Source organism: Atheta coriaria, unplaced genomic scaffold (genome assembly GCF_025399875.1).
Source record: "Atheta coriaria isolate IRGN ID8LTWV9N9 unplaced genomic scaffold, Caltech_Dcor_3.1 hic_scaffold_12_pilon, whole genome shotgun sequence".
Classification (NCBI taxonomy): domain Eukaryota; kingdom Metazoa; phylum Arthropoda; class Insecta; order Coleoptera; family Staphylinidae; genus Dalotia; species Dalotia coriaria.
Genome location: NW_027045454.1, coordinates 448,487 through 515,082, shown reverse-complemented (window position 1 = coordinate 515,082; position 66,596 = coordinate 448,487). Strand labels below are relative to the sequence as shown.

The 66,596-nt window shown below is 37.3% G+C and overlaps 5 protein-coding genes and 1 long non-coding RNA gene across 8 annotated transcripts; 3 read left to right on the top strand and 3 right to left on the bottom strand.

Annotated features, from left to right (window-relative positions):
- Positions 1 to 11,381: 11,381 nt before the first annotated feature.
- LOC135801704 (uncharacterized) lies at positions 11,382 to 12,089 on the bottom strand. The gene is made up of 2 exons (XR_010550430.1): positions 11,803 to 12,089; positions 11,382 to 11,749 (listed from the first exon to the last, which is right to left on the bottom strand). It is a non-coding gene; the product is annotated as an uncharacterized lncRNA (long non-coding RNA).
- Positions 12,090 to 16,203: 4,114 nt separating this feature from the next.
- Positions 16,204 to 19,044, bottom strand: LOC135801716 (cell division cycle 5-like protein). Its single transcript, XM_065315218.1, has 4 exons — positions 18,847 to 19,044; positions 18,484 to 18,749; positions 18,297 to 18,427; positions 16,204 to 18,236 (listed from the first exon to the last, which is right to left on the bottom strand). Exons 1-4 carry the CDS (start codon positions 18,889 to 18,891, stop codon positions 16,294 to 16,296), a joined length of 2,385 nt encoding a protein of 794 aa, XP_065171290.1. The 5' UTR covers positions 18,892 to 19,044; the 3' UTR covers positions 16,204 to 16,293.
- On the top strand, positions 19,032 to 20,752 carry LOC135801717 (microfibrillar-associated protein 1-like). The gene is given in 5 exon segments (XM_065315219.1): positions 19,032 to 19,203; positions 19,260 to 19,574; positions 19,632 to 19,712; positions 19,715 to 20,150; positions 20,211 to 20,752. Coding segments are annotated over 5 exon segments (1,323 nt in total). The 5' UTR covers positions 19,032 to 19,148; the 3' UTR covers positions 20,647 to 20,752.
- On the bottom strand, positions 20,655 to 26,577 carry LOC135801715 (endoribonuclease Dicer-like). The gene is given in 13 exon segments (XM_065315217.1): positions 20,655 to 20,963; positions 21,021 to 21,208; positions 21,263 to 22,863; positions 22,920 to 23,298; positions 23,365 to 23,839; positions 23,842 to 24,107; positions 24,166 to 24,438; positions 24,490 to 25,411; positions 25,469 to 25,709; positions 25,779 to 25,805; positions 25,808 to 25,987; positions 25,990 to 26,009; positions 26,147 to 26,577. Coding segments are annotated over 13 exon segments (4,905 nt in total). The 5' UTR covers positions 26,317 to 26,577; the 3' UTR covers positions 20,655 to 20,800.
- Positions 26,578 to 27,657: 1,080 nt separating this feature from the next.
- LOC135801718 (glycerol-3-phosphate dehydrogenase [NAD(+)], cytoplasmic-like) lies at positions 27,658 to 30,949 on the top strand. 2 transcript variants are annotated; one of them, XM_065315220.1, is made up of 7 exons: positions 27,658 to 27,897; positions 28,199 to 28,376; positions 28,566 to 28,706; positions 28,772 to 29,026; positions 29,098 to 29,435; positions 29,487 to 29,579; positions 30,715 to 30,949. In XM_065315220.1, exons 1-7 carry the CDS (start codon positions 27,848 to 27,850, stop codon positions 30,776 to 30,778), a joined length of 1,119 nt encoding a protein of 372 aa, XP_065171292.1. In that variant the 5' UTR covers positions 27,658 to 27,847; the 3' UTR covers positions 30,779 to 30,949. The 2 variants fall into 2 exon arrangements, with proteins under 2 accessions (XP_065171292.1, XP_065171295.1); XM_065315223.1 differs by having other exon boundaries at positions 30,147 to 30,782.
- Positions 30,950 to 37,967: 7,018 nt separating this feature from the next.
- Positions 37,968 to 40,454, top strand: LOC135801696 (inositol polyphosphate 1-phosphatase-like). 2 transcript variants are annotated; one of them, XR_010550428.1, is made up of 5 exons: positions 37,968 to 38,954; positions 39,009 to 39,276; positions 39,381 to 39,567; positions 39,624 to 40,234; positions 40,339 to 40,454. XR_010550428.1 is itself a non-coding variant. In XM_065315192.1 (4 exons), exons 1-4 carry the CDS (start codon positions 38,757 to 38,759, stop codon positions 40,123 to 40,125), a joined length of 1,155 nt encoding a protein of 384 aa, XP_065171264.1. In that variant the 5' UTR covers positions 37,968 to 38,756; the 3' UTR covers positions 40,126 to 40,454. The 2 variants fall into 2 exon arrangements, 1 of the variants encoding a protein (XP_065171264.1); XM_065315192.1 differs by having other exon boundaries at positions 39,624 to 40,454.
- The last annotated feature ends 26,142 nt before the right edge of the window (positions 40,455 to 66,596 follow it).

Here is a 66,596-nt window from a genome sequence, read left to right as displayed (position 1 = left end):
CTCCGGTTCCACGGATTTATTTCAACGTTGTCCGAAATTGTATAACTAATGTTTTGTTTCTTGTATATTTCAGTATCTACTCGCATTTGATTTACGGTGTTCGATATACTGGTAAGTGAAATTTTTCATCGTTCTTAGTATCTATTTTTTTCGATTTTACGGTTTTCCTGCAATTAGAGAATGAATATTTTCAACTTCTTTTTGCGGAACGTTCGGTCAAGCATTCTGCAGAAAATTTGAAAATGGGAATTAAAACCTTTTTATTACGGATGTTCAGACCGACGTTTAATTGAAAAAACGTCGCTCTGAAAATTTTATCATAGTAAAATTTTACTCTAGGACTCACAGCTTTAAATTAAGTTATTAATTAAATTAAATTCCGTAATTTGACTAAATGTGAACTTACATTTTTCGGAGAAAAATTAAATTTGAAAATTTGAAGTTTTTACTTTGAATGTTGCCATAAAAACTCCTCCTGAGCATTTTATTTTAGTAAAATTTTACTTTTGAACTAATAGTTTTCCCGCAATTTGATAAAATGTAAACACACATTTTTCACAGAAAAATTAAATTTGTAAAAGAGTTTTTATTTCGGATGTTGTTATAGAATGTCTCCCTGAGCATTTTATTTTAGTAAAATTTTACTCTGGAACTAATAGTTTTCCCGCAATTTGATAAAATGTAAATACACATTATGCACCGAAAAATTAAATTTGAAAATTTAAAGTTTTTATTTGGGATGTTGCTATAAACCGTTCTCCAGATAATTTTATTTTAGTAAAATTTTACTGTTGGAGTCATCGTTTACCCGTAATTTGGTCGAATGTGATAATAATTTTCAGCAGAAAACTTTCAGTTGTAATTTATAATTTTTTCTACGGAAGTTGCAAGAAGTCTTTTATTTTAGTATAAATTGTGTTTAGAATTCAGTTAGAATTCTTCATTGCTAAAATATAAACCTAAATAGTATAGCAATACATGTTCAAATTAAATATCACTTAAATATTTGATGTAAAATTCGTCAATCTTTTAGCATATGAAATAATAACTTCATGATTTGAACTCTATTGTTTTATTAAGTTTTGTAATCTAAATTCCGGGACTACTATCTGTAGCATTCATAGATGGCACTAGGATGTACTAAAAATCATAAAATCGAATTATACGACTTATTTTTATATGTATCGATAACCGCGGCCACGAGAATAATTTTGTATGCAGTGCTGTTATCAGCGATTCGATATAAACTACTTTTAATCGTATGAGTTTCGCGCGCCATCTTCTCACGGCGCATCAACTTGCTGCATGCAGCATATTTTAGTTTAGTTTAGATCGCAGGTATCGTGCCTATTACAAATCGCGTAGGTAGTCGTATCATGAATTGTTGCGACCTTGTTGTATGCTTTGCTGAAGCACATCTTGCAATATTTTAATACTTTGTCTTATTGAAAATTTCTCATAGATTAATATTTTTCAATCCGTTCGTTTCTACCGCTTTTAGTTTGCGAAATATTCGCAATTAAAAATAATAGGGTGAAAAAAAAACATTGCATTTTTTAGCACTTATAGTCACATTTTTTGCCCTATTACCGTACGAAAATCTTTTACCATGAGACATTAGAATTACATAACTCGATTTTTAATTTATGATTAGTTTTAATAATCTTAATTGCGGGACTACTATCTGGACAAGAATAGAATTGTATTTTTTATTTCTATATTTATCAGCAAACGTTGGCATTCGATACGAAAATTGTGTTTGTTTTGAATACAATTTACACTTTACTTATCGGATACCCGTCTGTCGTGTTGCCATCCCCATGCCGCGCGTTGACATGTCATAGTTGAAATCGCAGGTATTATGCCTGTTGCAATTCACACACAAGGTCGCGTGCCATCGGCGGGCCGCTTTGCGCATCTATTGCTTTTACCTGCGAGGTTCATGCTGCAGGCACTTTGTCTTATTGGGAACTGTCGCATCGTTGCTTGCTATCGACGGATTGCAGCTAGTTTCGTGCTGGTCGCTGGCGTATCTAGACGTATTTCACGCGACTCGAGTCGTTTTATCGGACTCTTATTTTCTAAATGTGCATTGTATTCGGTCATCAATGGACTATTTAGTTGTAACATGCACCTGCAGTATTTTGTTAATGATTAATTGCGCGTTTAATATCCATAATTTTTATGTTTGCGTTTGATGTTTACATTCCAAATGCATATTGTTGCCATGATGTTTCCCGTCATTAGGTGATCCCTTCGTACTTGAGTAAGTAACTTATAACTGACTTGCGCTACTCAGCACAGAATGTTTGTTTTCTCCGATTTATAAATATAATATTTTAGTGTATGCAATGTTTATATTTTAACTTATGTTTTTTTTTAATTGCAGTACTTGCTGTGCCCTAGCAATCCAATGAGCACTACATTGGTAAGTTTTTATTAAGTTATATTATTCGGTAAAATGTTTTTTGACCTGCAAGTTGCAATAATTATATAATAATTTCTTGCAATTTTTAAAACACGCGGTGGAAAACAGGCCATATCTCGGGAACCCTTTGTCATTTTTTTTATTTGCGATAGGTAATAGTATTTTAAAACGCATCAGAACCCCGCAAAATTTGTCAACACCCTCAAAATGGCCGCCAAAACACGCGGTGGAAAACAGGCCATATCTCGGAACCCTTTGGAAACCCTTCAGTTTGGTCGTATATTTTAGTTATCTTTTGTCTTTATTTTATGATAGGGAAAGAGTGCATTTTTAAAATGCACCTCTGAACCCCCCAAAATTTGGTTGTAACACCCTCAAAATGGTAACACCCCTCTTCCCCTTCCTTCCTGATTTTTAGCATATTCTACAATCAGATTTTCATTTTAGTTAGCTTATCTTAAAGGGAATTTGCGTATATTAAAAATTTGAAACCCGTTCTTGTCGTTGCACCGACAAGTGACGTTAGGAGGTAGCGGTAATAGTGATTCGTTTTCAGAGCACCGTACGAAGGTAGCGGTAGAAGTGACTCGTGTTCAGGGCACCGTACGAAGGTAGCGGTAGAAGTGACTCGTGTTCAGGGCACCGTACGAAGATAGCGGTACAAGTGACTCATGTTCAGGGCACCGTACGACGGTAGCGGTGACTCGTGGGCAGGGCACCATACGAGGATATCGGTAGAAGTGACTCGTGTTCGGGGCACCGTTCGTAGGTAGCGGTAGTGAGTTGTATTCATAAAATATAAATACTGAGAAAAAGAGGTCGTATTTTGTATCTTGTATTTTTTTGTTATGATTTTTTTTCACTTTCTTCTTTTCCGATTATAATACTTGCGATATTTATACTTTATATAATAGCGAATATTTAAATTTGTCGCGATGTTGTGAACATCAATTATTTAATTAACTAACGTATACAGTAAATTGATACGAAGACAATTAGAAAACATTAAATTATTTATTTGTATTGGTAAATTACAAATTTCTGTTTTTCCTAATCCTTATTGCATCCCAAAACCATTATATTCTTTTCTTATGCCGAGAAATATTGAAAGTTTAGTTTTTATTAAAGTTATATTATTCGGGAAAATGTTTTATGACCTGCGAGTTGCAATAACTCGCGAATTGTTTATTTTAATTGCGGGTAATATTGAAAACGAAGGAAACGACAAAGTTTGCCCTTTCTTGCATATTTTCAAACACGCGGTGGATAACAAGCCATAGCTCGGGAACCCTTTGTCAAATTTTAGCTTTTTATTTAATTTCTGTTAGGGATTGAGTGCATTTTTAAAATGCACCCCTGAACCCCCGCGAATTTCGGTTGTAACACCCTCAAAATGGCCGCCAAAGTTCGCCCTTTTCTTGCAATTTTCAAAACACGTGGTGGAAAACAGGCCTTATTTCGGGAACCCTTTGTAATATTTTTGTTTTTTCTTTATTTTATGATTGGGAAAGAGTGCATTTTTAAAATGCACCCCTGTGCCCTCGCAAAATTCGGTCGTAACACCCTCAAAATGGCCGCTAAATTTAGACCTTTTCTTGCTATTTTCAAAACATGCGGTGGAAAACAGGCCATATCTCGGGAACCGTTTGTCATATTTTAGTTTTTGCTTTATTTTATGATAGGACAAGAGTGTATTTTTAAAATGAACCCCTGAACCCCCGCAAAATTTGGTCGTAACACCCTCAAAATGGCCGCCAAAGTTCGCCCTTTTCTTGCAATTTTCAAAACGCGCGGTGGAAAACAGGCCATAACTCGGGAACCCTTTGTCATATTTTAGATTTTTATTTAATTTCTGTTAGGGAATAAGTGTATTTTTGAAATGCACCACTGAACCCCCGCGAATTTCGGTCGTAACACCCTCAAAATGGCCGCCAAAGTTCGCCCTTTTCTTGCTAACTCCGGGGCGTCCAGAACGAGGGGTCTGAACGAAAACCTGACCGACGGTTAAGCACTCGCAAAAAGAAAGAGAAATGTACAGCGTTAATGAGCGTAGCCTTGGTCGATTGAGGTTAGGAAATGAGTCGCATGATGGCCGTTAGTATCAAGTGGAGTTCGTAATGTAAATGGGCTTTACCTTCCATACCTTGTAGCAGTAGTTTTGGGTGAACTGAAATACTGTACCAATGTAGTTCATCGTACCTGCAGCAGTACTCGGGGTAAAATGAATACTGTACCGATGTAGTGTTCGTGTGATGCTGGCACAAAAACGGAACAAGATGAGTTCGTGAAAATGTTCGCTGGTACCCCAATCGTTCATCCTCGCGAGGGGAGTCCGTATAGTGTTTGGCTGGCACACCAGTGGCTCATTCTGGCTAGCGAGTCCGTGGTGCTGGCTGGCACCCTAGTAGTTTCTTGTCGAGGCGAGGGGAGTCCGTGGTGTTGGCTGGCACCAGTAGTTTGTCGGCGAGGAGCTTCCGTGGCTCCACCCCTAACGGTGACTTTGTGGGTCATTTAGTGGTTCGATCGCGTTAAAATTTATGAGGGTGACTTTCTAGGATTTCATGCTTATAGTATTTGTTTCACAAAAGGCTTAAGTATGAATTCAAGAGAGAAATGATTATTTTAAAGTTTTAACACCCGGGAACATGGACAATGTTCTGCGTGGAAGTGGAAAAGAACGGTAAAGTGCAGACTTTCACTTACTGTACGCTACAAAATCTCTAATGGTCGAAATAGCTATCCACATCCGGCTTGACAAATAATACTTCGTATTTGACTTGTAATGGTTTAGTAAAATATCGTTTCAGCGATATTGTAGGTATATGTACAGTAAGTGTTTCTACTTCTAACTCTACTTACTTAGCTTATACGAATAAATTATTTATTTGTATTGGTAAATTACAAATTTCTTTCTTCCTTATTTTTATTGCAGTATCCTAAAACCAATATATGCTTTTTCTTACGCCGAGAAATATCATTGAAAGTAAAAAGTAGATTTCTGTGTATGTGTGATATTTCAATATCTCGTGTGAATTTCTACTTTCGTTTCCAAGTACTTGTTTACCACTACGAGTACGTTTGTTTATAAACAACTGTTTTGTTCGACCGGACGTGTATTATCGCGACGTGCCTGCTCTGTACCTAAAGTAAACGCACAGCGCACACGGTAAATGTTTCACCGCGTGGTCCGCGGTCGCGTCTCACTACTAGCCACGCGTTTGCAGACTTCAATTATTAAAATTTACCAATCGTCGTATCTCTTTCCGCATCACCAAAATATCTTTAAATTTATATGCATGGATGTTTTGTTTGATGAGTTGTGGCGGTTAGAGTGTTCTAAGTAAGAAATAAGTGTTCGTTAATTCTGTAATGAGTTTTCAGTTAATAAGATATATTCCTGTATCTAAAAATCTCTTCAACATTGCACTGGTAGGTGTGTAATTAAATTTTTTCACGGAAAGCTCAAACGGTTTATATTAAATTAATTAGTCCGTTTGAGGGATATTAATTTTGCAAATTACAAACACATGGTAGCATTTTTATCTGAATTTATAGCCATGTTTCCAAAAATAACATGCATGATTTAATTATTACAAGCATTGTTATAAAAAAGTATCTGAGGATTATTATAACGACAATATTGATGTGGTCGACCACGCTCACTTTGCTGTCGACCGTCGGCTCATTACTCTTTTCGCTGAACGATTTTCATCGAATTACACTCCTTTAAACCATTAAATTAAAAAGCTTCTTATTGATCTAATAAAATCTTTTACCTATCTTAAACCTATTCAACGGTTTTCGCTATCATAGTCTCCATATATTTTAATATTTATAAGTAACTAGTTATTTTTATCGTATTTACCTACTGTATTACCGTCCGCCGTCGCTTGTCGTCTGCTGATTTGAATGTTTCCTCCGGATGTTCTACCAATTTAAGATGATGCTTCGGCCGTCTGTTACCTTATGTAGTTTATGCAATCATCAAGTGATAAATATATACACAAATATTAATTATATTAAAATGTAAGTGTTTTATTATTGTAGCACCTGTTTTACTCAATTATCCGATGATTTTCGGGTAAAATCTTTGAATTTATGTTAAAATATATTTGTTTCCGTATAAATTTCTCTCGTCATGATGTGAATATTGACCATATTTGAAGTTTTAAAAATTTTCCTTTTGTAGCACCCTGTTTATTAGTTTCCCGGAGCATTGGGTGAACACGAGCAATATTTGTAGTGTTTTGATGTTTTTCTCTTTGATGGTGGAATTTTCTATTTGTGACACCTTCTATAATCGTTTTCCTTTACCTGAAAATTTTGTTTTGTTATTAGAATTTAACTACTTGCACTTCGAATTTTCTTTTTGCAACGCCCTGTATATTTATTTCTCAGAGTAACGGTGAAGAACCAGCGATATTTGAGTGTTCAGATTTTTCCTGTCTGCACTTAATTTTTTCCTTTTGGAACACCCTGTATATTTGTTTCAATTTTCCATCATTATTTGCTAATTTCTTTATCCCGGTAGAACATTTTGACGTGTTACTTGCTTACAAGTACGCGACGATGCAGGTCGAAGTTCTGTGTGATTATGGCGGCAGGTATTTTGTTGACTTGTAAAATCTAAACTTGTATTCTATTGTTAATAAAGAAATAGTAAGATATATTGACTTCTTTGATTCGTGTTTACCCCTTTTACCATTTCAGGATTAGTTCCCTCTCTCAGGGGATGATCCCCACTATAAAAATTGTTAAGGTATCTTGTATGATTTGTGTACTCCATCTTTCATTTCAATTTCAGCTACAGGTCAGAACTTGTGAGGATATGTCACTTCTCTTGAGGCGACTTAAAACTTAGAAATATATTTACAAATCCTTATAAGGAATTCCCTCTCTCCCCCCATAAAAATTGTTGATATACCTCAGAATCCTGGGGATGAAGCGCAGAGACGTCGTAGCTGTAGGATGGGCCGGGAGCAATGAACGCATCGAAGCATCTTAAAGAATGACACGCCGGCAAAACATTTTAAAATTCTGTCACCTCTATTCTCTTTTCTTCCTGTACTCTCTCTTCTTCTTCCCTTCTTATTTCTCCTATTCTCTCCTGCTGCTGTTCTCTACTTCCTCCTCCCATTTCTTACTCCTCCACCATCTTCTACTTATTCCTATTGTTGCTTCGTCGTATTCTGCTTTTCGTGTTATTTCTTACATTTCAATCTTGAATTTTACAACTGAGACTCGATCCATAAACCTCCAGCATGCTAGCATATGCACATGCCACCTGAGCCACAACGCTCACTTATCAAACTCTATTCGTTTCAGGTATAAATGTATGTTCATTTCAAACACGCGTAATTAAATATGATCTTTAAATCTAATTCTGAAAACGACCATAGGAACACAGAGAGATAACTGATTCAAAATATACTATTAAATTATATTTTATTCAAACTCATATGATCAAGACAGTACATATACAAATTTAATTCTGATACATGAAATTTAAGCACATGTATTCACAGTTACTTACAAATGTTACTTAAGTTATAAGTTACACTTATTTGACTGTTTAATCTTCATAAAGTGGTACGGAAAAGATTATACGGACTTTATTCAACACGGAAAACAATCGTGGTATATTTCCACGATTGAATTATTTAAAAAATGCACAAAAATTTATAAAGCCAGTAAGAATTCTTCGTATCGACGAGAGATATCCGATGGGCGACTGATAACACATGCACACATTGAAATAACAACTTAATTTATACTTCCACGCGCGATAACTTATTAATTACACGTCGCATACATAGGTTATCCTATATCAATGCTAAATTCTATCCGTCCTGACCGATATTAATTAAACTACCGACTTATAATCCCCAAAAACGTGACACATCTCCACGAGAATCCAAGAATTCTATAGAATTTTCAGATTTCATGGGCGACAATTCAATAACTATAAGCCACACTTGCTGTCATTCATGCCACTATTACAATAACATCTCAAGAAATCCGATTAATAACTATACAGATAGACGCGCAAACAAAACACGTGTTCACGACACCACCGCACACGACCGACTAAGCAGAAAAGAAAATGGTCAGTCGACGTAAACATCTAGTTGTTGAAAAAATCACCCTTTCATGCAAATTTTTCCAGGATGCAGGTCGAATTCCTGCATAAAACAAGTACAACCCGACGGAGACTTTAATTTGACATCTCTAAAGATCGCGCGAAAATTTCTAAGCCGCCTCTCTCGCGAGCTATAGCGACATTTAACACCCCAATTTTCGAATTTACCATTCGGCATTCCCGCAACAAATTAATACAACCTCACGGAAAATTTAATTTAACACCTCTAGAGACATCCTTTTTGCGAGTTAAAGCTTGACAACAGTGCTGCAACTACCAAATACCCTTATCCGGATTACTAACGCGAAAAACACGTCCGACTCTTTCCACGATCGACACAAAACTGCGCTGAGTACACCACCGCGTGTTTTGAAAATTGCAAGAAAAGGCGTAACTATGGTGGCCATTTTGAGGCTGTTACGACCGACTCTCGCGGGGGTTCAAGGGTGCATTTTGAAAATGTATTCTTGTACTATCATAAAATAAATAAACATCTAAAATATCACAAAGGGTTCCTGAGATATGGCCTGTTTTCCACCGCCTGTTAAAAAAATTGCAAAAAAAAACCTAACTTTGGCGACCATTTTGAGGCTGTTACAATCGAATTTCGTGGGAGTTCAAGGGTGCATTTTGAAAGTGCACTAATGTCCTGTCATAAAATATAGAAAAACTAAACTATCACGACGGGTTCCCGAAATATGGCCTGTTTTCCACCGCGGGTTTTGAAAATTCTAAGAAAAGGCCTAACTTTGAGGGCCATTTTGACGCTGTTACTACCGAATTTCGCGGGAGTTCAAGGGTGCATTTTAAAAATACACTAATGTCCTATCATAAAATAAAGAAAAAAACTAAACTGTCACGACGGGTTCCCGAGACATGGCCTGTTTTCCCCCGCATGGTTTAAAAATTGCAAGAAAAGGCCTAATTTTGGCGGCGATTTTGAAGCAGTTACGACCAAATTTCGCGGGGGTTGAGGAGTGCATTTTAATAATACACTCTTGCCCTATCATAAAATTAAGAAAAAACTAAAATATGATAAAAGGTTCCTGAGATATGGCCTGTTTTCCACCGCATGTTTGGAAAACTGCAAGAAAATGCCTAACTTTGACGGCCATTTTGAGGCTGTTACGACCGAATGTCGCAAAGGTTTAGGGGTGCATTTTGAAAATTCACTAATGTCCTATCATAAAATAAAGAAATGACTAAAATATCATAAAGGGTTCCCAAGATATGGCCTGTTTACCACCGCTTGTTTGGAAAATTGCAAGAAAAGGAATAACTTTAACAGCCATTTTAAGGTAGTTATGATCAAATTTCGCAGAGCTTCAGAGGTGAATTGTAAAAATGCACTTTTGTCCTATCATAAAATAAAGAAAAAACTAAAATATGACTAAGGGTTGCCGAGATATGGCCTGTTTTCCACCGTGTGTTTTGAAAAACGCGAAAAACGAGCAAACTTTGTCGTTTCTTTCGTTTTCTATATTACCCGCAATTAAAATAAACAAGGCACCCATAAGTCGCGAGCTATTGCAACACGCAGGTTATAAATCATTTGACCGAATAATATAACTTAATAAAAACATACCAATGCAGTGCTCATTGGATTGCTAGGGCACAGCAAGTACTGCAATTAATATAAAATATAAGTTAAACTAAAAACATTGCATACAATATAATATTATATTCATACATCGGAGAAAACAAACATTCTGTGCTGAGTAGCGCATGTCTAATATAAGTTATTTACTCAAGTACCAGGGGACCTCGTACTTGCATGTTACAATTAAATAGTCAATTGATGACCGAATACAATGCAAATTTAGAAAATAATAGTCCAATAAAACGATACGAGTCGCGCGAAATACGTCTACACGAGCCAGCGACCGGCACGAAACTGGCTGCAATCCATCAATAGCGCAAGCAACGATACGACACTTGCCTATACGACAATGTGCCTGCAGCATGAACCCAGGTAAAAGTACTAGATGCGCGAAGCGGCCCGCCGATGACACGCGACCTTGTGCGTGAATTGCAACAGGCATGTTACCTGCGATCACAACAAAACTATGACGTGACTACGTGCGGCGTAAGGGGATGACAACGACGACCCACGGGCATTCGATAAGAAAATATAAATTGTGTTCAAAACAAACACAATTCTCATTTGCTGATAAATATAGAAATAAAGAATACAATTCTATTTTATGACTTTTAGTTCAGGCAAGTGCCATCTCTGAAAGCTGCAGATAGTAGTCCCGGAATTTAGATTAATAAAATTAATAAAACAATAAAATTCAAATCATGAAATTATTATTTCTTATGCTAAAAGATTGAAACTAAACTAAAATAAAAGGCTCGTAAAAACGTTTTGTTGCAACTTCAGTAGAAGAATTTATAAATTTCAACTGAAAGTTTTCTGCTGAAAATTATTATCACATTTGACCAAATTACGGGTAAACTATGTGTCCAACAGTAAAATTTTATTAAAATAAAATGCTGAGGGCGACCTTCTATAATTACTTCCAAAATAAAAAGTTTCAATTATTATTATCAATAAAACTTGAATCAAGAATTTGAATCACATATTTATGTAATATCTTATTACATTGAAGGGAAGGAAAACAGCAAAACTCTCCTTTGCGTTTCCTTTTGAGGGTTCAAACCGATTTGATATTCTGAAATACCATCAATCACGAAGTACCTGCAGATACACAAGAGACTGTACGTCATGTTAAACGAATTTGAAGTAAAAATAAACATGTTATAAATGTTTGGAGCTAGCTTTGTTATTCAAGTATTTAGGGATTTAGAAGATATCTTTGCACATAGATATATTTATATCATACATTTATATTGCATTTAAACAATTAAATCTTAGGTGAGTGTTCGCCTTCGCCAACAAAGCACGCAACAATCGTCTTTTTGTCGTCCCATGCTTTCACAGTAATTCGGAACTTTCCATACGGTAGCGCTTTCATTTTGATATCTTTTTCAAAGAATTTCATGGCTTTCAACGAGTATGATCCAGGTGCAAGTTCACACTTCTTCACGTTTAAAGCCTTAAATACGCGTTCCTTTAAAGCCGGAACTGCTTCATTAGCTGCTTGGCACATTTTTCCGTCGCCTTTCATGACTCCAGTTTTCCATGCTGTACCTGTCCACTTGTCAACATCACCTCGGAACTGTTATGAAAATTAGTAAATAAGGATACAAAATAGAATATGTGAATGCTCACCGTCCAGTTTTCATTTATGGTCCTGGTAGTTTTAAATTGAATATTAAAAGTTTTGCCATCGCCTGCACTTGAATCAAATTGAATTTTCAATTGGTAGTTTGAATTATCACAGGCGTCAATTTTTTTAATTTCAATCTTGCCTACCGGTCCGGCTCCATTTGCTAAACAAGAAGATACTACCAGCAACAGTAAAAATATAATTGGCAACATTTTGAAACTAGAGAGTATAGAAAAAATAAATTCGTGACTTTATATACACTCTGGGCTTATTAAATTTATAATTAGTTGTTTGCAATGTTACAATGCAAGATTAGCATCAAATACATGAATATTAACGGATATTACATCTGACGTGTGTTTGATTTTGTTATGTTTACAAGCTAATCTAGTTGTGTTCTTTTATTAAGCAGAAAACGAAACACATTCATAAATATTATCATTGCAATTCCATTTATTTATAAAGATATTTTTATATGTAATTTATATGAGTTAAACATATAACTATTATACACTTCATTAAAAATGCAATAATATTTTTTTGTTGCTATTTTTAAGATGCCTCTTATACCGAGATTATATTCATGCCTGCATTTGTTGTCATTTTGCCCAATTCCACATATTTTAAAATTTAATTCAAGAGCTCGTTTCTTTCACTGTTGATATAATATAGTCCTCACTGAACTTGTTTGTTTATTGGATGATTGCAAAAAAGATTTACAATAATTGGTTTATCAATCTGTGGACGGGTAAATGACGGTTTATGATAAAGTAAATGGGTAAATTCTTCTAATTGAGAACATCTGTTATTTGGAAACAGTGTAGTGCAAACGGATATTGCATGATACTGTGAAGATGTGGGTTAAATGTTGAGTAAAGTTTATTGATGTAGTTTTAGACTTTAGGTTTAGATGTAAACCATCTTATGCAATAAAAATTTGTGCGTGCAATTGTCGGACATATTTATTTGTTTATTATCCCACTATTCGCAACAAAAATAGCAATACCTAATTATGCATTCAATTTGAATTAAAAACAAAAAAAACAGTAAAACAATTGCGGTAAAAATAAATAATAAGAATGCGCAATCTATACATACATATTTAAGCATATTATGTGGTCATAGCATATTTATCAATAATAATTTCTTATTTTGAATAATAATTTTGCCCAATTTAAACATGATTTGCATTTCAACGATTCTCAATTCAATCTTCAATTAATTTTTCTCATGGCCTATTGGTTTCTGTTCATCTCATACATACTATTAGTACAGTCATTTGGTGCTCAAAAATGTGGTTGCTTGGAAAATAGTGCGGGATTGTTGAAAATTGGTATTCATATAGATTTCGAGGTGCTCTTTACGAATTTAAACTTTGCCACGCGTATCTTGTGCGCCTGCGCCACTATCTTGGAAAAATGGTGTCAAAAAACAGTTTTTTGACCATATCTCCTTTTCGACTCATTTTCGTCGAGGGGGAGCAGGAGCACCCTCAAATCATAGCAAGCAAAAATTCCAGTCATGATGATTTGGAAATTTTTTGACAAAAACGAATGTTGAAGTAGACTTTGTGGCGCCCGTACGCTAAAACTATTAGTTTTACAAGAAAAAGGTACTTACATAAATTATAGGAAATTTTCTCTAGTTTAATTTATTATATAGATATATTTATCGTAAATATGGTCGGAAAGGAGATATGGTCAAAAAACTGTTTTTTGACACCATTTTTCCAAGATGCTGGCGCGAGCGCACAAGATACGAGGTGGCAAAGTTTAAATTCGTAAAGAGCACCTCGAAATCTATATGAATACCAATTGTCAACAATCCCGCACTATTTTCTAGGCAAAACTACCAAATGACTGGGCTGTATTCTTATTAATCTAAATTAATTTCCGTTGGGACATGGTACGATGCGAACGTGGAGGCAATAAGTTTAGTTCTATTTCTGTACTTAAAATATATAATTGCTTTAACTTCTAGGCACATAGTAAACTACATATTTTACGCAAAATGGAAAAAACCAAGTTGCTTTGGCAATCATAATAAATTACTCATTTTCGGAATATGAATAATTGTATGATAATGCAAACTTATTTGTCACCCGCCTTACTAAAATGCACATTTTAAAAACTAGATTATACTAATTTTGGAAAAATGACGTCTGCGGTTCTACCTTTTCCAACTATAAAAAGCGTGCACATTGTGGAAATAGTACAGTTCAACCAACATGAAACTATTCATTCTTACCGTTGTTGCTTGCGTGGCTTTTGCTAGCGCTCAAGGTCCCGGCGGTCGTCCACCAGGCGGCCCAGGTGGCCCAGGTGGTCGTCCACCAGGTGGCCCAGGAGGCCCAGGCGGACCAGGTGGTCCAGGTGGAGCTCCTGGCGGCCGTCCTGGTGCTGACATTAGCCGTGCCAACACCTACGAAAAACTCCTTGCTGTTGCCTCAAACGAAGCCGCTTCTCTCGACCGAGAATTGACCAAAATTCAAGCCAGGTTCCAACAACGCGTAGAACTGCAACAGAAGTTGTTGAATGCATCATCCACCCGTCTCATCAACGCCATGGAACAAGGACCCGCTGAATGCAATAAGATCGATGAGGTAAATGCCGTTGTTGCTACCCGCCAAGAAGCACTAACTGCACAAGCCGAACGCGACATTGTTGCTGAGCTTAAGGCAAAGTCTGAAATTTCTGAACTGTATGACCAAATCGCAACCAACGAACAAGACGTCAGGGACGCAATTGCAAACTGTGGAGAACCATGCACCACCAATGGAAGAGTTTTGTCCAGCCTTAAGAGGCCAATGAACGAAACTCGCAGGAACAGGCAGAGAGCTATCCGCAACGCTGTGACCACCCTCAATTCAGATTTGACTGATGATTCTTTGATGACATTGGTCAGGGAATTCTTGACCTGTGCAAATAATCAATAGATGCACGTTTCATTCTGTAAACACTCTTTAGATCCTGCATTGAAATAACTTTAGGCATATAAAATGCGTTCTGATTGCACGTTTATCAAAAATGTATAAAAGATGATGCACCAATAAATTTCTTGCAAAATTAATTATTTTATTGTATTAATTATTTTAATATCTAAAAATTTCCTTGTATTCTACACAATATAAAAGTAAAAACAACTAATTACGACATCGACGTGATTGAACGCGATCACGTAAAGAGGGAAACCTAGGCACTTGTGACTGGACTCTTGGACGACACAAAAACGACTAACCCGCGAGTTGTGGTAAGGGTAGACGCTCGCAATAGTTACATGGCTTGTTGTACGCAAAGCTGTGAAGTGAGGAACAAGAATGTGGCATATTTATAAGAAGGCTCGTTAAAGTCACTGTTATAATAAAATATAAATAATTATAAGATGCATATCGAGCAAAACCTCCACGTGCAGTAAACATATACAAAAAAGAAGAACAACTAAACTTATCTATGTACATAATAATTTTGCTTTTTAACATAAACCAAACGCGATTTATATGAATATTTTTAGATTGTATTTAACCAGACAATCATGCTATATTTCCTATTTTTGGGAATTTTCCTGTTATAATAATCTTATTCGAGGCAACTACATGATCAAAATGCACATTTTAAGTGCTTCACATGACGTGGAATGTAAAATCACGCCGCAACTGATAATATTCGAAACTATAAAAGTGTGAAACTATAGAATATCTACATCTAGTACTTTGTCAAAATGAAACTATTTGTTATTACGGTACTTGCCTGTGTGGCAGTCGCTGTTTCCGGTGATCGCCCAGGTCGTCCAGGTGGACACCACCATGGTCCCCGTCCTGGTTGTGAGGGTCATCCAGGACGTCCTGGCAGAGATGAAGATATTAGACTTGCCAATACATTCGAAAAACTGCTCAAAATCGCATCTGAAGAAGGTGACAAGCTCGACGAGCAACTTAAGGAGATACAATCGAGGTTCAGAGAAAGTGTGAAAGCTCAGCAAGCCAACGATGTGCTGGTTATCCAAGGTATGAACGACGGACCTGCAGAGTGCAACAAGGCGAATGAGGTTCAAAGCTTAATAGACTCACGTGAAATGACTTTGGAGGAACAAACAGAACGCAATATTGTTAGCGAAATCAAGAATACGCCTGAAGTCATAACACACATTAACAAATTGCATGAAAATGTAGGAAACATCATTGATGCTGTCCAAGATAATGCAAAGTCTACCAAATCCAACCGCAAAGGTTTACAGAAACTTAAGAGGGCAGTGAGTGATACACGCAGAAATTTACAGAAAGCCGTCCATGAAGCCGAAAAAGCAATCTATGCCACTTTGAAAACCGAGGAATTTTTGTCGATCATAAAAGATTTCCAAGTTTGTTACGTAAACGCTGCAACTGCAAACTAACAGCCAACCCTATAAATGCTGTTATTACTTTATTTTCACAACAAAAAAGTCGTTGAAAGATCGTTTTATATAAATGTTTGACAAAGAATTGCGAAATTGCTAAGCTACTGATACTTCAGTTGCACTTCTCTCACCGCCTCTTGCAAAGCACCATATTTTTCCTGCAGCGCCCGCTCCCTCTCAATCTGGCGATTCACGTCCTCCGTAAGTGTATCCACTCTCCTCGGCAGTGCCTGCTTCTCCTGTTCCTGTAAAAACCTAAACGTATTCAACTCCAACGTAGATTGATCCGCCTGCTCGTACAACTCGCATAATTGTTTGATCAGCGTCTGCGCACGAGTCTGATACCCGCCTGTGAGAATCCGCAGTTTCTTTTCCATCTTAGCAGCGCGTTTGGCTTCGCGACTCATGTGATTGCGATTGATTTCCAATCGTTTCTCAGCCGACTCCAAGCGATCTTTTTTTGAAGCTAAATTTGCACGCGTGTAACGATTTTGATTGGGTAGGAATAAAACTTGGCTTAAACACTCTTCCCACACTTGCGTGTATGCTTCCATTGATAAATCTCCATGGTTCATGCCTTGCTTCACGACTTCCATCTCGCGCTGCAGTACAATTTTAGCTTGCTCTAGTTCTTCCTTACGGAGATCCACATAGGGATATTGTTCTAAGTAAGCAAGTTGTTGAGCTTGCGCTTGATTATTCTTCTTGGATGCTGCGGTTGTTGGCACGGGATTTTTCAACTGGTCGTAGTGTAACATCGTAATCATTTCTTTCTTAATCAGTTCTTCAGCTTTCTGGATTTCTGAAAGAGAATGCGATTCGTTTGCAGGTCTCAACATAGACATATTAGCTTCGCTGGGTCGTGGGAAGGAACGTTGGATAACCTGTGATCTAAGGGCTAATTCAGCAGCAGCGCGTTTACGATCATCTTCCAGTTGTCTCTCATCTACATCGGCTTGATCTTCGACTTGCATTTGTTGAGGCTCTTCGATCTTTTCCTCTTCTTGTTCAGGAACTACAATTTCGTAGTCGTTTTTAGGTTGCGGTAAAGTGGACAAACCCATTCGGAGCTGCTCCTTGAAGGACTTCTGGGAAGAAGCTGACATTGGTGTCATGGCCTCAGCTATAGCATCTTCGGTGTTGATGTTTAACTTATCTCTTATAGGAGTTGGAGTACTTTGAAGACCAGCGGGTACAACAGCACCACTTTTTGGTGTCATAAAAGTAGAACTAGGAGTCGCACCACCGTCGCTCCTGGTACTTCTAAACGGAGTGGTTATAACTGTGTTTGGAGTAGCAACAGCTAAACTTTGCGGCATAACTCCACTAAAGTCGGGATTATGAAGTGGAGTGTTAAGACCACCTTTAAGTGGCGTGTCAACATGGGTCAACGCCATCATGTTTTGGGCTTCCTGCAGAATGCGATCGCTTTGAGGAGCTGGTGTGCGCGGAGTTGCCGCAACCTGCGGTGTGATCGAGTAATCATTGAGCAAAGTGTCCGTGGTTTCCACACCGCTTTCAGCAGCAACTTCACGTGCAACTTCGCTGGCACGGCCAAGCTTTACAACTTGTTGGAGCTCCTGATCGGAGATTTGTGGAGATGGCAATACTAGTTTAGAACGTTTGCGTGCTGGTTCATCATTTTGTAGCATAGCCAACGGAATGTCATTCTCTTTACGTTGTTTGAGCTTCTCTTTGTCCTTCTTGCGCTCGCGTTCTTCAACCTCGCATCGCAACTCGCCATCCAGGTTTTGTTGACGAAGTTTTTGAAAATCCGGCGCGGTTGGATCAATGTGCTCAGTGGAAGTGTCGTAGAAACCAATAGCAGGGCGTTTTTCAAAAGGAATTTCCGAATTGTAATCGACACCACGTTTCTTTTTACGTCGCGGATTAACTTCAATGCCTGCCGCGCGCAATTCACGGCGCTTCTGTAACGCAGCCAGACGCCGTGCTTCTTCGAGCTGTTTCTCGCGAGCTTTGCGTTTTGCTTTCTTGCCCTGAGTATTGGCTAATCTTGCTCTAGCTTCTGACAGCATCTCCAGTTCTAATAAACACATCAAAATTAATAATCAGTTAAGCATTTTAAGTAAAATATAAATATTACCATCTTCATCCATATCCTTTGGATCTGGTCTGGCAGGCTTTGTTTCAGGATTAGGATCAATTTCACCAGGTTTAAGCTTCCTAGGGTCATCAGCTGCATCTTCACCCTCTTCCTTTTTTTGAGCCTGATCCCTGTAATTAATTATATGTGCATAACACATTTATTTCACAATGTTTTAATTACTTACAGTAGATATTCATATCTTTCCAAACATTGAGCAGCAGTCCTTCCAATAATTGGTGCAATTGTCCTCCACTGAGTGGGCATCAACTTGGCCAAATGCAGCAGCTTTTCATCTTCCTCTCTGCTCCATTCAGTCTTTTTGATGCTTGGGTCAAGCCATTCGAACCATCTTGCCTTGCACTGCTTTGCTGACTTTCTATGTAGTAAAGATGCAATTCTCGACCATTGATTTTTGCCATATTTCATAACCGCCGCTTTGAGAATTTCATCCTAAAGTGAACAAATGATATTTTACATTTAAAAGTAAGTATTTTATTTAATTTGCTATCAAGTGTAATGCACACTATTGAGGTGAATATAAACTTACTTCTGTGTTGCGCCAAACGCCGCCTTTTATCATAATACGAGGCATCTTGATAAATTATATCCGCCACAGTCCCTGGAAGAAGATTTATATCCTTTTATAAGTATTTTTCTTTACATCCAGAACGTTGTTTGTCGTTATTGACGGTCTAACCTCTTTTAAAACCAAGGACGCTATGCTCTGCCCATAAAATTGTGAACATAACCCCAAGACGAAAACAAACGTTCTACATTTGTGTAAAAAATTAGCTCTTCTAAAATTTTGTAATTATTTATGTCAAAATTATTAAATAAACCATTATAATAATGGCAAGTGGTATTCAGAGTACGGCTGGAGCCGTTCCAGTGCGTAATGAGAAAGGTTTGTAGCAAATTGATTTAATTTTTACTATTTTATTTCATAAACTAAAATTTTAGGACAAATGTCCATGCAAAAAGTAAAAGTGCATAGATATGTTTCTGGTAAACGGCCTGATTATGCACAAGACTACAGATCAGATTCGGATTCTGATAATGACGACTTTTTGGAAAAAAGAAATCAAGCTAAGATTCAGCCTCCATCACCTGCCCCAGAATACAGTGATGATGAAGACCTTAACGATCCTAGATTGAGAAGGCTTAGAATCAGGGAGATAGATACTGAAGTACGTCCGGAAAGGCGTCGGCATATTATGGAACCAGAAGTTCTTGAGGAGAGTGAAGAGGAAGAACCAGAAAGTGTTCAATTGCCAGGTAAATTAATATCTTTAATTAAATCATAGAATCAGTGTGTACAATGTATTATTTTAGAGCCAAAACATACTTTGGAAGCTCCTGATGATGATGAATCAGAAGCGGAGCTTAGCGATGGTGAAATCGAGCGTAAACGTGAACTTTAAAGAAGAAAATGTTGATAAAACAAGAAGAACATGAAATTATGGCAAAGGAAGAGGAAAAGTCTTGCACAGAATCCTCAGATAGTTCAGAATATGAAGAATACACTGATTCAGAGGAAGAAACAGGCCCTAGATTGAAACCTGTGTTTGTTCGAAAGCGCGACAGGATTACTGTTATTGAGAAAGAAAAGCAAGAGTTGAAAGAAAAACAACTGGAACTTGAAGCACAGAAACAAGCGGACGATCGACGGAGACAAACTGTGAAGATGGTGGAGGATAGCATCAGAAAGGAACAGCAATTAAAAGAGAAAGAATCGCATGAGCCGAGTATTGACGATGTTTCAACTGATGATGATAATGATGAAATCGAGTACGAAGCGTGGAAACTTCGAGAATTAAAACGGATTAAACGTGATCGAGAAGAACGTGAAGCGTAAGTTTTTTTTTAACTTCAAAAAACCTAAAGAATTTGTGACAAAATTTAATGTTTCAGAGTCGAGAAAGAAAAATTAGACATGGAAAGACTTCGTAATATGACCGAAGAAGAGCGTAGATTGGAATTACGTTTGAATCCGAAACAAGTCACCAACAAAGCGGTGAAAGGCAAATACAAATTCCTACAGAAATATTATCACCGCGGCGCGTTCTACCTCAACGAAGATGACGACGTTTATAAACGTGACTTTTCACAAGCAACGCTTGACGATCATTTCGACAAAACCATCCTTCCGAAAGTGATGCAGGTGAAAAACTTTGGCAGATCTGGCCGGACGAAATACACACATTTGGTTGATCAAGACACGACGCAGTTTGATTCGCCATGGACGAATGAAACTCCGCAAAACATCAAGTTTCATTCGTCTCAGGCTGGTGGCAGCAGGCAGGTATTCGAACGACCGTCGAAAAAGCGCAAGAATTCAGCGAGCTAACGGACTAATGAAGGTTAGTTAAAATTATAATTCATGAAAAATATAACAATCGTATAGAACTTGACGCGTGCAAACTTAATATAGTACATAAATCTAATGAAATTAATGTATAACGCCATGGAATTTTTGATGTTATCGATGTTACGAAACCATTTTACTTCTTTTTAACGCTGAGTAAACGCAGCGCTACTTTAGCCGCTGCTTTCTTTGCGTTCGTTTTGTTATCTCCGAAACCGTGCACACGGGTAAGCGTGCCCTGCAGATTGAAATCTAACTTGATCATTGTCCTACTTCCTTGGTCCACATCCACAGGATCACTAGGGATTAAAATATGATTAGATTTATATTACTTGCTAAGTGAATAATGAATTTACCTGAACTTTGGTCGAAGCGGTGCTAGAGTTTCATGCAACATGCGTATCGGATTCTTCGGGATATCTTTTGAGAATGAGTCGAATTCTCGCCACATTATTTTGTGTATCACACGCCAAACTGTCAGTAAATCCATGCCGGAATCGAGGAATATTGCACCCATAATTGATTCAAATAAATCACCCAATACCTAATAAAAATACACTTATTATAAAATATAACTGTTTGTATAACTGTATTTCACCTTTGGAACATCCACATTTTCCGCCAAGTGTAAATTATCTTCATCTAAAAGTAAGAGCACATCGCCCGTAATTTCATTCTTCCTCATATTCTGGAACGACTCAAATTTGGCGATGAGTGACGTCAGTTTCGTATTGTAATGCTTCAGATATTTGTGCAAGCCTAGTTTAATGATATACGCCGCAAAAGTTTCATTATTCACCAGTGCAGATCTGAGATCAGTCAAGTCACCCGGGTTCAACTGCGTGTTATTCTCAAAAATAAAAAGCGTGATCAGAAGGTCCAAAACCGCATCGCCTATGAATTCCAAACGCTGATATGACTGCGTAATGTGATTACCATTGTATGACGAATGCGTTAAAGCTTGTAGCAGAAACGCGCGATTTCTAAAGTTATAATCCAAAATCTTCTCCACTTGGCTCGCTTCATAGTTCGACAGTTGTGCGGTAATATCTCTCTGCGAACAATTTTCTTTAATGATTGGATTCGGTATAGTCGCGCCGAATGTAGCCTTAATCGCGTCTTCGGGAATAATGCGCAACCATTCAAGAATTTTCATCCCGCCGTTTATACCCATAGCGCCCACATATATTCCAATAATAGACTCAATTACGTCTGCCAGCGTCTTATCACCAATCACCTGTCTACCAATGTAATGACACATTGATGCATATCCATTGTCCTGCGTTTCATCCTCTTCGATATCCTCTCGGCGATCTTGGATGAGTTCGAATGTTGCATCACTTAATTCACCCGAAATTTGCTCATCCCTTGGAATATCAATCTCAAATAAACACGCGATAGATGCGTCTTGTCGAAGGATCATTTCTTGCACTTCCACTGGGGTGCAGTATCCAGGTGGAAGCCATTCGTCCTTCGGGTTGAATTCACTGTTCACGATCAGTCCACCAATGCCATGTTTTTGTGCCAAATAGAATAAATTCCGATTACTAACGAGTTTACCCTTCAATTCCGTTGCTTGCCCTTCAGAAAAATGCGGGAATTTATTGAAGACGTACAATGACGCAGCCATCTTTAGAAAAGAGTCTCCCAAGGTTTCCAACCTTTCCAAATTCACAATATCATGAGCTTTAGCTGTTGTTAAAGCTTCATATACCGAACATAATTCAGGACCTTTGTGATTGGCAGATTTTTCTGATAATAATCCGATGGTTTTGTATTGATATTCCGGTGGAGTGTAGTTTATTGCAAGGCAACCATTATTTTGAATCATTGGGGTTGGGTTAGCATTGGGAGCAGTTTCATAACGCGTGTTAATAAACTTCGCAAATAATTCAATGTCGCCGAGAGTAACGTCCAGGTTTCGGTAACAATCGATTGGTTCAACTTCTGCTTCCCAAGGATACTGAGCGTCTATCATTACGTCATTGAAAGTCTTGTTAATACTGGCATCAACAATATGATCACCTGGTGTGAACTTGGTGATCATATCAGAAATTTCTTGTGCTTTCATTTCGGTGGGCATGTTTTCATCGAAGAGGGAATCATTTTTACGTAAACTTTCATCGGCGACGTTTGATTTGTAATTTATTACGCGTGAATCCACCTTGAGCGGCACCCAATTCATTACAGTGCATGAACCTGAAAAAAATATATTCTAAAAACTATTTTAGGGGATATATACGGCGTAAACATACCTAAATTTGCTTGTTTTGCAATTAGGGTCCTCAATTCATCAGCAATTAACAATTGATGGATTCTATGCATGATTGATGGCAGTAATGTCGCCGAAACCCACAACTGCGCCGGTAAGGTCTGCTTAACGCACAACTCGGGACTAAAATGCTGCACAAACATCTCAAATGTTTCCTCACGCTTCCTTTTTGTTGCAAGGCCTCGAGGCTTGTGACAATTCATATTGGAGGAGAGCGGTTTTACGGACAACATAGGTAAATTACAATTTACCAACACCCTGTCGTACTTGCACTCATAATAATCGGCGTAACTTTGGAACTCACTGTTGGGAAAAGGTGATGCTGCCGTGATATATTCACAAACTTCCATTACCAAATGATGCTAAAATAATTTATGGTTTTAATTATTAGCCTATCGAAGTGAATCATAATTTATTTGTATGCCTACCCGATTTCTTTCTCTGTAATCAGGAGTGACGATCTTCTCCAAGTAAGTTTCGTTGTTGACTACTAAACTTTGTTTCTCTTCGTTGGTGAGCACATTGCTCACGTCAACTATATCCTCATGATCCATTATAATATTGAAGTCAATGGATTTCGTTGATTTTAGAACGGGTACAATATAGCTGTACATAGGCCGATTGTCACCCAGCATTAAATAAGACTTACTTGACAAAATGTCCAGGACACCATCAAAAATAACGTGATGAAAACGTTTGATCAAGCTTACTTGCTGGGCGCTGAATACGAAATTGTTCTGATTCACGTCAAGTTTCACGGATATTTGACCCAGCGTTACAAACGTTGGAAATTCACACAGATTTGGCAACTTTTCGCTTGTGATAATACCAAAGCATAGATCATTAGAGTACAAGTTGTTTAAAATTGCATGTTCGGCACCGAGCAGCGGTGTCATGTTAATGATGTGCAAAACACTCTCTTTCCTGATTCAATTGGAGCACTTAATACCTTGGGAATTCGACGTATATATGATCGAGTTTTCTTTGAAACACCATCGCGTTTGTTACCATTCTCTGGCCAGTGAGTGAAAAGGAATCCCAGGTTCTCTTTACTTAATGTCGCCGGGGCGGGAAGCATTTCGGCAGATAGCTCACCAACTTGATAAAGTTTTATGCACGTCATATACGCAGCGGAATTTTTAGCTTCTTTCTTAGAGCTTTTCCATTCACCCTATATAGAGAATAGTAATTTAATAATAAATATACATTGAAATAAAAGAAAAACGCACTGGTATCAAATCTTTCAGAGGGCAAAACGTGGGCATCTGAATGTACACTCGACATTTGTCAATGTTGCCTTCAACATAAAAGACGGGCTCATATTTGGTGTACATATCAGTTTTGGTTGAATTGCAGTACATCATAAGGAGAGGCATCGCCACTGATTCCGAAATATTCGCTGATCCAGGTCCATCAACATAAAAAATCTTCTTTTCTTCATACATTGCATTAATTCGGCTTTGATCGGGCATTTTCCTATGATCATTGGAGCCAATCAGGTACTGTAACATCCAATGTAATAATTTCATGCAATAAAATATTTTAATACGCACATTGTTCAAGCCACTTTCAATAGATTGGAAGGTCAAATATTTATTTGTAAATTGTGCCCTTTCGGTTGCCTCCACCATAATATAGTACAAACTAGCAGCGTGTCGAGCTCTACCCTTCGACTGAATATATGCCCTGTAATCCTGAACTATATCAAATTTGATCACAATCGAACACATCTGCACATCCACCCCTTCCTCGATGACATTAGAAGCAATTAACAAGTTCACTTCTTTCGAATTGAACCTATCCATAACTTTCTTGTTCAACTTGGCGTAATATAATGATTCAATTGTGGAGTTAAGCGGATTTGCTGTGTTCCCAATAATAAAATCAGGTTTAATGAAGTCCATCTCATCATAAGTCTTTTTTACTTCGTTGAGTATGTGATACAGCAACATGGCCGTATTTTTACGCTGGACGAATATAATTCCGCACAATTCCTGCTTGGATTTATTCTTGAAAGTCATCAGTGTCTGAATCAGTTTCTGGACTTTGTTCGTACTCAGTAAGAGTGTTCGTTGCTCCGATGGACTGCTTAGGTAAACTGTGTCCATCTTGCGCTTGGTTTGATTGAACATATCTATAATTGCATTTATAACCGCCAATGTTTTCGCTTCGCTGCAACTTCGCTTTTCTAGTTGCATGTGTACCATGTACATAATGCAGGCGATCCTAGTGCCGGCAATTCCAAACATTTTGAAGTGCAACTGGGCATCCATTAGGAGCTTGTAATATTTTTCATAGGGTTTCTCTTTCTTTAAATACTGTAGATTTTTAATAGGTTTTGCTTTCTCTGGGCTTGCTTTAAACTGCCGAATTATTGCTTCCAATGCCGCTAAATTATCACATGCTTCTTTAATAACAGGATGGATGGATGGTGATCTGTATTCTATAATTTCTTCTTTTGGGTTGGTTGAATATCTAGTGATATGAAATTAAATAATACTGTTTCAAAATAAGGTTTCAATAAATTCTCACCCTACAACATTAATAAGTGCATCAACTGAGGCAACTTTTGCATGAAAAGTTGTCTCCAGTTTTCGTACTTCCTCCAAAACCATATTTGGCTTGACATTGCCATTTAACAGAGTAGCAGTCAGGCCAATGACTCTGGGAGGATCTGTTAAGTTCTTGAAATAAAGCATGATGTCTCTCATGGGATGATTATCTACTCCATGGTGGCATTCATCAAATATCATTACATTTACTTTGTTTAAATCTAAAAAAATGCATAAGCATAAAACTAAATTATTTCTGTTATGATGTATCATTATATTCATAAACATACCTAAAAAGCCAGTAGTTAGGCTGTTTTTAATATTTGGCTGGTCATAATGATCACATTATGAGTGTTATATTCATGTAGCCATTGCTCCCTGCTCCAATAGTCTAAATTCATGTCTCCTGTATAGGCACCAATGGTGTAAGGAGTATTTTGTTCCATGTATTTTTTGTGCTGGGCCACAAGGGTAACTGTGTTCACCAGAAAACACATAATTTACCTCCCTCTGAATAAGTTCTAAAATTTATGTACGAAAATATTAGAATTAATTAATATTCACAGTATTAAATTGATTCTTATTAATTCATTACTTAATTTAATGAAATAAAATGACATGATGTTATATTGCGCAATTTTTATGGTAAGTCAAGTACCTTGCAAAATCGTCGCCAACCAGTTGCTTAATTGCGCAGAGCGCGGTGAATGTTTTGCCGGCTCCAGTCGGTAAAAAGATGATTGAATTTTGCTTGACACAAATGCGGATCAATTCGTCTTGATAGTTTCGTGGCACAAGCTCTGGCGAGGAAGATTCGGGAACATCCATCTTCGACCACTGATATGGTGGATATGTACAATATGTACTATTTTTACAACACAATCGTGTCTAAAACTAGGGGGATTCCCATGGCTGATTATTTGCTATTACAAGGCGTACTTCAGAGAGAGCAAACCCTACAAGTCATATTGGAAAACATGCGGGAAGGAAGGAAAGCAATGAGAGCGCCAGGAAATGGAATAAACATGGGAAACCCCGGCACCATTCGGGAATTAGGAAACTTCGGAACTATGTTTCGGGATTCTAAGGTTAGCCACGAGCACTGATCACTCTCTGATGCCCTCTTTAGAGCTTATTTTTTAGTGATAAATATTACCAATGCTAGTCAGGCGCAGATGGTGTTATACTCTTGTTTTTCAGTGCGTGTAATGTTGGTTGCCTACATTGAAACCCTTGCGAAGTTTTGCGTATTTTAAATATGTAAAAAAATGAAACAATAACAAGTTCCTTCACATTCGAGCACAAACCGGTTTCATAATTATATAACAATTTACCACAAAATAGTATTTCGTGATTTAAAGTCACAATATTACGCTAATATTTCAAAGTTCAGCCAAATTAAACAAAAACATGTTTGTGCTGATAACAAAAAAGCATAATCTATTAATACATGGTATTGGTGTACATAAAACCAATATTTTGAGTTCAGAAACATTGAGTAAATAACCCAAGTAATTATCGATAGCACGAGTAGAACACGTTAAGAATATAGAAATCAATAGACATCAAATTAGTGAAAGTATAGGAGAGACTGCGCTGTATGATGAATAAATTAAATAAAATGTTCGACGTTGACGATAACGATATCGTGTATTATTGACTTGCGACGTTATGTAAACTCGTAAAAAGTGTAATAATACATATTATATCAGCAATAAAACGAAATAAACGTCAACTGAACCACGTTTTTGCTTCGTTTTGCGTTAGTTTTATGTTATGCAAATTCATCTTTTGCTTGTATTTTGCGTTATCTAATATTTACTTAGCTGACAACTTATGTTTATATGCTGTAACTGAGAGTTCAGTAGTATTCCTTCCGTTAAACTTAAAAATCAGTAACTTTTAAATGATCTAAACCGCATTCCTAGTTGAGGAGTGCACTGTTCAAGAGCAGTTTTATTCCATTTGGAATGTTTACTACGTTTCAGGTCATTGGGGTGACTGTGAAATGACCTTTTCGCAAATTTCGAACCGAATCGCAAGTTCAACTGGTCAAACTCGAACGCATTTCTCGATTAATAAAACCTGTACCTAGGTCGTAGGTGCGCATGTATTATAGATAACATACTGCAATCATTGCCTTCAAATATCCCACACTTCCATTCGTTTCCAACACACGACATTCCAGCGTGTAACTTTATTTATTACCGAGTTGATCAAGTTTCAGTTGTGCTTCGCTTGAGTTTCTATTCGTTTCGCGTCAGTCGCGCCCCGTTCGTTGTTGGCGCACGGTCGTACACGTTCCGCGCTAAAATTTTTAGTTTTTATCTTCTTTCAAGCACTGATTATCGCATAAATCATGTCGAAAATCAAGAAGAAGCAAGTGTGCATCATTGGCAGCGGCAATTGGTAACGCTTTGATTTAATTTTCTGCGAAATTCATAAAAACAAGCTGTTTGCAAACAAACATGACGTTTGTATAACCTCAATTATTATCGAAACCGCGTAAAAAAACCGAGTTTTTTCATTGAAATGAACACGTTTATGCTTTCTGTTTAAATTTATTAGTCTACTCGAATTATTACGTATATTTTATTAATTGTTATATATTTTTATTTGATTGGGGTAGTCATGAATTCTTTTGCAAATCAAAATGTTTAAATTTATGTCTGCGACTTTGTTAATTTTATAAATCTTATTTGTTAATTAGGGGATCTGCAATCGCTAAAATTGTGGGTAAAAATGCCGCTCGTCTCCCTCACCTCGAAGATCGCGTCACTATGTACGTTTATGAAGAGATGATTAATGGGAAAAAACTCACGGAAATCATCAATGAAACGCATGAGAACGTCAAGTATTTGCCAGGACATAAACTACCTGAGAATGTGGTATGTAGATTAAATAAATAAGAATCATTTCCCTCAGAACATTTTCAAATGACTTGCATTTTATTCAGGTGTATTTATAACTCATCTGTTTGTTCATTGAACATTGAACATGGATGACCTTGCATTGTTGATCATTGCACTGTAGTAGGATATAATTAAAACGTTATTTGTTGTTTGTTATGCACCTAGGTCGCCGTTCCGGACGTGACTGAAGCTGCCAAAGAAGCTGATATTTTAATTTTCGTCGTGCCACATCAATTCATTCGGACGTTGTGTGCCACATTGTTGGGGAATATTAAACCAACTGCTATTGGTTTATCATTAATTAAAGTAAGTTTTATTTAATTTATTGTTTGATTTGAATAATTAACGCATAAATTAATTTCGATTTTTAGGGCTTTGATCAAAGAGAAGGAGGTGGAATTGATCTCATTTCGCATATCATAACACGAACACTGAAAATCCAATGCGCTGTTTTGATGGGTGCCAATCTTGCCGGCGAGGTAGCAGAAGAAAAATTCTGCGAAACAACCATCGGTTGCCGCGACTCGCATCTCGCGCCAATTCTGCGGGATATTATTCAAACCGACTACTTCCGGGTAGTTGTTGTGGATGATGAGGACGCAGTTGAAATTTGTGGCGCATTAAAGGTACTACAATGAATGAGTCAATTAACTTGGACGTGATTATGTGATTATTTCATTTGGGTTAATAATTTCAGAATATTGTGGCCGTTGGAGCTGGTTTTGTGGATGGATTGGGTCTCGGTGACAATACGAAAGCAGCAGTTATCCGACTTGGTCTCATGGAGATGATTAAATTTGTCGACATCTTCTATCCGGGTAGTAAGTTGTCGACCTTCTTCGAGAGTTGTGGTGTCGCTGATTTGATCACGACATGCTACGGAGGACGTAATCGTAAGGTAGCTGAGGCCCACGTACGTACCAAGAAGTCCATTGCAATTCTTGAGGAGGAGATTCTAAATGGACAGAAATTACAAGGACCTATCACTGCCGAGGAGGTCAACTACATGTTGAAATCACGCAATATGGAAGAGAAGTGAGTTTTATATAATTTAAGAAAACACTGTAAGACTCTTGTTTTTTTAAGGTTTCCGTTGTTTACTGCAATTCACGAAATTTGCGTGGGGCTGAAGCAGCCGGAACAACTCATCAGTTGTTTGAATAATCATCCTGAGCACATGTAAGTACAAATTTGTTGATATTGAAATGAGAGTTTATCGAGTGCACCTACTATTACATATTTGTTCATATGATTCAGTTTTTTTTTTGCTTTTTGTTTAGTTATTGATAACTATTTTCGATTTTTATTTGCCTGTTAGTTTTGATTTGCATGGCTGGTTAAACTGTACAATCATTTTTTGATTCTAAACCTAGAAAGATTGCATCTATAATGTTTATATTTGACAAGTATTTTAGTTTTGTTATTGTTATGATGTCTAGGTAATTTTTAACTGTTATTGTATTTTCGATGAATCATGATTTTGCATGTATTTGGGTCTTACATAGCAGGTATTGCGAAATAGACCATTTGATTGAAAGAATGCTAGTTTTGTTTAACACTCATCCTTGTTTTTTCCAGATACATTCCGAAATACATATCCTTCCTTTAATATTTATATTGTAAACTAATCAGGTTATAAAAAATATTTCTTTCAGTGATCATTTATTGTGAATAAATTAACCATTTTGATTTTGTTACCAATGAAGTGTTTTGTGGGATGTTAATTTTTGTGCGTTTTTGTTTTAGGACTTATGGCGACGACCGGACAAAATCAAAGCTTTAATGTTGCATTATCTGTGCATAACCAATCACACTCATCACAATAACTAGTTTAACTTAGATAAGACTTTGCCAGGCGCGAGAAAAACAAGATAACTAGCGTTACTGGTTTTCTGTGTGTTTTATAATTTGTTTAACCGTACATTCCTACGTGGGCATTAATCTTGCATTGAACAGAAAAACGGTTTTACATAATTTTATAGTCAGCAAAAATAACACTAAGGTATTAATGGAATCAGCCGTTGTATCTATATTTAAGTTTGATATTAATTTTGCATTTTCATTCTCAAAACTTACCTCAAATGCTCAATTAACAAGTGAATGGATGTTAACATTGTTGTCGTTATTCATATGTACATAGATGAATAAGTTTTATGTGCAATATTTAAATGGGGAGGTTTCTGGTTTGCGGCTTTGTTATCAACTTTATAAGTGTTTCATTTTATATTTATTGTCTTAAGATGTTGCATTATTGCTTTGTGGTTGTGGTAGATGTTACTTATGACTTTTTCTGTTTGCAATGTACTTGCTGTAGGTGTCGAGTGCCGTTGGCAGCCGAGGAAGGAATTGTTGCTGCAAGTGATTCTTCTCCTCAGTAATCTACATCTATACATCTATAATTTTGCCAGGATTCGTAATTTTATATGCCATGAGACTCTACGTTTGTACATATAAATGATATTCTTTGAAAGAACATGTATATAAACGTATTGATAGTTTTCTAAAGTGAATTAAAACAATGTCCATGGAAAATAAATAATTTACATCCATACGATGCATGCTCTTTCAATCCTTTAAAGTTTAAGAGTCTAACCCTTTGGAAGTGCCCCAAGGCACTACGGCAGGTACCTAGAGTCGGAATCAGAATGTCAGAAATATGGCAAGCTTACAATCACATGGCCCAAGCGCACAGCGCCGAAATTCTGTCCGCAATTTTAAAACAAGTCTTACGTCTTACATAACCGCATACATACAGACGAGTACCAAAATATAAATATTAATATAAACACTAGAAGATAGCAATTAATCAAGAAAAACTAATATACAGGGTGTTTCCAAAGGAAAATCTAGCTTTCAAAAAAACCTTGCGACAATAAACTTTACATATTTTTCGCAGCAGGAAAACCTGATATACAAAATGCTGAAGAATCATACGAACTCGGAGAAACATCTATAAACCACAACAAGTGCGAAACTACAGTCCACCGTCAAAACAAAGCATGCACGCGACGTGATGCAGTGGCGGATTATGCTTCAGTGGGGCCCTAGGCGCAAATCAAGTCAGGGGCCCCAAACTGGAAAAATTCTTTCAAAAACGGTGGTTATTAGCCCAGTAAAATTAATAGTTTTAGCGCCGCAAAGTCTACTCTTCAACATTCGTTTTGTGCCAAAACTCATTTCCACACTATGATAGGTACGTGTATATGCTGCTTTTTTATCGTGGAACTCTTTGTAGTGTTAATCCACACGCACTATATGCACTATGCTGTATCAAGGTGTTTGTTCGTTTCATCATATGCTGGATATTTATGTTTTCGTTGTTCCCATCTCTTTATAAGAATGATGAGCTGTTAGGGATTTAGCCTCCTCTTCAACATTTGTGTACTTCGTTCAGTTACGTATTGCTATGTGTCTTGTGAGCATTCATCGCGTTGCGTTACTATTGAGTAATTAATTAAGTGACTCCGAATACTGAGCGCGCGCTGTTCTATGGAGGGTCCGGCCACATTTTAGCTGAATCTTTAGCGCGATTTTGTTGGGAGTGAATGTGCGCTGCAGCTGCGGGCGGTCGCCTAGTAAGTATTTGCTGATTCGTAGCTGCAGCTGCACCATATTGATACTGGAATTGCTTCGCCTTACTTTGCTGCACGACATTTCTGCACCACATCTAGCACAATAACAACAAGAAAATATTAAATTAATAAAAGCGTACTACAATGTTAGAAAATAAATTACAAAAGATGAAAACAAATAAACAAAAAAAAAACGACGATGAAGAAGACGACGACGACAAAGAAGACGACGACGACGACGACGAGAAAGACGACAACGACGACGACGATGAAGATGTTGACGACGACGCGACTTTACAACATTTAAAAGACGACGATCAATCAAGAAGAAGTCAAAGACGGAAGAAGAGCAGCACCAAAAGTCTGGCGAGGAGAAGAAGAAATTGGAGAAGACGATACGAGGACGACGATGAATTCGAACTAATGAGGATCCACATCGAATTCACCAAAGTTTACTTTATCCTTTCGAGACGTAGAGGATATGGTTAGACCGTTTACGGCGAAGACGCGTATGGTATTGAGGCATGGACCGAAGAGTACGAAGAAATTGCGGACATGTTAAACCTCAATGCTTTACAAAAGCTGATTTTTGCAAAAAAATGTTTGAAAGTGTCTGGCTAAGTTTGTCCAGAGCGAAATTGGACAAACAGCTGGCGGAATTTAAAAAGACGCATTAAAAGATGAATTTAAGCACCGCTATGATGCAGATGTTCACAAGAAGATGATGAGCCGTAAAATACCTTCAAGGGGAATCAGTCCAAGAGTATTTGATTGTGATGAAAGAAATGGGGTACAAGGGTAACCCAGATGGGCAGTCGGTTATGCAGTATGTGATTGAGTGGGATTGCCAGACGGCCAAACCTACACTGCTGTACGGCTGCAAGAAATTTAAGGAGTTCAAGGAAAGACCAAAAATATGGGCGAGAAACTATGCAGTAAGACGGATGTGAGACAAAAATGCCCCTAAAGACAGAAAACAGACGTACGACGATAAATACGACGGAAGATAAGACGATAAAGAACGCATGCTACAACTGTGGAGAAGTTGGACAATATTTCAAAGCAAGATGCAAGCACAAAGAACCAAAAGTGCTTTAAGTATAATGTACTGGGGCACAAAGCGAAAGATTGTCAAGTTAGGAGGTCCAAACTATTCTGTGCTGGCGCTGAACAAGTTCGTAAAAGACGTAAAGATTGGAGAAATTAAGTGCGAAGCGTTGATTGACACAGGCGCCGCAGTCAACATTAGGACGTCAAGAATTTACAAGCAGGTAGGTAGTCCGCAACTGAGCGAGACTAGAAAGATTTTGAAAGGTTTTGGAGGATGGATGACAAAACCAGATGGTCATATCACGTTACCGATGACGATAGATGGAAAGACGTACGCAAGTAAATTCTACGTTGCAAACGAAAAGAACTTTGACGTCATATTAAGGCGAGAGTTTCTTAACGACGTGAACATGACGATTAAACGAGGAAAGATAGCGTTTGACACGTTGGACGACGATGCATTGCCAATTATGCAGATCGAAGCAGAGGAACAAGATGAGATATTGCCAATTGAGACAAAAGATGTGAAGATGAAAGAAGCAGTACTAAAGATAAGTGAAGAAATGGAAACAGAAATAATTAAGAAGGTTCATGAAAGAGGACATTTTGGGCTAACTGAATGTAAAGAGGTAATCGAGGAAGAATTTTTTATTAAACGCTTGGAGAAAAAGCTTGAAAGAGTTATAAATTGCTGCGATGAATGCATTTTATTAAACAGAAAGATGAGAAAAAAGAAGGATGTTTAAATCAATTGTCAAAGAAGATATGCCGCTTAAGACTTTACACTGTAGCGGTGATCTACATTTATTTCTTATCGTCTGAGCTTTGTGGTTGATCCGTCAAGGATGTTGGCCCAATTACATTTTCGTAAAATTACCATTGTATTTCAATACATTTGTTTTTAGTCTGAACGAAACAAAGACCAGACGATGAAAATTGGGATATAAAAGGGACACCTCCGGCTCGGGGAATCAGAACAGTTCGTGAAATCTTCGAGTTCGTTTGGTGAAGAAGCAAGTACAATATTAACGCACACCAAAGTGGTGACCCCGACGTGATTGAAATTTCTTTGTGTGTGTGTCCAAAAGCAACTAGCTCAAAGCCAAGATGTCTCCTAAAAACAGCACCAGCAGCACAAGCAGCAGCAACGATACTCCAGCCCACTCATCAGCAGTAAGCATCCACCTCCCGGCATTCAACAGTCAAGACTTAGAATTATGGTTTGCCCAAGTGGAAATGCTGTTTGATATAAACGGGTGCAACGACGAAGGGAAACGTTTTACATCCGTGGTGGTGGCGCTCGGCCCCCAAGAAGCAGCAGAGATGAGAGATGTGATCATCAATCGACCGGCAACATCACCGTACCAGACGGGCCAAACCTTACACTGCTGTACGGCTGCAAGAAATTTAAGGAGTTCAAGGAAAGACTCAAAATATATGAGAAACTATGCAATAAGACGGAAGAGACAAAACAGCCCTTAAAGACAGAAAAACAGATGTACGACGATAAATACGACGGAAGATAAGACGATAAAAGAACGCATGCTACAACTGTGGAGAAGTTGGACACATTTCAGCAAGATGCAAGCACAAAGAACCAAAGTGCTTTAAAGTGTAATGTGTTTGGGCACAAAGCGAAAGATTGTCAAGTTGTGGAGGTCCAAACTGTTCTGTGCGATGGTGAACAGTTCGTAAAAGACGTAAAGATTGAAGAAATTAAGTGTGTAGCGTTGATTGACACAGGCGCCGCAGTCAACATTATGACGTACAGAATTTACAAGCAGGTAGGTAGTCCGAAACTGAACGGGACTACAAAGATTTTAAAAGGTTTTGGAGGATGGATGACAAAACCAGATGGTCATATCACATTACCAATGACGATAGACGGAAAGACGTACGCTAGTAAATTCTACGTTGCAGACGAAAAGAACTTTGACGTTATATTAGGGCGAGTTTCTAAACGACGTGAACATGACGATTAAACGAGGAAAGATAACGTTTGACACGTTAGACGATGATGCATTGCCAATCATGTCGATCGAAGCAGAGGAGCAAGATGAGATATTGCCAATTGAGACAAAAGATGTGAAGAGGAAAGAAGTAGTACGAAAGATGAGTGAAGATTACCAGCTGATAGAGACAAAGAATGACAGAGAGCTGTTAGTTGTTCCCGAAGAAATGGAAACAGAAATAATTAAGAAGGTTCATGAAAGAGGACATTTTGGGGTAACTAAATGTAAAGAGATAATCGAGGAAGAATTTTTTATTAAACGCTTAGAGGAAAAGCTAGAAAGAGTAATAAATTGCTGCGATAAATGCATTTTATTAAACAGGAAGATGAGAAAGAAAGAAGGATGTTTAAACCAATTGTCGAAAGAAGATATTGTTGTCTTAGAAGCACTGCGTGAAGCCGATGAAGAGCTATTTGACGAAAATAGACAATTTCTACGAGAACAGGCAAAAGTCGCAATCGCCAAGATCCAAAAAGAAAATAAGATGACATTTGACCGCAAACGAAAGCCGGCACAGACATATAAAGTAAATGATCTGGTTGCAATTAAACAGACGAAAATGCTAGTTGGAGGAAAATTTAAACCGAAGTTCTTAGGCCCGTACAAGATTATTAAGGCAAAGGGTAAGGACACTTATGATGTTGAAAAAGAGGGCATTCATGAGGGGGGCGAATCTGACCAGTACCTGTGCTGAGTACATTAAGCCGTGGTGTCCGATAGACGACAAAAGACGAGCAATGTTCGAGGGCGAACACCTCAGGATAGCCGAAGTTATGTAGGATTGAACGGCTAATATTCGAGAGCCTTTCAGACGAATGAGCACACTTCAAGGGCATTGGGGCTATACAGACGACAGACGATCATTTAGAAGTTGTGGACGTCGGGTGTGCTGGAGTTGTCACAGAAATTAACTGACTTATTTTGTGTAATCTTAATATTTTTGGGGATTTTTCTGTCATTCACGTTTTATATTCATTAAATTATTATCATTTAACTGCCAAAAGTCCATATTATTATTATTTGTATCAACAATCCTACAGTATATTGTTGTTTCGTAATTTGCTTTAATTAAAGAGATATTTTTATCATCATGTCGTCAAAACAGGAAACCTTATATTCAATATAATAGCTAGCTTGGAATGTATACTTAGACTGCCTTCACTGGAATCGACTAACGTCATATACCTAAATAAATTCTTTTGTATTTACCTGCTATTAATGGCATCGCTATGATGTTTTGAACTGAATCGATGAAGTAGTGGTGGACGGATAAATTTGATGTTTTTATACGAAAATCTTTCCTACAACAAAAGGATTAAAACAATCACTCAATTGTTACAAATTTAGCCATTTGTCTTAAGAGAAAAATGAAAGTTTGTGTATTTACGTAAAATTAAGTTGCCGCTCTGTCCATGATTGGTAGATTAAAGCCGTTAACATTAACCAAACAATATAACCCATTTTAAAACAACTGGAACATAATAGAATATAGTCATGGTTAAATCTACATGTGTTAAATCAGCACGTAAAGCACACAACCAGATATTGTGAAACAGTTCTAAACATCAATGGAATATTATAATATACTAGCTGCCCTGCCAAACTTCGTTCCGACTTTGCTGTCCTGAATATTTTCTATTTCAAAATTGACAAATTCATTTTTATAATTATTGTCACAAAATGACTTCCTATTTGATAATTGTTAATTTTAGGCGTTTTTTTACTTTTGAAAATACTGGAACTGAAACATTTCCAAGTAGACCGATTTGTGAATCCAAACCGTTCTCAAACCCACCTAAACACACACCAAAAATTTCATCAAAATCGGTTCAGCCGTTTAGGAGGAGTTTAGTCACATACACACGAACATCGCTTTTTCACATGACTATACCAACTACTTTCACAGCAAAAGCTGTTTTAAATATATACTCCATTATATTGTTATGGAGTAATGTAATTTCACTTAACAGTATATTTACACCCTCTTGTGTGTTAGTATATCACAAAACATAGTTTGATAAAACTATTTTGATCCCCTCCGGGTAAAAATGTTACGTTACAATTTAACGATGCTTCACAACAAAGGTCCTTTATTTGTATTTCAGCATACAAACAGTGCCTACAAAACAACGGTTTTATAAACATATTGTTAATTGCTTCAATTCAATCACCGCGCCAAGAGTGAAATGCTGACAAGGAATGGATTTTGAATTTTGATTAAATGTTATACACATATGTGTCAATATGTCGGCAGCAAAATATTTCGTAAACAATGTTTTTCAACATGAAATAATTCCTCCACAAAAGCATAGAGCTTTTATGCTAAACAATCACTACTTACTTCGATCACTTGATCAACTTGATTGGTTAACTAAAACTAAAATTTAAAGAGGTAAAAAAGTTGCGTTCAAATATAAACGGTTATTGTTGCCCCGATGAATAACATGCGTTCTTTTTAGAAATTATTGTTTTCAGTGTGTAAGTTCTTCATGGCATTTTAAGCGTAATAAAACCATAAATGTGATTTATAAATCACATTTCTAATATTATGCTTTATTGATAATTACAATTGTTCGTGTAGGTATTTTAAATTACATTGCAACAATAACACTTAAAAATGGATGATAAGTATTACTCGATTTCAGTTTTTCTGCTTAGCAGAAATTAACACAGCTATCATTGCTTTTTTTGTTAATACTACACATGATCAAAAACGTAATTTAAGTTTCTACTTACTTTTTGTATCTTTGATGTGTGCGAGACCAAAAAGAGTAGCAAAATGCACGCTTTATTATAATTATATGATGCTTATTTATTTTGGCACCTTTCACATTCGTGTTGTTGACTACTACTCGACCGGTATGCACATATTCGAATTAAATTTTAAGCTAAACTGACGGAAAATAGTTTGTTCGCATCAGTTGTTTTTTAGTATCGGTGAGCGTACATTGTGATACTCAGAAACTGATACTACGAGCATTGACTTAAAACAGATCCGTTTTATTATAAACAATATATTCAATTCAATACTTTTAACCAATTTGCGCTCGTATTCAGTTTTCACTGTATTAAACTTAATTTATCGTATAAAATGTGATATAATAGTAATAAACTAATTTGATCTTGTCTTACAAAAAATTATGATCAAGATAACAAAAAAAATGCAATTTCTGCTTAATTTTTACCAAACATTAAAAAAAAAACTTTCTGGTACTCTATTTATCTGGTCAACAATACAAACTTGAATTGGCAATACCGTCGACGACGTCGTCATGCATCCTGCTACTCCTGCCAAATCGATAATCGCGTACATCGCGTGCGCGTACGTTAAATAAGCGGCGATTTGCCCGCCGGCAAGGAATCGAGCAGAATACAGCTTCCGCCGTCTGCGCAAATAACGCACGCTGAATGCGTCATTACTAACCAGTCTTTCGAGTCAGCCCAAAATCAACACAACAAGCTTATCTCATTACTTATTATTCCTTGATCCGAAAAACTACGCACGTCAAACCACGAACCAGTAGTGAAAATACAACACGTATATCCAAAGTCAACGTACAAGGCTGCGACCTACTTTGCCTTCGAGCAATCCGCGACTATTTTTACATATTCAACTCGGAACATAATTTAATTACTGACATACGCGCTTTAGCACCGCGCTCGTGTGACGCGAATAAACTCACGTCTACTTAAAAGTTTCTACAGGTATTTTTATCCAAAAAATGTTATTGGAAGCATTGATAATTGCATCTGAAAGAGCCGCGAATATTGCGCGAAAGTGTCGAGAAGATGAGCATCTTTTCAAGTTGTTGATAGAAGAAAAAAGCGAAGATGAAGCTAATCCAAGATTTGTTCAAGACTTTAAAACCCTCGCTGATGTTTTGATACAAGAAACTTTAAAACATGATATTGGAAATCAGGTAAATAGAAATGAATGTGTAAAAATCGTAATTTTCACAACTTTTCATTCGCAGTATCCGGAAATGAAAGAAAATATCAAAGGAGAAGAAAGTAATGTGTTTTGTAATGCATTGGGTGAGCGTATCAGCGTAGAAAAGTTAGAATCATCGACACAAACAGCCGAATTGTTATCGAAAGTCCTAAATGACGATCCAGAGGCTGCCCATTTACTAGCTGAAGAAGTGCATAGAGATTTAACAATCGACGATGTTGCAACACAACGACCGGACGTTGAAATTAGCCTTAATTACGCCAAACTCGGAGTTTGGATCGACCCGATTGGTAAGGTAATTGTCTTAATATACTTAATGTACCTGAACAACCAAACCTAACTTTGTTTACCTATAATTGGTACAACGTTAAACTTTATAATTGCTTAATTTTAGACTCTACAGCAGAATATATAAATGGGACCAAAGACAAAGACTGCCAGGATTGTCAGGATGACTCCCAAACATTTTCCACCGGTGGATTAAAATGTGTCACTGTATTAATCGGTGTTTATGACCTTGAAACCGGTGGCGCCATCATGGGAATAGTAAATCAACCATTTTCTTCCTACCAAGATGGAAGGTATCTTAAAAATTTTGCAGGTTTTTGATGTGATAACTTCAGAATTTTCTTTTCAGATGGCGCGGTAAGTGCTATTGGGGCGTTTATACCGACACGGTGAAATGTTGCTCCATCACCTCCGATTCTCAGACTGAGCCTTCTTATGTAAAAGTAGGCACTAACGTGGTTTGCCTAAGTGGTAGTGAAGATCAAAGCATCAAAGACAAACTAAGGTCCGGCGGTTTTGAATTGGTGGAGGCGCCGGGCGCTGGTTACAAGATGCTAGCGACTGTTGTAGGTTTAGCAGACGTTTACCTTCTCTCGAAAAGTTCCACCTTTAAGTGGGACAGTTGTGGACCACATGCGCTCTTAAGAAGTCTCTCGGGTGACATTGTTGTTTTTGAGGATGCGGTACACCGAGATGAGACTATAAGCGTCAATTATCGAGTGGATTCTGAAGCAGGCACTAATAAAATAGAAAGTTGTTGCAACAAAGGTGGAATCATTGCGTTTAGAAATTGTAGTATAATAAATAAAATTGTGAGTTTATTACGAGATGAGAATGATGGCGGAGCATGAGAAGAAGAGATAATTATTGTCATACAAATTCCATTTTGATATAAACAAAAACAGGGTATTCTTCGTAGAAATGGCTATAATTTAATTAAACATTAAACAGTATTAAATGGTAAATATAAAGTAATTATTTTGGGATTGCAGTAAAGGTTTTGCTGCATTTATTTTAATTTAAAAATTTTGTTTATCTTAATAACAAAACTCATTTTATTTCAGTTAATAATTAATTTATGTAGAATTTTATGGATGAAGTATACGAAGTTTAGCAACTACTAGTTATAACATATACGTATGTATCTATGCATTCCTGAAATAAAACAAAATGAAATATAGTAATTATTTTTTAATACCTTGTTTGTTTGTCGTTAGCACAAACGTGACGTTGATGTCGACGTTGGCTGAAATTTATTACGCACCGCATATAATTGCACTCCTATTCCTTTTACTTAGTTATGTGCATGGCGAAATTAAAAGGAAGCGTAGTTTATTCCGTCCTCAAACATCCGGTAATCGCCAAGAGCAAACAGAAGCGTTTGATGGTAAATTTTAATTTACCCTTCATTTGCTTTTAAATTAAACGGCGATGGCTGGCTCACGTCTACGCCGTAAAACATCGTCGACACAAAGTGCATTTTATTAAAAGCGATCGTCCGTATCTATGAAATGCTTGAAACGTCATTAAAGCGGAAACTTTTCACAAGCGCTTGGGACAAAAATGCTTCGCGCATAACTCGTTTTTATTTTATGACACGGAAGCTTGACACAAAATATTATCCACGAGTACTGCCAGTGAGTGTAGTAGTTTTATATTCGCACATTCTCAATGAATTCAAGTAATACTAAAGTGTTTGTGTCAGTGTTTTCTGTTTTCTGCTCTCGGAGTAGTTTTATACATGGCATGACGATGGCGCATGAAAAACAAAGACGTTTTGAATGTTTTTCATTCCTTTCATTGTTTTGTAATGTTTTCATTTATCTGGCGACGTGGTTTGATGAATACTAAGACAACTTCTTGTCCTAACTATCTCGTGATTGTAAAACTTTAAAATCCTACTTAAAATTTTATCGCGTTTCTATTTTCAAGCGGTTGCCATCAATATGGTTAATGTCGGAATTGTAAGTATTTTTTTTCTTTCTGTACAGTTGTTATGTACTCGACGTTGTTAGTTACTCGCGATGCATTAGTTGTAAGTTTAAATGCAAATCTGTTGCGACGTTGATCCGACGTGCTGCGAGTCGACAACTGTGCGGAGTAAAAGTTTGAGTGGGAAAAGCATGCAATTTTCGTAATTGGTTTCGCTCTCGCAAATAACACCAGTTCTTCTTCTTGTTTTCTAGCCACGTTTTAGTTGAACTTGCTAGTCATTGATAAACTGTAAAGGTGATATTAAAAGAAATAATTTTACTCTTTTTTTTTTTGGGAACTATGGTTATGTTATGCTCATAAATCTAACCATAAAATAACAAAAGTTGTTTTTACTACGCCGCCATTAAAATACGGTTGTTATTCAACCAAAATAAAGCTTTCACTCTTAACGACATTTATTTCTAAGGTTTCAAAGCAAACAGAGGAGTAATTCTTATTAATTATTTAAAGTTTTCGGCGGCCGGAAGTCGGTGGCGTGGCGATGCGTGCATTTTGGAAACTCCAAATGGAAAAGGCAATGCAAATGTAAATGCGAACGCGAACGCGCAGAATAAGAAAGCGAATACGAATGCGAAAAACTAGAATGGGAAAGACCAGCGAGATGAGGAAGCAACGCGCGGCCATGAATTATTTATTGCGGCGCGAACGCGCGAGCGAGCCGAACAAATAGAACGTAATGCGATAAGGGGGGCGGTGTGGGAGCCGCCGCCGTCGCTGTGTAAACTATTTTAACGAAATTACGTGGTTAATGAACCTTTGAAATTTATCTTCGATGGAAAATTGTCCGCTGACAGTTACAATATGCAATTTTAATACAAAACATCAATGAAATCATGTATAGTTGGTTGCCTAGGTAGATTTTTAAATTATATATAAAATATTTTCCATTTATGTAAGATTCAAATTAAAATCTTAGGAATTTGATTATTAACATGAATAATTCTTGAAGACGATAAATATTCATGTTGAAAATATTTATATCCCCGAATTTGGTTTGTTTCGCATATTCAAAATTGAAATTGATTTCCATGGCACCGAAAGCATCCGGGTGAATATCCAAAATTCCTAACTGTTTCGGATTGCTTATTAAACTCGCCGAGCCGCCGCGGCGCCACGAAAATTACGAATCTTAAGTGGCGCGCGGCGCGCGCTTATTTGTGGGCAAATTTACCTAACGACAGCGCCCCCGAGCCGCCGCCTCCGCCATCGCCGTCGACGCATGAATATTCATTATAAATAGAATTTGTTATTTAAGTTATAATCCTGATATCATATATTAAAACATGAATTAAAACTTTGTAATGTAGCTTCCTTCCCGGCGGCACGACAAACGCGTTTTGCGGCGGCGGGCGAGGGTGGCGTGTGAAAGCGCAACCAACTCCGTTGAGCACGAAGAGCGTTGGAGCATCAGATAGTCCTTACGCGCGGGCAAAAGGCACGCGGAAAATTAAATTAGATTACAATTTTTTAAACTTTCCCAACGTGTTTTTTTACGTCTCCTTTTTTTCCGGTTTTACCTTAAGGCTGTTTTTGTGGGCTGCCGCTTGCTGGTTTGTTGGGCGTTTCAATATTTAATTTTCGGCGGCTGTTTTCGCGGCGTGCCAGGACATTATAATTTTTTAATTTGCATTCATTTGCATGTTTTAAAAATTTGCAAAAAGACAAGCAGAAATTATCACTTAGCGCCCTCAGCAGAAAAGGGGTGGCAAAGCGATGCAATGACGACGTTGGAAAGAGGCTTGATGTTTGGTTTGGTTGTAATGAAAAAGAGCGTCCATCAACGGGGCACTTTTCCGGTTTTAGGCAATCGAATCAATCCTGTCTGTCGGTCACTCGCGTCAATCGTGAATTCAATTAACGTCGACACGTGCATGTTGACTATACAAAGGGTTACTACTACAAGAATGTATTCACCAAATGTGTTTACATATAAAAAAGGTCTTTTGATAAGAAACATTAATTAAAAAGAAACAGAGACATTAATTTAAGTACATTAAAATATCAAAATTATTGTCAAGTTTATTCTGCATTGAATAAATATGTATTTTTGCATTGCAAACAACGTGTACGTCAATTAAAACCGCAAAAAAACGTTTTTGTCATTCAATGTTGATTTTTGCACAAATTCCACGGAATTGCACAAAATTCCAATTTCAATTGCAATTTTTTATTAACCGTATGTTGTGGCATTGCATTCCGGTGCGCAGCGGCGACTTGTAAAAACATTTCACAAATCGCCCTGACAAATCTCCTCTCAAGCCACAAAAGTACTTCAAAGATGCGGAGATCTAGGAACAATTCTTTTCTTGAGTATGAAGTAGTGAAGCACAATGCATCAGTGCGACGCGATGCTATCTGGAGCTAGTAACTCATTTCTCGATGCTGGTATTTGTTTTTGCGCAAACGTATTTTTGCTGCTTGTAGCGGCGACTTAGCCATCACCATCAATTTATTGCCGAAAAGTGAGCAACATTCAAGTCAACAGACATAGAAGATAAAGTTTGCGGGCAATAAAGTTGTACCTACGAAAATTATCTCAAATATGTTTTCTTCTAGGATAGATAAAATTAATACATAAAATGAAACGATTTTTGAACACTTTTTAGCTGATTAAGGCAAAAAATGCAAAAATTTTCTAAAAAAAATATTTTCGTGCATTTTCAATTTAATAATATTCTGTTATTTTCATCGGAAAGAAACCTAACAAACAAAAAATAATTAAAATTGTTCCAGCTAATTAAGAGTTATAAATAGCCACCAATTTTTGTATAAAGATAAATAAACCCTTCATAATTTCTTATAATGCTTAAATAATCTGATTACTTTTTCTAACTAGACGTCCAATTTTTGTGAAACTGAAACAATATGTGTTTCGTCCCATTTTGAAAACTAGCAGATGCGCAAACAAAAAACTATAGCATAGCAACGCGAAATAATAGCACATCAAGCAGTGCTACAAAGACGTGCTCTCAGCACGTCGCCGTCGACGCACAAGAATGGAAAAAAACAAAAGACAATAACAAAACCGAATGATGCCCTCACATCGCCCTAGCGCGCCCGTGCGCGCAGGCATAAAGGGTGCATAATACTAAAACTACTTTCTCACCCCCGCTTGCGCACGTTACCGAGGTCTATTACAATGGGAGCGATGAGCACAGGGTGGTTTGACGCGCAGTCACGTCGCCGAGACACCAATTTCGGAAATAAGCCACACGTGTAACATTATCATTACTCTTTCAGGACAGAATTCATCAGAAATACATTACGATGGCTTTGCAACGCCACCTGAAAGTCTGCAAACCTTACAACATACGTGTTGTTGCCGTCTACACTCTGTGAAAGTGAGTTGGAAGCAGCGTAGGAGTAGATGATGTCTGCGCTAGAGCAGAGCAAGCAATTCCTGACGGGATTCGGGAGTGTTGTGCAAATGTTATCCGAGGGCGGCAAGTTTTCGAACAAGGCGAAAGGGCTTCTTCTTCCCGATGCTGCTGGGATGTTCTCCGGAGGTTGTTCGAGAAGTGTTTCTTTTCGTAGTTCATCTGGTTGTCGGGTTGTTTGTTTTCCAAGCAGTCAGGGACGTCAGGAAGAATTCTTGTTGAGACGAGAAGATGGATATTAAAATAGTAAAAACTTTTCTTCAGTTTATAATAAAATAAGGTTTAACAAAAATCAATCTCTACTTTGACCCTTTGATGCGTTTTGTTTTATGTTTTGTTTTAATGAAATTTTCCCTACTGGAGAGCTAATTAGTTTGAAAATTAATTAAGAAAATCTTGATGCAATCTATTGTCGCCGGCTGCATTCAGATTCTGGTTTCCGCCTCACATTTAGCTTTCCAGTGGTGTAGTGTGGGTTGCAGCGCATCGCTTATATTTAGCGTAGCAGGCACGCAAGACACCGAACGCAAATGCCCCAGCTCTCATCAACCAGGATAATAATTATGCATGCAACCGCTATAAATCTTCCCGACTCGACATTTAAGCGAACGCAATCCGTCCTGCTCTTTAAACATTAACGTCGTGGTGCGCAAATCTTCGGCTGCAGCGTTTCAGATAAACATTGCATCCACGATGCGGTAATGAATAATTTTCATTGATGCAATATATTGCGTAAATACAAGCGCTGCAGCAACTTTAATTGCAAAAAGTCAGTTGTAATACTAATGAAAATCATAAAATTTTTAATTAATGTGTAAAAGTCCGTTAATCACTCAACTTTACCAATAGTTAATTATAAAATAGATTAAATTAATGTATGCATTATATAGAAAGCAATTATAAATTCATTTTCTGCAACACAGAACAAAACGGCACCCTGCCAGTGCAATTTCTATCGTAAATTATAATTTAGAAAAGCAATAAGCGCACAGGTAACATAATTTAACACGTAGCATAACACCTTTTCTGGAAGTAAATTTAACAAGTTGATATTTACGCTCATAAATTTCTGTAGGAACTTTTAATTTCAAAGGCTTATTTATTTATTGTGAATATATTGTTAAACTTCAATTTTAAATGATTACTGTAATAAATTACGTCGAACAAATTGTCGAAGTCGAGCTATCAGTTGCAGCAATCGTTTGTAAAATATGTTGCCAGCGTGAAACACTAGTTTTTGTAATGCATTGTTAATTTTGATAGTGTGCTAGCGGCGAGTTCGATATTATCGGCTGTCATGCAAAAAAAGTAATTATTCATTGCCTCTATCGATGTGGTTCGAGTTGATTATTTATGGTTTCATTATAAAAATACTTAATATGGACAAGCAAATGGATAGAACTAGGGCTTCACGCGATACCGAGACTTTTCTCGTATCGTCTCGGTCTCGTCTCGAGACGTGTTTTATCAATTTCTCGGCGATAGCGAGACCACAGTCCGAGTCTCGTTATTGGTCTCGTTATTGGTCTCGTGAAATTTTTTTTATGAAGTTGATATTAGTAAAATGAGAAAAGGGCCAATATATGAAATCCAATATATGACCATCTGTGAAATATTTCTTTTGTATATTCAAAAGAACAAGTCAGTAACCGAATATCATGACCTTCTTGACTTTTTGAAAGTTTTATGAAAATTTTGTCTTTGTTTATACATCCGGGGACATATTTTGGTGTTTTTCTGTACTTCTTGAAGCAAATATATGAACAGCAAACGTATTGTATTCACTGGGCAAGGGTATATAATAGATCTTGTCAAATAAAATTTATGCTATAGTCCGGGACGAAAAAGTGTTCATGTTGACAATATTTTGTAGACAACTTAATAATATTGTGATAATTAATATTTTAATTTATGTATGTATTTTTGGAGTAATTAAATTACTAAACTTTTGAACTGCAAAGATCTTCAATGTTTTCTTTACACTTAAAACCATTAAATGTGAAAAAAAAAAATTATAAGAACAAAGGCTTCACGGGTATCGCGAGACTTTTCTCGTATCGTCTCGGTCTCGTATCGCTTTTACGAGACGATACCGAGACCGAGACGATACTGTTGATAGTCTCGTCCACTCTCGTCTCGTGTGAAGCCCTAGATAGAACTACTATGGCTGAAACAAATAAAGTGATTAAGTACATGCAAAAATATATTTTTAAAATATATTGCAATCAAAATGTTTTTTTAAGAAATAAAGCTAAGTTTACACATTATTTTGATAATTGCGCCCTCTGTAACTAAATTTCAAACCAGAAAAAAATGGCTGCAGATTTAGTTCTATTCAGCTACCAAACGCGGCGCTGTAGTTGAATTACCGCACGCAGTAAAAAATAATAAAAATTTTGTTATTTTGATAAAACATTAAAATAAAATAAAAAATTATTTTATTACAATTCCAGTAATTGGATATAATTTAATGAAAACTGTATGAAAACAAAGCCTAAAATTCTTGAAAGCATCCTGAAAATGTATTCAAAAACAAACCAACGCCATAAACATACATCTGATAATAATTTATAATAGTATTTCTTCACATATTTATTCACTTACATCTGTTTTCTTTGGGGAATATGTTGTTACATTACGATGAAGGAAATGAAGGTGAAGGCAGTGCTCACAGGACTACACACAGGCCCGCGAACAAAGCGCAACATGGAGCTAGGTAGGATAATGTAATGAACATGTTTTGACGATTCTTTTGATTCGGCTTCGCGTTACAATAAACGCACACAATTTGAAAAAAAAAACAGACAACCAACAACAAACAACTTGATAACATGATACATCCTCTGCTGGCATGTTGATAAAAAAGAAGTGCGAGGGAATTCGATGGGAGACACTGAAAGCAACGAGCAATGCGATCGTTGCGCAAACTATTGTTCCAGTTGGAGTCAGTCATGAACAAAACATTTCACGAGTTTGATTCTATCTGTTTGATGATTCGTTGTGCGGTTAGTATTTATTAGGCTTGTTTTTTAGTCGAAAATAAAGTCAAAATGAGCAATATTATGAGTTTTGTTTGGCACATGTAAAGTATAAGGGTCTAGAAATTAACAAAACTTTAAAAACGAACGTTTTAGACCCTTATTCTACACTTGTGACACATTTGGTCACCCAAAGTAAAAATATTTGTCGTTTTAGCACCATTTTTAATATTTTGATGATTATTGAAGATGAATATTATTAATGACATTCGATTTACGTGTAGATTCTTGTTATCAAATGTTTTGCTCCTCAAGTAAGGACGATTAGCGATAAACACACGCCACAATGCGCCAAAACGACAAACATTAATGGGCTAACGCGGTGAATTCGTTTAATATTATGACGATCATCATCGCAGACGTCATCCATTCGCGTCGAGCACGCTGCTGACATTCCGATACAATTTTATTTATAGCACGGAAATAACATCGATCGCTGCCGAATGATTTATAACCGAGAGTTGTACGTTTTCCAGTTTTTTTTTTTTACTTTCGCCGGGGCGTCGTCTTCTTTGCGTCCTCATTCGCGCTGGAACACTGCGGACGTATTAACACTTTAACCCTTCCGGTTATCAATCATTCTGCATGAACATATTTCAACGCAAACGATTCGATACTCGACAAGAAAGAGTAACCGACGACCGACGATTTCCTATGACATCGAAGCTGTGACGTTCGTTAAAACAATCTGAATGTAATAACATGTAATAAATATAACAGACGATCCTTCCTTCGGTTTTCCTCGTATGATTTTCTAAACGTGTTCAGTCAGACGATGCTTCGACGCTTCAACGCTGACCTGGCGCGGGGAGTTGTGCGCTCTAATCGAAAATACCGTTTTCGCTTTGTAAACATTTGGGTATGCCGGGTGTTTCGGTAACTGCGGTAAACAACCTTATAAGCTGCGCTGGTACGCGGCTGCGCTTCTCATCAGTATCCATGGATTTATTTTTGTTTGCTTTTAAACGTACCAGTGCCGCAATGCCTCACCTCATCCCCATTGGCGCATAGAAGTGTGTCTTCAAACGCAAACACGTTTTCTTCTTTGGTACAGTGTTGATGTTGATGTGGTGTGATTACAGGCATCTCCTCCATGAGTTGTTTGTGTGGATGGTGCGCGAGTTCAGCCTCGACGAGCAGACGGTGTGCGCGCGAAAGCCGTCGGCCGGCGTGCCGCATCCACCGCCATACGGCCTCGATTGCGGTAAAGTGTTGATGCGCGTCGTCGGTGGCGCCGATTGCGGCGTGTGTCCGGGCTTCAGGCTGCGCGCGCCGATGTGGGCAGTCTATACGTACACGCTGCTGGACAGCATGCCGGCGCTGTACACTCAGATCGAAATGAGCCAGCCTTCACCCGAGACGCGCAAAAACTCAAACAGGGAAACAGAGCGGCAGGAGGGAGGGACGGCGGCGGCCAGCAGGTACACCGACCACGACAGTTGACACGTGCCTGGAACAAATAATAAATCATCATTGAATTAATAATCTAGTTCTACATCTTTATAGATATAATTTATATTTATAATATAAAAAATGAATCGCAAAATCTGTTGGTAAGCGCATAACTCAGCAACACTTAGATCAATTTGGCCAATTCTTTTTTTTTTTTTTTTTTAAATGTTTATTTAAAAAGTTCAAGGATGGTTTTACGGCGAGAAAATTCGAATAATTCTTGGGAAAACCCTAAAAAACAACCCTTTTCTATAGGATAAAAGTTGGCTTTTTAGATTCAATCCAGTTATAGTCAAATAGTTGAATCCTAGATGGTGCGCTGGAGTGCATTAGTAGCAATTCTTTTATATAATTAATTTCTTTAAAATAAAATTGCAAATCTTATTGATAAATTGACACATACACTATATACTACATGTACTATGTCAAGACGAGTGTAAAACGTATTACGACTTTGTTAAAACACTACCAGGAGAATACGCCGGGTAAAAGCTAATGTCTAAGTAAAACAGAGTTGATTTTTGTTACACCATTTATAACTCAACAATGGCTGAGCAGTTTTGATGATCTATGAGTTTTTGGATTTGACAACCACAGACCATTGGAATAAATATATAAATATCTCAAAATTATTATTCAAAAGATTGTTAAAATAAAGATTTAATTGGTATAAAGGATTTAATCCATAGTTATGGTTGAAAAATTGAATACGAGATGGCGCAAAAGTGCATTATTAGCAATTCGTAGTTCTTTAAACTGAAATTATAGAAATTATAGTAGTAAAATTGACACCTACTACGTCTTGGACAAAAAAAAAATCATAATTTCAGTTTTACAAAGTTTTACAGTTTTTTCCGCAGGAAAAAGCAAGTATAATATAATAACAATGTCCAAAATAAGATATTAGGGTAAAATTTTCTCTCCCCTTTGAGAATAATGGTAACTACAAGCTTAAGCATCCTTTCAAGCACCCAAAAACCCAAGGAGGCGGCGAATCGAGACATGTAGCCGGCCCACTCAAGTGTGTTAATATAGTCCTAAAGCTCGCTGATCCACAGCTCTTTAAAGGAACGCTCCTCGCTACACATCTACGCACTCACGCCTTGAGGCGCAAAGACAATAACGGGTATGTCAGATGACGACCTTCACGCCATTGACGACGTTGACATATCACCAATTTATAATTGTGCCAAGCGGAAATGCGAATTAATTGATGGCTTTCAGGAATTATTTATGTCATCCCGAAAGTTTCGAGTTACAAAAGGGCTGCGTGCTGGAAGATGATATGAATAGTGTGTAAATCCGTTGAATAAATATTTCATCGTGGGCGTACTATAAATGATGGGCGTTATCGGTAGCGCTCGCATGCAAAAGAGCGCAAAGGATAATTGGGTGGTGTGGAAATCTCGATAATCCAGTTCACTGATCAAATATCCAGATCCGGAAGAAGCGTTGTTGCCGCGCCCACTTCGTTTCTATAGTTACCACTTTAATCTGCGCGCCGTTGCTACATTTTTATTAAACACTATAACGACGAAGTCCCGGACAAAAGCTAGTATACAATAAAAGAAACATTTTTGACAAAATTGCATTTTGTTCTGTTTGAAAGCCAACTTTAATCCAAATCATTCACAATTACAACTGTTTGTTGTTTCAACTAAAAAAATATATTCAAGAGCACTCTGTAAATAATTGTGAACTAAAATTGATGAAAATACTGAAAATTAGCGTCGATCGCAAGCTTTTGTGCTATTTGTAAATTGAAAAATAAAACGAGCACACCCACACACGCCCCTACACACAAAGTTCGACTAAATGCGGCGCGCCGATGATTGCGAATCGTGGAACATAGTGTTGAGGGCAGTGTCAGCATCACGTAACGAGAACAAAATGCTCTTTTGGATCTTTTGGGCACGCAGAACAGCGCGGCCGCCTTAACACTTTTAACCTGTGCGCCAGTATCGAAAAAGCCATCACGCGCACACCGGGGGCTTTTAGCTCGTAATTTTCGTGGTTAAAATCCCGCTAACGGCCGAATGCACTAACGACGCGTGGGCGCTGGGCACGACTCTAATTTACAATTTACTGCGCCGCCGCGGGCGAAAAACAATTTTGCTCGCCGGCCGTTTGATCGACATACATTGCTCCATATTTTAGCGGATTAACTTCAGAATTACTGAAAGTTTTGTTTTTGATCCGCGCTTTTTTGTTTTGTTTTATTTATCCATAGCAAATGTGTTAGTGTTGTGAATAACAATGGGTTTTGTTCTCTTCGAAGTTATCTGATTAGTGCTCGATCGATGGCGCATCAGTGCATCCCACCAGAGTCTCTAGAATATAGGTTATGTGAAGTGATGCAAGTTGCGGGTGGTGAGCAATCTTGAGCGCACTTCCTTTGTGTCGTAAACTTAAATCCTATCTTGGCAAATTTAATCGCTGGAAACATACCACCACGCCGCTGTTGTGTATTTATCGTTAAAGCTCAATTTAATTTCAAATAAAATTTTATAGTTTTGTGGTTTTTAATAATAACAATTAATTAATACAAAAATACTTTTATCTTGTTAAATTTTTCGTCAAAAGCCATGTTTGAGTTGGTTTGTAATTACAAACAATCTTTTGTTAGATTATTTGTATACAAAGCAAGGCGGAATATTGCGGCAAAAAATTTAATTAACCAAGAATAAATTTCAAAAGTTTAGTGAACAGATGCGCAAAAATCCACGCGGAGTAATTATAATTTGATTTATAACAAAGCCTTTCTATTCCGTGTCAAGGCAGCAATGAAAGGAAGTTTTTTTTTTTGCAAAAAAAAAAAGAAGCAAAATACTGAATTTGTATCTTTTAGCTCTCCGAAAGCATTTCAAGCTGGGAAAATGCATCTGACTTCTGCTCACAAGTTACCAAAAAAAAAAAAAATAAAAAAAAACACACAAACCAGTAAATAAACATCCTAGAGTAGACGCAGCCTCTGCGTTGGTTTTTTTGAATGGCATGCAGAACGCAATTTCGCTAATGAGCTGTTCGTTGGACTTACTTTTCAGCAGCCCAACACCCCAACATCGTTGGCACGTACTATTGTTATATATGCCCACCTCGGTCCTCGCGCAAATAGGAGTGAAATTTTATTGTGCGCACTTTAATTTGCATAATAATATTAATTTAAATGCTCTTTCAACGTCGCGGTTTGCACTGTGCCGTGGCATATCATTCTCACCGAGTGTTAACGAAGTAAACAAAAACAAACCAAATAAACGACACCCACACCGAACTCAGACGCTGCTTCGTTGCCGGCGGTCGACAAGTACAAAAACAAGAACAACAACAACAAAAAAAAGACCATACAAACAACCATTTCGCAGTGCGGTGCTATCTTCGTCGATTCATTTGCTCGAGCGCCACTTTGTTTCGTGTTTGTTTTTAATTTTTCCACCACGGCGTAAAGTTCGCAACATTCGCGAAAAGTGAAGTTGCGTCCGACGCGGCGAAACAATTACGGCGTGTAAATTTACGTGCGCTCGCAATTAATTAAACGAAATATAAATTTCAAACGGTATATGAAAATTTTCAAAATGTGAGAGCAAGCAGGGGCAAAGTGGAAAGTTGGAACAGCAATCACACGCCTGTTCACTTTAATTTAATGCTGATTATTCTTTAATTAACTTTTATTAAACACCGTTAAATTACCTGGCTATAATTTAGCATCACCTTTTAATTTCGGATTATTATTTAATTAAATTCGAATTATTTTTATGCAAAAAATGAAATTATTTTTTTATCAAATATAATTTAATAATGTTGATAAAAATATAAATATAAATAAAATTTTTTATGTTCCGAAACAATATTGTCTATTTTTGCTTTGATTTTAACGTTTTTAGTTGATTTCAAGCAATTTTTTGTTTTAATTTAAAAATGCATTTAAAAAAAACGTTAAATAAATAAAAAAGCAAAAAATAAATGAGTTTTGCAAGGCACTGTTATTTTTTGCGGCCTTTGGGCCGTTGACCATGGGACTAAACAAATATATACTTATGATCTTTGATTCCAAGTTGGAACTTTGAACAAACAAGCCGGCTTGCATGAGTTTTAATAAAGTTTACGTGCCTCAATCGCTGCCAAAGTTTTCGCCACTTAACGCCTTCTCGGCGACGAAAAAGACCTGACGGAAAAGCTGTACAAGAAGCTATTACTTTGGTCGCCTTTACGGGCGTGCGCGCGCGCCAATAAAGTCTTTTATAAACGCGATGAATTGTCGCGCAAGAGGGCGACGGGGATGGTTTTGGGTGTGCTTCGCCCGCTATCGTTAAGAGCATCTCGGCGTCGCGCGTTTACGACATAAAGGAATTCCTCCACGGGCAAATAGATAGATATGCATAATATAGCGTTCCGGATGGAGCGGAATGGCGTGGAATAGCCGATATGTGAATGTTTTATAAAGCTTTTTCTTTCATCCGGGGCGCGGACTCGCTAACGGCTTTACGGGCCCCTGGAATCTCTCCGGCGGGGATTCAGCCGTAACGAAGCCCACGACGCCGAGGGCAAGCTGAAAAGGTGAACGCAAGCATGCATTATTACACTACCTGAATGTATTCACCAAACCCTAAACTCATCCTCAACCAACAAGTTCAAAACCAAGAAAATTTCCGTCCAAAATCCGGAAATTGAAAAGAAGAAAAAAACTCATCGTCAATTTCACTCCGGCGGTGGCAAAGTCATGACCGCCATGTTGCTTGATCCAACCTCAAAACACACACTGCGGCCATTTAAAGTCACCGTCTTCATTTTCCTACTCCTGGATTTAGTTTAAGAGTAGTTTTAGAACAAAAATGTTTTTTTGCAGTCCGCTTGGTTAGCCCACGGGATTAAATTACAATTTTCCGTTATTCGTTGCTATCGCATACGAGTTGTTTCGCCCGCGGCTCCTCGAAATTCGATTGTGCGAAGGCTAAGTAGAAAACTTCCCGCGGGCCGAGAGATGCACCGGGTCTATTCGACGAAATAATACGTTCGTGCCTCGAATACATTATCCTTTTATATTAAGATTTCGTTCCGAAGGCAGGCGGCAGCGCCTGTTGACATTTATTTAAGTTGAAAATCGATCGTTACATCTGTTCCGACGGAAGACTCTTGAATATACATTTTCCTACTGCGAAACTTGAAACTTGAACTCGTGAACTTTGTGTCTGGTTCGAATGAATAAATTGTCTTTTGGCCTTGCTTCCAAAGTAGTTATATTAGTTTTGGGAAGTTCTACATTGTGACAATCCAACATTTAATATAATTTAATATTCGAAGGTTATTATCACGTAAAAAAACAAACGAAAAATATTTACCTGACGTGGCTGGTGTGGGGATTAAACGTGAGCAAAGACAAATGTGCGGTGCCAAACGTAATAAACATTAAACGCATTCCAAGCAAAGAACCCGCCCGAATCGCAAAGCGTGTAAGGAATTCATTTCGTCCTTTCTTTTCCCTGAGGCGACGCAAGGAGCGAGTCAATAAAGTGAGCGCTTAGTTAATGCGACATTAAAACCGCGTTTATTGTTTCTCCGCGGTTTATTTCGTACCTTTTTGGCCTTTTTTATGCTTTCAGCCACACAAAGCAGCAAGTTTTCAATTATTTAACTCGTTGTAGTTTTACTACAGTGCTAACCAATCCGCTTGGGGTCCTAGCGAGCATTAAAGCTTTTTTTCGTAAAAAAGTCTTCGTAAAATGATTCATTAACGAGTATTTAGAGAGTCAACTTGGGGGAGAAACTCTGTAAAAATAAAACTTTAAAAAATAAACTCAGATTCGACATTGTCACACTTAAAAAAAATTTAAAAGAACTCTAAAACCCTTTTATTTATACTTAAAATAATTTTGAATTTCAACAGGTTAGTGAAAATCTAAAATACACTATAAAAATCAAAAATAAAATATAGATATAATTATAAATGAATCTATTACCTTCCTTCAAGTTGAAAAACAAAATTTATTTTCACCGTACGAAAAAATAAAAAAAGAAAGACGTCGGAATATAAATTAGATTCGCTGTTGGTTATATTTTCTCGTTTCTTATATTCTTGATATTCTTTCCGGGCTTAGGGGGCGATTCTCCCCGGAGGGATGGGTCGAGTTTGAGTTCGAGTTTGAAAGTTGCTTCGGGTTCGGATGGCGAGAAGAGATACGGCGGCGGAGCACGCAGGAAGAAAAAAGGCTTTGGCAAAGCCGGGCCGCGATACACCCGTATTGAAAAGGTAGCAGGCGGATGGATAGACTGAAATCGACTCGGCACTCGGCATCCAGAAAGAAGGCGGAAAATTGCTCGACGCAACGATCTTATAAAATTATTCGCTCAGCGCCGCTTTTGATCTCATCGTCATTTCGAGGCACGTGCAACCGATAACGCGCCAGATTTATATCTTTGTTAGTTGAGCGGTGACAAAACGCTCGTTTCGCTGGGTTTACTTGAACAGTCAATAGTTATTTATGAGGCAGAAAAATCAAAATCATCCGTAAGCGATTAAATTTACAATTTGATTGTGTATTGAATGTAATATAGTTTAATTTATTCTTGGTTTTGACGAGGTTTGAATGAGAATGAAGCCGAAATTAATTGGCGATTAGTTTTTCTTCAACAGCGCCTGACTAGAGGTGGCTTAAAGCGGTAATTGCGAGCGCCAGTTGCGTCGGGGCACACGATCGAGGCGCAATCATATTTGTCACGAGGGTCAGCCAATTTAACAAGGGGATGATTAATTCGCTCGTCGGCCACCGGCTAGTATCCAGCGTAAAGTTCCGCCCGAGCTTTCGTCCCCTTTTATTAAAGGCAAATTTCATGCACGCTATTTGCACGTAAACGCAAACTAATCTGAATACTAATTAATGCGACTCGAATTCGGAATTTGAAATGATTTCAGCAATTACAGATTTGCGTATAATGTAATCCGACATTTTCGATTCAATTAAATAGTATTAGCTACATAATGTGCATTAATTTGATTTAATTTGTTATTAATACTAAGAGTGTGTGTAAGCATAGTAAATTGTTAAAGTTTGTTTTGAGAAGCTGAGCTGTGTGAAATTGAGATCACGACACTTGAAAATACAGCGTGCGACGTCTCGGAGGAGAGCGTTTAGACTTAGAATAGCAAGTGTTTCATGTGCTATGTTCCATGGAGGTTGTTTGTGCACCAACCTGCGAGAAGTTGGAGAGCGCCGGCGATGCGTGCCGTGCCGGTGTGCACGACGTACGTGATGCAGCATGCCGCCGTAGCAGTCACCGCCACCAGTAGGCTTAGGGCACTGCCGGTGCCCACTAGGACTGTACTCGCCTGCCACCACGGTGAGGGGATATCCCAGAATCTGTAACAACAGTTTACAACTTAGACACATAAGACTCAAAACATCTAAATCGAAAATAAATACGTTTATAGAATAAAATTAGTTATTTAGGTAAATTTTGTAAAATTATATAAAAAAATATTTTAAATTGAATGAATTAATCTAAAATATAAAAGTGAATCGCAAAATTTGTTAGTAAGCGCATAACTCAACAACGCCTAAATCAATTTGGCCAATTCTTTTTTTAAAATGTTCGTTAGAGTCCTAGGATGGTTTTTACGGCGAGAAAAAAACCTTTTCAATAGGATAAAAGTTGGCATTGAGATTTAATCATAGTTATAGTTAAATAGTTGAATCCGAGATGGCGCGCTGAAGTGCATTATTTTCGATTTTTTATATAATTAATTTCTTTAAAATAAAATTGCAAATCTTATTGATAGAATTGACACCTACTATGTCAAGAACAAGAGAGAAAAACGAATTACATTTTTATTAAGCAACTCATTAACCTCAACTGAAGGATTTATTGTTTTCTTTAAAGTTTTATTTCATTTTTGAGAAATTGATGATTACTTTATCAAGTTTATTTTATATATAGCATATATCTGGAATTATTTATTGAATAATTTATTTTTTGATACAATAAAAAACTCAAATTCAATTTGTAAATAACCATAAATCAATGTCACGCCTCCACACGCAACGGTTTTAATTATCGAAGTGTTTCGTGTAGAGCGTCAGGTGAAAAACAGCGGAAAGCTTCGGCAAGCTTCACAAAGCTCCATGTTTTCAAACGCGTTCAAGCGCACCATCGACGGACTAATTGCCAGCGTCGTTATTTTTAATCTGCTTTAAACAGACACATTCAATTCAGTCACCTCTTTTTCCCCTTTTCCAACTTGTCGCCCTTCACACTCCACCAATATCGCAAATTTATTCGAATTACCTCGAATATACTTTAAAACTAATTGAACGTTGTCTAATTAATTAGACAAGCAATTATATAATGTGAAAGGTTCATAAATATTTGAACAAAAGTGCAGCTGAAAAGGGTAAAACACAATTCTTGCTTGGTTTCTGTGTATATTTGTGGTTTTCTGTGAAGGGTAAACGCAAACAATGGAAAAAGTTAAAAGATATTCTTCCCGCTGGTGGTGGTGGTGAGCGTCAAAGCCGCAAATTGCATAAATAATCCCTAATGTGTTTTTTCATCCCAGTGGTGATGGTGGAGGCGCCGGGTTCATCTCGCTGGCGCGCGCGCAAAGTCCATTAGCGGGGCGCAAAGTATTTAAGTTTATACAAAAGCGGCGAGCGACATTAACGAGTTGCCTGCGTCCGCATGAAAGCCGTCTTCCGGCCGCACTTCAAACCCGCCGTGTCAAAATATATCGCCGGCTCCTTAAAGGACTTAGTCCGGAAAATTGTATAATAAACGCCTTCGTAATAACAAACTGACAATGATATTAATCAGGCGTGTTTTGTTCGCGTAACGCAACGTAAATATTGAATTTCCGGAAACAATTTAACTTTAAATGAAGAATAGGCGTTGAAAAATTTTAAAGATATAAATTTTAACTGAATAGTTTAAAGAAATTAAGCTGTAAGCACATGTTTTCCGTTTGTTTGCAAGCAAAGCTCCCTGTGGTTTAACAGCTTTGATGTTTGAGGGCGACGACGGGCGTCGTAAATGGAGCAATCGAGCGTTCCGATCGCGTTTTATAGCCGCGCGTGCAGCAAGCGGAAAACACGTGGGCCACAACACCACCAAACGCCACAAATTAAGCCATCGTCAAATGAATGTACGAACATAAACCACTCGGATGCTGCGCGGAAAACATAATTCTCATTATCAATCAGTCTGTTCTTCTACGTACTCAAATTTCACCACACAGTAACAAAGTTAGCAAGAAACTAGAATCATACAACCCTTAGTGAATGGATAATTTGTAATTCTTCCGGGAACACACGGTTTGCGCGTATATATCAACGTCTTGTCGACGATGCCTTTGTCGCTCGGCGGCGCTGATGGTTCATTAACCGACTCACGGCTCGGCGCACTAATACATACATACGAGATTGATACGCTGCCGTTTTCGTTAGTTCCGCGTTTTAATCCGACCGCCAAACAATACGAGGGCACTGCCGGGACGAAAGTTTAATGTAATACTCGGCAACACCGCAACTACTTACGACGGTTTCGGGCTTTGTCCGTCAATGCAATTCATTAAATGTTGACGATTATACGCGATCGTCAGGCTGAGACGGATACCACCAACAGGCACACAACAAGCCTACGCAGACATTTGATCTTTGTATGGTTTTCATTAAATTATTTAATCAAATAATTACAATGAATTTTTGTTTTCGCGTATTTTACACCAGTGGAAATGTCGAGGTTTTAAATCGGAACAGGTACGATTAATTGTGGACGGCTCCACGGTAATACAAGTGATGTGTTTTGATGTTCATTGAACGCTATCAGCTACGTGCAGATGATTAGATTAACGCAGCGTCCGGTACGTTCCAATGTTATCGCTACTACGTTGCATCTGCATTATTCACAACATGGTTGAAATTGCAATATACAATGCCTCTCTAATCTTCAGCTTATTCGCCAAATTAAAACACCAAATGCTGCAAACTACAAGAGTAAAAAATACAAAAGAATTTAGTTTTATATTTTTATTTCTAGGAATGTAAACTAACTCACAATTAGCTCAAATTGAGTTTTTAAATTTTTTGTTTTTCCCGCTTTTAAATGACGCCATTACATGTTGCGCCATCTGGTGTTTGTATTATATAACCATAGTTATGTAAATCTCCATAAACTTTAAATCCTTATTTTTACACTATAAACGTAATATTTTTTGTGTTTAAATATACTATTTACTTTTCCTTAGTCAAAAAGCAATAATAGCGGTATGGGGCGTTGGTGCGAAGCGACACAAACAAACAAATTCACGCTTAATTCAAATTTAAATTTTATATTTTTATTTATCCCCACTTTGAGTTGATGACGTAGACGATTAAAAATTGGAAGTACATAAGTATCTACTTCATAGCATCATTAAAACCCAGCGTAACATTAAAATTCCCTCGAACACTTTTGAAGTATCACTTTGAAACTAATGCCGCTCGTGTTCAGACAACGACCGAACGTGCTCTCCACCATACAGATGAAAGATACGCTGACGAAGATGGCGGATTAAAACTTGATGAATGTGTCTTCCGAACTCGTGTCGCCGATAACGTTAAGTTTCATCAAGCGCTCACGATGCAGCGCGATTGCGGAATGCACGCAAACGCGAGAGGCGGCAACGCACCACCGACATAGATTTACGACGGACGTTACGATTTTCTACATTTCCTCAGCTCAGCACTGTTTCGTGGACTTTTTACACCTTCACATTCACATTACAAGAGACTCCCACTTACACTACACAAGTTTAAGCCAAAAAGCGCTTCGTATTTTTCATTCTACAAAATGTAAAAAATAAAAATAAGAAGCGGCGTTGAAAACCACGGAATATGCACGTCTGTACATGTTGCGCATTATTCTCACTGACACTCTCAACTTGGGAGCGAAAGTTAATCTTGACAGGAGAATTTGTTCTTTTTTTTGCCTTTGCGAATCGCAAAGATTTCGAAGCCAACGAAATAGTATTTGATGCATGTCGAAGTGCCGTGCGCGCGTGGAAAAGGTCCTGTGGGCTATTCCCTCAACCTCAGGATGTTTGAGCGGTTGAAACCGGGGCCCGAAGAGTTTCGAAATGTTCGAATGTGGGCGTACGTGAGTTATGAACGCGGTCGATGGCGGTTCCAAGCTCGCGATCTTCGCATTACTTCGTGCATCTACTTGCCTGCCGCCGCCATAAATTACGCAACTGCCGAATATTTCATTCCCTTTTTAACCCGACAACTCACGATGCAAAAGCAGGAGACTCTGTTTGCACGCCACCACGATTAAAACAACCGCTGGGAAATTCTTCATTCTTCATGCAACCAAAAGTCTTTCATTCTACAATTGCTTAAGGAACAAAACTAAAATATTTCAAACTTTACAAGTCGGAATTTTGATTAAACTCCGGCAATATATAAGTATTCCACGGTTAAATTCCGGTAAATTTTATTTTTTCGACGCTAAAACAAGATTTTCGTCGCTAAAATTAAATTTTTTACGTCAACACTTTATATTTTATTTTATTCCGAGCGATGCTTGTAGAACACTTGCCGGATACAAGCACAATAACGTCTACATTTTATTATTGCGTATTTTATTTGCTTCATAACTAAATTCCAGCTCTACAAAGCGTATAAATGTAGCGAATTGCGGAAATCTTCGTTTACTTGCCGTGCGCTAACTTAATGCGGTATTAAAATTCAGCGAACGTAATTGGTTTTGTTTTGCGCGGTGGTGCGCGGTTTTCCCATCCGCATTGCACTTCACAACTATTTCAGGCTACAATCAGCAAAATTCATATTGCGCCAAAGTCAACATAACTGTAATACAACAACATTGATTACGTTTCGGCATTGGAATTTCACACAATCACAATCTATATGATTGCAAGTGTGTATGCTGATACATTTAAATATTTGTATTAAGTTGATTAATTATTATATTAATTTCTACAAGTCTATAATCGAGTTTGTTCCAAATAAAAACAATGTATATACGAATATGAGGAGTTAAATCTACTAGTATAGATTTAAATAAAATTATACAATTGGAATAATAATTGGTTTTTAGAGCACTTCAATAAAAATGAAAAAAAAATAATAGAATATCAATAATTAAATATAAATATAGCAAAAAAACTGCAAAAATTTCAAACTCAATCCATACATAAAAAAATGAATCGCAAATTCTGTTGGTAAGCGCATAACTTAACAACACCTAAAACCAATTTGGCTAATTTTCTTTTAAAATGTTCGTTAAAGTCCAGGGATGGTTTCTACAGCGAGAAAAATTTCCTGAATAATTCGCTGGAAAACCCCAAAGACAGCTCTTTTCTATAGGATAATAGTTGTACTGACATTCAATTATAGTTATATAATAGCTGAATCTCGCGATGGCGCGCCGAAGTGCATTATTAGTAATTTTTATATAATTAATTTCTAAAAATAAAATTATAAATTTAATTGATAGAATTGACACATTCTGGCGTCTAGAACAAGAGAGTAAAACATTACATTTTTATTAAGCACCCTGGACGAAGTCGCGGGCACACAAAGTCGTTTCATTTTACATCATTTATAATTCAAGAACGGCTTGATTCAATTTTTTATGATTTTGTGGGTTTTTAGATTTTGTCTTTGTATGAAATAATAGGATAATAAGTATTAAAATATTAGAAATTGTAATTTAAAAGCTGCTAAATTAAAGGATGAAAACAAATATAGAGATTCAAAGTATGGTTATAGTTTAATTCAACTGCAATGTCGCTAATGTGTACTATTGAAGTATTTCATTCTATTAAAAACATGCTTACTTTGTCTCACTTATAAAAAATTTTATTACAATTTTAACCAAAATATGTGCTTTATTTTAAAACACAAATTATTAAAACTACAATCATGTGTGAAAATAATTCAAAGAAACAAACTTTCTATTTTACTGTTCTCTGTAGAATATTATTAAATAATAACTGTTTGCGGGTTAGTTGTGTGACGTTACAAGTTTCGTAATTAATTAGATTCGAACTGAAACCCCGAAACCGCAACTAGTCCACAGTTTTCGACAGGTTTGAAACACTTCGGGAGTTAATTTCAGAGTTGCCCACTTCAATGTTTAAAGCCCTCAATAATCGCGCCCACCAATTCAATTATACCCCGGTTGTGCTTTCATTTGAAAGTTTATTAATACACTCTATACGCAATACGAAGCCCCTGAGATACTTTGCTTCGGCGCGATTAAGATGCAAATCGTCGGCGATAGTGTCGTGGGAACGCGCGCACTTTGTATTCATTTAAATAATTTCGTTTTCCATCAGTGCGGGCGGGTCGAAAAGTGTGCCGACGTACAATTCGGGGGGCTATTGTGCGTGCGCGTCTAAAGTGACCCTTGCGATAAAATATTCACGACTCTCAAGTGAGGTGTTGTGAGGACTGCGACCGTTTCCGGTCAGCGGATGCGCGAGGAAATAAATTTATTGCAAAACGGTTTTGAATAATGATGCTGCTGGAACTTCCCAATTTGTTTAGGCAAGGTATATTTTATTTTTGTTACAAATATTTATGTACTAGTTTTATTTGCTTATTTATTAAACTTAGTAGGTATATACCAAATAAGCAAATAAAATTTATAATATAAAAATGAGCTGCAAAATCTGTTGGAAAGCGCATAACTCATCAACGCCTAGACTAATTCGGCCAATGCTTTTTTTAATGTTTATTAAAGTCCAAGGATGGTTTTTACAACGAGAAAAATTTGAATAATTGCCGGGAAAACCCTAAAGACAGCCCTTTTCTATAGGATTAAAGTTGGCATTGAGATTCAATCATAGTTATAGTTAAATAGTTGAATCCGAGGTGGTGCGCTGATGTGTATAATAAGCAATTCCTTATGTAATTAATTTCTTTAAAATAAAATTGCGAATCTTATTGATAGAATTGACACATACTATGTCTAGAACAAGAGAGTAAAAACAAATTACATTTTAATTAAACACTACCGGAACGAGGTCGCGGGCATAAGTTAGTGTTATCTATAATTTTAAAGTGAGGAATTCTAATAATGCACTTTTGTGCCATCTGGATTTAAGTTATGTAATTATAAATATGATAAAATCACTATTTTAACTTTTAACTCTAATTTTTACCCTATATCTTAAATTTTTGCAACAAAAAGCACACTATTTGTATTTCCTTGGTCAAAACTAGATCCCTACCAAAATTTATCAAGATTGGTTAAGCGGTTTTTGCCTGAAAGCGACACAACTAAACAAATAAACTCATATTCTCATTTCTAACTTTAGTTTCTATTATAAAAACATCAAGTACCATGCAAATAAATAAATCTTTGCACCGGGTAAAACCGAAAGCGCAAACATTCTGGTATTTTGATGAAAATTCCGCCGAGATGGTTATTCCAAGATGCTTGATTGCCCCAAGGGAGATATTAAAAATATTTAAGACGGCGCGCGGCTTTGAATTATGGCCAATGGAGCGGTTCGCCATGCCTGAAATACAAATGGCATCCATCGAGACGGATACGCCGCTGGTTTATCAAGAGTAATAGCTACACAGCGAGTTGTAGAAAAACGCGAAATAAATTAAACGCGCGGTGTAGTGCTGCCCATAATTCTTTTGTATTGTGTTTGTGGCGCGCGCGAAGGGAAAGTTATTGATATTTTATAAATTTTTCCAACTCATTTCATTCCGAACATCGCCGCTTTGAATCGAGGCGGCTGACATTTAGAGGGATTTGGCATTGTGTGGCGATGCCCGACAATTATATATATACAGTATTAAATACACACGATGCGAGTCGCAGGGTAAATGCAACAAAGGGTGCTTTTACGCTTCATTTGCATCGAACTGGTTTTAGCTTTGGAAATGTGAGCTTAGCTTTAAAACTCACCAATCGTTCCAATTATATAGGTTGCTTTCTATGTTTTGTTATCAAATGTATATAAAGCGGATTGTTATTTGATTGTCCTAAAAGCAGTTTAAAGGATATTATATTTAAATTAAAAGAATATTTTTTTATTTAAATATAAATTTTGTAGCAAAAATTATTTAATCCCCAAGGCATTAAAAATAAAAACGTAATAAAATAAAACTTTATTATATATTATTTCAACGTTTTATTTTAATATTTCACTAAAATAATATAAAACTTTTAAAATACGTTTCCAAGTGTAACTTGTGTACTCAACCATTAACAGAACATTTAAGTTAAAGCACATAAAACATTTTACCGATACGACACCATAAATTTCCGTGTTAAGGCCCCACCCAAGCACTTCCATTAAACTCCTACCCTGAAATTATGCCAAGCTTCACCTTTGATCAATCATAAAGTGTTTACAATATTACGCCCTGATGAAAACGCGCGTGCGAGCTGAATTTTTCCACCGCAGTCCGCGGGGAACGATCACGTTTAGGAACAGGCTGAGGTTTATGGCAGAGGGCGCGAGGTCGAGGCGCCCATCCCGATATTTATTTTTGCTTAAAACGAGCGCGGCGCGGGGAACAAACAACGGCGCGCCGTCGCTCTGGCATTGTTTGATTGAAAGTTTTACCGTTCGCGGGCGCTTAGCACCATACCTGCCGCCGATGCGCGTTTTTCTCCACACGCCGTTCCTACAGCATTGAAAAACTACATCGTCGTTAATTCATCAAAAATGAATACGATATCGCGAGGCGCGCCTGCGGAGAGCTTCTCTCGATGAAAGCAATTTTCACAAACCGCTTTCCCCGAAAACTGCAAAAATTCCGACGCAACAAAGTGTTATCATAACATATTCCAACCGCAATGGGTTTCCAGTATTTTGACGTAACTTCTTTGAACAGAATTAAAGTTTTATGAGTATAAAGATATAAATTTTATATAAATTTACTCTTTAGTAAAATAAATTAACCTGAAATAAAATAAAACGGTTTTACTTGGAAAAATATTTTTGAAGTGGATTTGAAAAATTTTTTGAATGCCCGGTATAATGTTATATTATCCATGAGTTCAGTGTAGTTGCCCGGAGGCGGAATATTGTTATTTTATGTACAAGGGCAGCGCGCAATGCCGTCAGCCGCAAAAAAGTTATTAAAAACCGTTTGCTCTTGCACACAAAAAAAAATAACGTGAAACGGCCGCCCGAGGAGCTCAACTTGCGTCCCGTGCGTCTACTTCATTCAAGCTTGAGTGAAAAACTTATGCTTTTTCTACTCAACGGGCGTTGTGTTCCATAAAAAACATCACTGATGACATGACATCCGAGCCCCTAAGCAATGAGCAACACGTGAAACAAAACCGACTAAAAACTCAATAAAAATTCGCATAAAAAAATTTCACGTTTTTTTTCCCGTATCTAAATTATAAACCTCCTTAGAGCCCAGAATTAGGTTTTAATGGGTGGAAAGCCACCGAGGGAAGAAGAGATTGTGGTTTGAGCTTTATAATTTTGAATGAGAAATTGCAGCCGGAGACTGGGTCGCAGGACCGTGGAGACGCAATAAACTGATGTTGAGAAAGCTGCAAAGCATGAATGCATGAAAGCATGAACGCCGGGATGCGTTCCGGAGCGGGCGGCAGATCGGGCAAGGATAAGACACATTCCTTTTCGAGATACGCGTCTTATCTTCGGGCTAGTTGTGAGTTACCGCTGCTAGGGAAAACTATTACTTACAGATGAATAACTAGGAGCGGTCCGCATGACCAGCGGTTTGTCGTTGAGGGGGGAAAAACTGCTTGCAGTTGAGAAACATTGTTATTCAAATGAGGGTAGTAAGGCAAACTGCGTAGTTATTAACGAAGAGGTGTAAAATGCTGAATATTTTAGTACCAGTAATATAAAATGTCACATAAATGTTTTAGATTTTATCAGGAAGATCAGTAGTAAAGTAAAATGGGTTTTGTTTCTTTCGTTTGTAATTATAAGCAACCCAATATACTTTTAAGATCATATCTATAATATAAAAATGAATCGCAAAATCTGTTGGTAAGCGCATAACTCAACAACGCCTAGACCAATTTGGCCAATTCTTTTTTTAAAATGTTCGTTAAAGTCCAAGGATGGTTTTTACGGCGAGATAATTTGGAATAATTGCCGGAAAAACCCTAAAGACAGTCCATTTCTATAGGATAAAGATTGGAATTGAAATTCAATCTTAGTTATAGTTAAATAGTTGAATCCGAGATGGCGCGCTGAAGTGCATTATTAGCAATTCTTTATATAATTAATTTCTTTAAAATAAAATTGCGAATCTGATTGATAGAATTGACAAATACTATGTCAAAGCAAGAAAGTAAAACGAATTACATTTTTATTAAACACTACCGGGACGAAGTCGCGGGCAAAAGCTAGTTTAAAATAAAACTTCAAAAACAATTTTTGATTTTTGATTTTTTGACACATTTTTTTAGTTCTTTGGCGAATTAAACGTGAATAAATGTATATGTGAATCTTTA

Excerpts from the sequence above, each read along its gene's own strand:
- LOC135801696 (XM_065315192.1), top strand. The coding sequence starts at position 38,757 with ATGTTATTGGAAGCATTGATAATTGCATCTGAAAGAGCCGCGAATATT. Across the intron at positions 38,955-39,008 it reads AACATGATATTGGAAATCAG|TATCCGGAAATGAAAGAAAA; the intron begins GTAAATAGAAAT and ends TTTCATTCGCAG. Across the intron at positions 39,568-39,623 it reads TCTTCCTACCAAGATGGAAG|ATGGCGCGGTAAGTGCTATT; the intron begins GTATCTTAAAAA and ends TTTTCTTTTCAG.
- LOC135801718 (XM_065315220.1), top strand. The coding sequence starts at position 27,848 with ATGTCGAAAATCAAGAAGAAGCAAGTGTGCATCATTGGCAGCGGCAAT. Across the intron at positions 27,898-28,198 it reads ATCATTGGCAGCGGCAATTG|GGGATCTGCAATCGCTAAAA; the intron begins GTAACGCTTTGA and ends TTTGTTAATTAG. Across the intron at positions 29,436-29,486 it reads TCACGCAATATGGAAGAGAA|GTTTCCGTTGTTTACTGCAA; the intron begins GTGAGTTTTATA and ends TGTTTTTTTAAG.
- LOC135801716 (XM_065315218.1), bottom strand. The coding sequence starts at position 18,891 with ATGCCTCGTATTATGATAAAAGGCGGCGTTTGGCGCAACACAGAA. Across the intron at positions 18,428-18,483 it reads GAAAGATATGAATATCTACT|GGATCAGGCTCAAAAAAAGG; the intron begins GTAAGTAATTAA and ends AATTAATTACAG. Across the intron at positions 18,237-18,296 it reads AAAGGATATGGATGAAGATG|AACTGGAGATGCTGTCAGAA; the intron begins GTAATATTTATA and ends TGTGTTTATTAG.